Source organism: Bufo bufo, chromosome 3 (assembly GCF_905171765.1).
Source record: "Bufo bufo chromosome 3, aBufBuf1.1, whole genome shotgun sequence".
In the NCBI taxonomy this organism is placed as follows: domain Eukaryota; kingdom Metazoa; phylum Chordata; class Amphibia; order Anura; family Bufonidae; genus Bufo; species Bufo bufo.
The window spans coordinates 120,690,161-120,750,795 of NC_053391.1; the positions used below are offsets into that span (position 1 = coordinate 120,690,161).

General features: G+C 40.5%; 1 protein-coding gene across 1 annotated transcript; it reads left to right on the forward strand.

The window, feature by feature from the left end:
* Positions 1 to 6,070: 6,070 nt before the first annotated feature.
* NOS2 (nitric oxide synthase 2) lies at positions 6,071 to 56,926 on the forward strand. Its single transcript, XM_040423516.1, has 27 exons — positions 6,071 to 6,139; positions 11,846 to 12,029; positions 16,374 to 16,446; positions 17,921 to 18,043; positions 19,610 to 19,758; positions 20,110 to 20,272; positions 21,660 to 21,751; positions 23,885 to 24,026; positions 25,486 to 25,625; positions 26,731 to 26,905; positions 27,862 to 27,963; positions 29,178 to 29,372; positions 29,978 to 30,060; positions 30,381 to 30,525; positions 31,365 to 31,469; positions 32,545 to 32,594; positions 33,398 to 33,572; positions 34,396 to 34,528; positions 37,952 to 38,030; positions 38,980 to 39,161; positions 40,966 to 41,129; positions 48,917 to 49,127; positions 50,357 to 50,444; positions 51,791 to 51,909; positions 53,533 to 53,681; positions 53,962 to 54,156; positions 55,371 to 56,926. Exons 2-27 carry the CDS (start codon positions 11,920 to 11,922, stop codon positions 55,506 to 55,508), a joined length of 3,480 nt encoding a protein of 1,159 aa, XP_040279450.1. The 5' UTR covers positions 6,071 to 6,139; positions 11,846 to 11,919; the 3' UTR covers positions 55,509 to 56,926.
* Positions 56,927 to 60,635: the final 3,709 nt, after the last annotated feature.

The following is a 60,635-nucleotide window of genomic DNA, read 5'->3' on the forward strand; positions in this document are numbered from 1 at the left end:
ATGTGGTACTTGGGGAACATGTGAAGAAGGAACTATTGAAACATCATGACATAACATTGTGTAATCCATTATTTGTCTCGCCCCTCTTAGTCAAAGACTAAAAATAGCACTTTGTGCAAGTAATTAACGTACATTGGGTGAGGTCTAATAATAAGAGTAACATGGAATGGAAAGAAAAACAATGTTTCAGGTTATGTCAGGCTATTCAGCATCTACTAGTAACAATGCAAATTCTTTATAAAGGTTCCCAGATTCATCCATTTCCTTCTTAGAGATGTGCTAACACATATTATTATAGATGCAGGAACCCCCCATCACTCATCTGTTTATGTGTGTGTATTGTAGGCAGGGTAGATGCTTGTCACTGGAAAATAGACAAGCTTCTTAAATATTAGTCTTCTCTGTACTAGCATATAAGGCTATGTTCACATATGCGGCATAAACTCTGGAACAGAGTACATCAGTTAACTGTATCCGGCATAGCCAGAGACAGATGCTCACCTCCAGATCCTCAATTACTATAATTGGATCCGATGGTGATCCGGCTGCTTTACTGCAATAATGCTGGCTTTCAGCTGGACAAAAATTTCTGCATACAAGACTTTTTGTCCAACCGAAATCTGACATTTATGGCAGAAAGTGGCTGGATCCCCGTCAAATCCCATTATAGTCAATGGGTACCCGGCAGTGTTCTGCTGTGTCCAGCTATGCCGGAGACAGTAAACTCTGGTACCCTGTTCCCCTGCCGGAACAGAGTACTAAAGTTTATGCCATGTATGTGAATGCAGTCTTACACTGTCTTCAGTATGCAAATGATGGGTTACTGCAGCGGAAATACTGATGGCTCATGGCAAAAAGGGGTAATATTCTATATACAAGTTTTAGGCTGCTCATAAACCTTAGATAACTGCTGACCTAAATGGGTATTCCCATCATAAATATCTTTAGGATGTGTGCCCCGCCCTTTTATCTTTTATATAATATTGTCTAGCAATAAAGATTTATTTGATGTGTGGTGTACCATTTGGTAATTTGTTGTTGTAAAAGTTGTAAAAGTGGTGAGAATAGCGCAAAAAAAAAATAATTTGGTGTACAACAATTCTCTAGCAGTATACAGTATATACACCAGTCCATTCTCTAGCAGTACACCTGTATATACCCCAGTCCATTCTCTAGCAGTACACTGTACATATACCAGTACATTCTCTAGCAGTATACAGTATATACACCAGTTCATTCTCTAGCAGTACACCTGTATATACACCAGTCCATTCTCTAGCAGTATACAATATATACACCAGTCCATTCTCTAGCAGTACACCTGTATATACCCCAGTCCATTCTCTAGCAGTACACTGTACATATACCAGTACATTCTCTAGCAGTATACAGTATATACACCAGTTCATTCTCTAGCAGTACACCTGTATATACACCAGTCCATTCTCTAGCAGTATACAATATATACACCAATCCATTCTCTAGCAGTACACCTGTATATACACAAGTCCATTCTCGAGCAGTACACTGTACATATACCAGTCCATTCTCTAGCAGTATACAGTATATACACCAGTCCATTCTCTAGCAGTATACCTATATATATACACCAGTCCATTTTCTAGCAGTACACCTATATATGCACTAGTCCATTCTCTAGCAGTATACAGTATATACACCAGTCCATTCTCTAGCAGTACACCTGTATATACACCAGTCCATTCTCTTGCAGTATACAGTATATACGCCAGTCCATTCTCTAGCAGTACACCTATATATATACACCAGTCCATTCTCTAGCAGTACACTGTACATATACCAGTCTATTCTCTAGCAGTATACAGTATATACACCAGTTCATTCTCTAGCAGTACACCTGTATATACACCAGTCCATTCTCTAGCAGTATACAGTATATTCACCAGTCCATTCTCTAGCAGTTGTGACACAGTGAAGGGTATGGTCTGGGAGGACAGGTATTTTCCTCCCAGCGTATGCTGCTGGGCTGATTTGCAGCCAGGTGGGGTCAAACACCAAACTGGATTTTAAGTGCCGCTCCGGGTTTGACAACACCTAGCTGTCCTTAAAAGACAGCTGAGCTCAGCAGCAAGGTGTCTCAGTTTTGGGATCTGAGGTATGGTGCCGTGCTAGAGGGCTGAGAGCCACATGCGTGTATCCACGGTGCATGCGCAAGCTTATGGCTCAGCGAACGCATTCCGTGGATACACATGTGTGCGCCTGGAATCGGCCTCACAGGACGCACTGCACATGTGCCAGCCGGCAATGAGGAGTGAATAAATTTGCAGTGGGGCGGTGCTGGGCTCGAGGAGAAGCAGTGCTTCTGGGCACCAACGGCCAGAGAGACAGCCCCTTGGGCTCCTTACTCAGGTAATAACCATATTAATAAAAGTGATTTTCTAGACAAAGGACAACACTTAGGGTAGTAATACTACAGGGTGGGCCATTTATATGGATACACCTTAATAAAATGGGAATGGTTGGTGATATTAACTTCCTGTTTGTGGCACATTAGTATATGTGAGGGGGGAAACTTTTCAAGATGGGTGGTGACCATGGCGGCCATTTTGAAGTCGACCATTTTGAATCCAACTTTTGTTTTTTCAATAGGAAGAGGGTCATGTGACAAATCAAACTTATTGGGAATTTCAATACGAAAAACAATAGTGTGCTTGGTTTTAACGTAACTTTATTCTTTCATGAGTTATTTACAAGTTTCTCTTTGTTTACAGCCATTGACATGTCGCCGAGGTTAACACGCGAGGAGCGGATAGAAATTGTGTTGATGTCTGGTGAACGCAGTAACCGGGTCATTGCAGCAGATTTCAATGCAAGACACCCTACGAGACCACCCATCTCCCATGCTACAGTTAGCAAACTGCTTGCTAAGTTTCGTGAAACTGGTTCAGTCTTCGATTTGCCAAAATGTGGACGCATGAAATCTGTCTCTAATGAAGAAACATCAGTGGCTGTCCTAGCTTCATTCAGCAAGAGCCCACAGCGTAGCACTCTCCGCATGTCACTGGAGAGTGGCATTAGTCGAACATCCCTTCGGCAGATATATTAGATACTCACAAATGGCACCCTTACAAACTCCAGCTACTGCAGCATCTCAACGAGGATGACCCAGATCGGCGCACTGAATTTGCAGAATGGGCAAAACAAAAATTGGAACAGGACCCTCAGTTTACGCAGAAGATTTTGTTCAGTGAGGAGGCAAACGTTTATGTGAATGGTGAAGTTAACAAACAAAACCACCGCTATTGGTCTGACACTAACCCACATTGGATAAATCCCTCCAAGACTGTTGGAACAAAAAAATTGATGGTATGGTGTGGTATATGGGGTACAAAGATAGTGGGGCCATTATTCATCAATGGAAACCTCAAGGCCACTGGATATGCAAAATTGCTACATGATGATGTGTTTCCCTCTTTATGCACTGAAGCTGGCACGTTCCCTGAGTTTTTCCAGCAAGATGGTGCACCACCACATTATGGGTGTCAGGTCCAAGCATTCCTAGATGAACAGTTTCCTGGAAAGTGGATTGGTCGTCGTGGGCCAGTTGAATGGCCCCCAAGGTCTCCCGATCTGACCCCCTTAGACTTTTATCTTTGGGGCCATCTGAAGGCAATGCTGTGAAGATACGAGATGTGCAGCACCTGAAACTACGGATACTGGAAGCCTGTGCTAGCATTTCTCCTGCGGTGTTGCTATCAGTGTGTGAAGAGTGGGAGAAGAGGGTTGCATTGACAATCCAACACAATGGGCAGCACATTGAACACATTTTATAAGTGGTCAGAAACTTGTAAATAACTCATGAAAGAATAAAGTTACGTTAAAACCAAGCACACCATTGTTTTTCTTGTGAAATTCCCAATAAGTTTGATGTGTCACATGACCCTCTTCCTATTGAAAAAAACAAAAGTTGGATTCAAAATGGCCGACTTCAAAATGGCCGCCATGGTCACCACCCATCTTGAAAAGTTTCCCCCCTCACATATACTAATGTGCCACAAACAGGAAGTTAATATCACCAACCATTCCCATTTTATTAAGGTGTATCCATATACACTCACCTAAAGAATTATTAGGAACACCATACTAATACGGTGTTGGACCCCCTTTTGCCTTCAAAACTACCTTAATTCTACGTGGCATTGATTCAACAAGGTGCTGATAGCATGCTTTAGAAATGTTGGCCCATATTGATAGGATAGCATCTTGCAGTTGATGGAGATTTGAGGGATGCACATCCAGGGCACGAAGCTCCCGTTCCACCACATCCCAAAGATGCTCTATTGGGTTGAGATCTGGTGACTGTGGGGGCCATTTTAGTACAGTGAACTCATTGTCATGTTCAAGAAACCAATTTGAAATGATTCGAGCTTTGTGACATGGTGCATTATCCTGCTGGAAGTAGCCATCAGAGGATGGATACATGTTTTCATTCTGTTTACGCCAAATTCGGACTCTACCATTTGAATGTCTCAACAGAAATCGAGACTCATCAGACCAGGCAACATTTTTCTAGTCTTCAACAGTCCAATTTTGGTGAGCTCGTTCAAATTGTAGCCTCTTTTTCCTATTTGTAGTGGAGATGAGTGGTACCCGGTGGGGTCTTCTGCTGTTGTAGCCCATCCGCCTCAAGGTTGTGCGTGTTGTGGCTTCACAAATGCTTTGCTGCATACCTCGGTTGTACCGAGTGGTTATTTCAGTCAATGTTTCTCTTCTATCAGCTTGAATCAGTCAGCCCATTCTCCTCTGACCTCTAGCATCCACAAGGCATTTTTGCCCACAGGACGGCCGCATACTGGATGTTTTTCCCTTTTCACACCATTCTTTGTAAACCCTAGAAATGGTTGTGCGTGAAAATCCCAGTAAATGAGCAGATTGTGAAATACTCAGACAAGCCCGTCTGGCACCAACAACCATGCCACGCTCAAAATTGCTTAAATCACCTTTCTTTCCCATTCTGACATTCAGTTTGGAGTTCAGGAGATTGTCTTGACCAGGACCTCACCCCTAAATGCATTGATGCAACTGCCATGTGATTGGTTGACTACATAATTGCATTATTGAGAAATAGAACAGGTGTTCCTAATAATTCTTTAGGTGAGTGTAAATGGCCCACCCTGTAGTATATTTTAATACAAAACAAGCAGACTGATGTGTTGATGTTAAAAGTTCTGTCACTAAAATCCAGGTGACAGTATCACTTTAAATAAATTGTTTTCCGATATGTCACTATGTTCCCAACATGTAAGCTGGTGACATCTAGTGGTGGAGGAAAGTATTTACTAGTTGCACAGTTTGAAAATCTGTGGGGGAACATCTGTCAACACACAAAATAAAACTTCTAACACCAGTCCAAGGCATCATTCACACTTCTGTGTCCGTCATGATATTTGTGAAGATGTCTGTGAAGGATCCTTGTATTCCACGGACACTGCTAGGCTAGAAATTAGTTTCCAGAGCATCTCCTGCAGTGATCTATGAAAACCATGGAAAAAAACACAGATAGCATCCGCGTTGTCTATGTGGTTATCAGGGACCCATAGACTATGATGTGCATGAGGGATCCATAATCGCGGACCAAATAGGGCATGCTTCCCTGGTGTCACCACCAAGCCATGGTCTGTGGAAAACCACTGATATGTAAATAGACACATTAAAGTCAGTGGATACATGAGTACTCTGTGGAAAACATAGACAGCACACGTCAGTGATCCAATGACGTGTAAAAGAGACCTAACAGATACCTTGACACACATACCATTATTAAATGAGGCAGCAATTTGTCTAGAATTCGGAAATCACAGTCACGCCTTGACAGTTGCTGCACGAGCTATTTTAATGCCTACGGTAGCTCATGAATCATTTTTGTTACCTAAGCCTGAAAAAACGTTCAGTTTCTTTTTGGTCTCCAGGAAGATAGAACAAGTAAGATTGACAAGACATTATAGGATTTTCCCAGCAGTCATACAAACTAAAGAGTTCTGCCCCTTCCACGTTTGGGGTAATCCCTGTTTTACATTATAAAGACTAGTAGAAGGTATATAAGAGTTCTGTGATCCACTTCTCTACACTATTTGAAAAGATAAACCAAAGCAACAACCAGGTAAGGTAAAGTCTACCCAATAGCATTCACTTGTCTTCATTTTTTTGTTTTAATTTTTCTTACATTTCTCATATATTATTACTTCCACTTTGAATCTTTCAATTTCTGTTCCATCTAGGACCTCTAGTGTTTTCTTCAGCTGAAGTATCAGTGACTTGTATGCCAACTTTTTTTTACTTTTAGCTTTAATGAGCTTTGTATGTCAAACATCAGTCAATTCAACCAGTGCAAACTGCTGGTGAAAGAGAAAAAACACTGTGTTCATACTTACAAATAATAATTGATAAAAGATTATACTGAAGCGGTACATTTTTTAAAGTAAAAAGGCAATGAATGCTGGAATTATATATGTGAATATATATATATATATATATATATATATATATATATTTAAAAAAAATTTTTTTTATTTATTTTAAATTTATTTATTTCGTTTTTTAACCACTTCCAAACCAACAGTTTTACCCCCACCCCATTCCTTACCAGACACATTTTTAAGTTTTAGCCTTAATTTTGCAAATTGTTTTTCTATTGCTCTACCAAGCTGCATGTATTTGGTCTTATTTTATCAGAACATACATGTCTCCCATATTGTTTAATAAAGTAAATGATATATATGACCTTTGGAAAATATTAAAGTAAAAGGGGGAAAAATTAAAAGAGATAAATGGCACGATTTTGTAATGTTTGTGTCAGTGTGGCTTTGGCAGAGAAGACTACTAGTTTATCCCTTAAAGTCAGAGACAGAGAGGTCCCTTGAGTTACAACTTTTCTTAATTTTTTTACTTTATTCTTTCTTACGTTTCTCATATTTCACTTTGACCCTGCCAATTTTCTGTTCCATCTATGGCCTCTATTGTTTTCATAAGCTGATATATCAGTGACTTTAACCTCAACTATTTTTGACTTTTGGGCTTTTCTGACAAATTGTATGCCAAATATCAGCCAGTTCAACCAGTTTAAATCCATAGTGAAACAGAAGGATCACTAATTAGTTTCTACTCACAAATCATTTGGAAAATGTTAAACTGAAGCTCTACATTTTTTTAAGTGAAAAGGTCATGAATGCTGGAATTAGATATGTGAATATATCTATATCTAATCTATCTTCTATCTATCTATCTATCTATCTATCTATCTATCTATTTATCTATCTATCTCGTATATATATCTATGTTCTATATATCTAGCTATACATAATGACAAGTAATCTATAGGCAAAGTATCAAATGTTAAGAAGCCTTTACTGATGTGAGCATGAAAGAAAGAAATGCAAAAAATGAAATGTTAAATAAATTATATTTGTCATAAAATTTTGGAAAAACAGAACAAGAGAAAGAGACAAGTATCTTCAGCACATGTTGCAACAAAAAAGGCTAGAAAGGCTGAATTGCACTTGTCTTTCTCATACAAGACCATCTCTGTATATGGGCAATATTATGGTGTTTGGCCTTTGGAAGGGAGAATTTTATGTTTGCCAGTTTCCCTTTAGGCTTTATATAGAATGCCTGGGAAATATTAAGCATTTCATAATTTTCCCGAATACGTTAGGCATTCTGTAAACTGCCTGATTTCATTTATTGCCTGTAAGTAATATATATATATTAGATAGATAAGACTACTGGTTTATCTGTTAAAGCTGCACCTACAGAATTATATATATACAGTCAGGTCCATAAATATTGGGACATTGACACAATTCTAATATTTTTGGCTCTATACACCACCACAATGGATCTGAAATGAAACAAACAAGATGTGCTTTAACTGCAGACTGTCAGCTTTAATTTGAGGGTATTTACATCCAAATCAGGTGAACGGTGCAGGAATTACAACAGTTTGCATATGTGCCTCCCACTTGTTAAGGGACCAAAAGTAATGGGACATAGTAATAATCATAAATCAAACTTTCACTTTTTAATACCCGGTTGCAAATCCTTTGCAGTCAATTACAGCCTGAAGTCTGGAACACATAGACATCACCAGATGCTGGGTTTCATCCCTGGTGATGTTCTGCCAGGCCTCTACTGCAACTGTCTTCAGTTCCTGCTTGTTCTTGGGGCATTTTCCCTTCAGTTTTGTCTTCAGCAAATGAAATGCATGCTCAATCGGATTCAGGTCAAGTGATTGACTTGGCCATTGCATAACATTCCACTTCTTTCCCTTAAAAAACTCTTTGGTTGCTTTTGCAGTATGCTTTGGGTCATTGTCCATTTGCACTGTGAAGCGCCATCCAATGAGTTCTGAAGCATTTGGCTGAATATGAGCAGATAATATTGCCCAAAACACTTCAGAATTCATCCTGCTGCTTTTGTCAGCAGTCACATCATCAATAAATACAAGAGAACCAGCTCCATTGGCAGCCATACATGCCCATGCCATGACACTACCACCACCATGGTTCACTGATGAGGTGGTATGCTTAGGATCATGAGCAGTTCCTTTCCTTCTCCATACTCTTCTCTTCCCATTACTCTGGTACAAGTTGATCTTGGTCTCATCTGTCCATAGGATGTTGTTTCAGAACTGTGAAGACTTTTTTAGATGTCCTTTGGTAAACTCTAATCTGGTCTTCCTGTTTTTGAGGCTCACCAATGGTTTACATCTTGTGGTGAACCCTCTGTGTTCACTCTGGTGAAGTCTTCTCTTGATTGTTGACTTTGACACACATACACCTACCTCCTGGACAGTGTTCTGGATCTGGCCAACTGTTGTGAAGAGTGTTTTCTTCACCAGGAAAATAATTCTTCGGTCCTCCACCACAGTTGTTTTCCGTGGTCTTCCGGGTCTTTTGGTGTTGCTGAGCTCACCGGTGTGTTCCTTCTTTTTAAGAATGTTCCAAACAGTTGTTTTGGCCACGCCTAATGTTTTTTGCTATCTCTCTGATGGGGTTATTTTCTTTTTTAGCCTAATGATAGCTTGCTATGGCTTGCTTCACTGATAGTGACAGCTCTTTGGATTTCATCTTGAGAGTTGACAGCAACAGATTCCAAATGCAAATGGCACACTTGAAATGAACTCTGGACCTTTTATCTGCTCATTGTAATTTTGATAATGAGGGAATAACATACACCTGGCCATGGAACAGCTGAGAAGCCAATTGTCCCATTACTTTTGGTCCCTTAACAAGTGGGAGGCACATATGCAAACTGTTGTAATTCCTACACCGTTCACCTGATTTGGATGTAAATACACTCAAATAAAGCTGACAGTCTGCAGTTAAAGCACATCTTGTTTGTTTCATTTCAAATCCATTGTGGTGGTGTATAGAGCCAAAAGTTTTAAAATTGTGTCGATGTCCCAATATTTATGGACCTGACTGTATATATATATATATATATATATATATATATATACACAGAGGTCTCTCTAGTTACAATATTAATTGGTTCTGGGTCGACCATTGTAAGTTAAGAAAAAGTGTATCTTGAGTCTATAACTATATGAAAAACTAGTAATTGGTTCCAAAGGTTCCAAAAGGCTGAGGATTAAAAAAAAAAAAAATAAGCGGGTAACTGAGACAGATAAAGCAAGTTCCTACACATAACAGGAATAGATGCTGGAAGCAGTAAATCACTTGCTATGTAGAGGACAGGAGCTTCTTCAGGGTCCTGTATATTAAACCAAGTGTACCAGAAAAATAACATGGAGTCATCCTCCTATCGGAGACGTCTGTCCTGGCACAGGTACAGAGCCTTACAGGACATGTAGTACCTCACTGTACTGTAAACTGCAGATCCAGACAGTCTGGGCATTGTATGTGGAGTTGATTTCTTTTCAAGTTATCAGACTAAACAAACCTTCAAACTAAGGGGAAAAAAATTCTAATGTGGTAATTCAATTCAATAGAACAAATGATCTGCATGGAATCATCTCAAAGAATTAAAGGATCCTTCAGAAAACCCCAGCAGCATGGCTTCAATAGCACATACAGATGAAACTATTTCAGAAGCATCCTGTATAGTGCCGTATCGCCCCAGTGTCATGCCACAGTGTAGTGACATGATACTGGCCACGGTCATGTAACATGACATCACCCTATAATTATCATGTCACTACACAATGTAGTTTACACAGGACCGGCACCAGGAGGACACAGGGTGGGGAATGCAGTGGTGGTAGGGGGGCATCTTCTATATAAAAGGTGCATTTGAAGTTTTTTTTAAACTTGCTGTTGTGGCCATGATCAGATCACTCCTAGCTGTGTATTTGTCACACAGGACTGTAGGTAAACATACTGAATTATTTTGACTCATACCGTAACAGATTAACACCCTTGTTTCCAGCATTACAGTATGTAAGTGGAATATCCAATACAAAATCCATGTGCACCATCCATTGCTATACCTAAGCTGATCACTGACTCACTTTATTGCACTCACAGTATATGTTGTGACTCATGACAATGCATCTGAAACATCCAGCTCTGCTACAACTGAATCATGTTTTATTACTCTCTCATATTTTTACGGTTGTTCTTTTTATACCTTGAGCGAGAAGCAGAGCATAGCAGAGCTGTGATAACATTCCTTCTTCCGCTTGATTGGAATGAGAATGAAGAAGGAACAAGACAGTGTCTAAAGAGTCAGGGCACAGGGATGTGAATATTTCCATATTTCTCCTCTGTGGACTGGAATAAGCCAATCCATCACTGACAGAGCTTAGAGGGTTATACCCATCTCATACACCTATTTTAGAAGACAGTCCGAGTACAGTTTTTTTTATTGTACGAAGCCCTGCACCTAGGACAGATATGTATCCACTGAAATGGAAATTAAGAAGGTTCTTATGGCATGACAGCAAGCAGAGATCTTAAAGACTGCAGAAACGGATTGCATAGCTTGCATAAATTGCATACATTTTCAGATCCGAGGAATTCTTTTATACTCAAAACACCAGTAGCATAAAAAAAAAACACTTTGGTCCTGCGTTTCATATTTTCCATAGAAATAAGTTACTATGCTGTAAGTTCAGATATTTGTGAGTAAATTTGATGAGTTCCAAGGAAAAGAATATAGAAACGTATTATGTCCTGTAGATGTACGGTGACATACACAGATGTAGTAGAGCTGGTTTTAGAACTACAGGTAAAGGAACTCGTTTGTAAATAAACTATTTAGCCCTGCTACCTATGGACATTTATTTAATTCGTCATGTGTGAACATACCCCAAAAGAATATTGCAAGAATAATATTGGGAATAATCCAAACATTGTCAGGGACTGTGTGACTTTTTAGTAGAACTACAAGTTCCAGCTTACTAATCATATACTAAATGTAATCGATGCATGCGGACCTATCTTCATTCCATGGTTTATATAGGACGCAAGCCCATAGGTTTCCTGGGACCTACAGTTCTCCCATCTCTCCCCCAGCCCTAATCAAAGTTGTCATTTTTTGTCCCATTGCCAGCATTCCCCCATACGATTTTATGGTTTCAGAATTAACCCTTAGATGACCCATTTTCAGAGTCGACACTTTAAGACAAAAAAAAGCTACACGTAGGAAACCCCTGAAGTGATAATGATCTTTTTAGTATAACATACTTTTTACAGCAGCCCAGTTAATCTTGAAGGTCATGTATTTAAAGTGCAGAGGATGTCGCTCTCTATGACTGTAAGAAAAAAAAAAAAAAAAGTTTCCTGGACTAATAGCTGCAACTTTTTATTTTTTTTAATCTCAAACCTGATCCCATTTGTTTATGCAGAAGACCAGCCCCCTGGAGAGACTTCTTTTTTTTGCACCTCGTGTAACATCTGACTGATCAGTGATACTTGAACAATGTTGTGCCCATGGAAGCAGTTCACAAACCGTGGGCTCATTAGGAAAAAAAACACCTATGATGTAACCGATCTGAACAACAATCAACTCAAAAATGAGAAGCATCTCAGGTAAGAAGAATATAGCTGTCATGTCCATTCATTGTATCATGCCCTAAGAATTCTACTGATCAGACTGTCAATCACCGTCTTCACTCTCCAATGATATCTTACAATGATTACTCACATTTCCTCACTTGCATTCATTCTCTGACTTGTCATTCAATAATAACCTTTCTACAGTTTATGTTTTTCTGTATAATAACCTATGCAGGTTGAAGATATTATTTCCTATTGTTATAGAATATGTATTCTGGTATAACCTGGGCATAATATATGTTATTGTCTATATTTTATACATTCTAGGCAATAGATATGCGATTAAATCCCAGATTCATGCAGTTATGTGGACTATAGATGTGAGAAAAGGGCGATCAATGGAGTTAGGCTAGGTCTACACGACGACATTTGTCGCTCGACATTTTGTTGCTCCAATGTCGCGCAACAATTTTTATAATGGCAGTCTATGGTGTCGCACTGCAACATCTATTATGCTGCGACTGCGACGCGACAGTCGCAGAAAATCCATTTGAGATGGATTTTTCTGCGACTGTCGCGTCGCAGTCGCAGCATGTGGCATATTGCAGTGCGACACTATAGACTGCCATTATAAAAATTGTTTCGCGACATTGGAGCAACAAAATGTCGAGCGACAAATGTCGTCGTGTAGACCTAGCCTAACTCCATTGATCGCCCTTTTCTCACATCTATAGTCCACATAACTGCATGAATCTGATCTGGGTTTTAATCGCATATCTATTGCCTAGAATGTATAAAATATAGACAATAACATATAATATGCCCAGGTTATACCAGAATTGCGGCACACAGGCGGCTTCCGTGTTTTGTGGACCCGCCATTTGCGGGCCGCAAAACACACAACGGTCGTGTGCATGAGGCCTAAGGAAAACCAAGATGGTTGGATTTCTTCCCATGGTAAAGACAGGTGACATGTACTAAAACTTGCAGGTGACTAATTTTACAAGAAATTTATAATAAATATTGCTCTAATTGCTCTACTTATCTCCTTTCTTATGGGGTGTGTCCTTTCTCAGGGGGTATATCCTTTCTCATGGGCATCTCCTTTCTCAGGGTGTATATCCTTTTTCATGGGGCTTCTCCTTTCTCAAGGTGTATATCCTTTTTCATGGGGCATCTGCTTTCTCATGGGCATCTCCTTTCTCAGGGGGTATATCCTTTCTCGTGGGACTTAGCCTTTCTCACGGGTGTATCCTTTCTCATGGGGTGTGTCCTTTCTCAGGGGGTATATCCTTTCTCATGGGGCATCTCCTTTCTCAGGGTGTATATCCTTTTTCATGGGGCTTCTCCTTTCTCAAGGGGTATATCCTTTTTCATGGGGCATCTGCTTTCTCATGGGCATCTCCTTTCTCAGGGGGTATATCCTTTCTCATGGGACTTAGCCTTTCTCACGGGTGTATCCTTTCTCATGGGGTGTGTCCTTTCTCAGGGGGCATGTACTGCTGGTGGCAGTTGGAGGATGGAACTAAGCATGTGCATGCACGTGAGTGAGGTGGACAGAGAAATTAGAAAGAGTAAACAGCAGGTGGTGCTATACAGATGGGTTTCATTGAATAATTCAGATGCAGGTGCAGCTTTGAAAACTGTAGAATATTTTTCATGGAATAGCCAGGCATGGGATTCAACCAGTTCCCTCCAGTTCTCCAGATTTGGTTCTTAAAATTACAGCTGGATCGGAGAACCATGTTACCGGCTGAGTCCCGATTCGGTGCTCTGCCGGCGGCAGGGCAGCTGGAGATGTTCGCTTCAATGGCTCTGCACTCCGCTAATAGTTTAGCTCCTTAGTTGGGTGGTATGTGTGTGTATGTGTACCATGTATATGGTGTATTTATGTGTATGTGTGCTGCACATATATGGTGTATGTATATGTAAACATGTGTCGTGACGCCGCATGTCCGCCGTTGAGTAGGGAACCTGTTGTTAAAAATGTGAATCCCACCCCTGGGAATAACCCTTTTAAGGGATACCATTACATTTTTAGTTTAGTATATAATAGTCTGAGAATGTCAATGATAATTGACTTACAGTTTATGAGGGCTGTACTTGTGAAACTGCACTAAGGGAGGTGCAGGAAATCTGATAGGAATCCTCCTCTCACAATTTCTCAAATGGAAACGAAAATGTTACATGATAACAGCTCAGCACTGATGAACTCCTTATACTTCTATTAGATGTGTTTTATATAACACAGTACTGGATATACTGTAAAAAGCAATGTGTCTGTATGTACAGATTTTGCTATTGGCTGTGACGTGGACATGTTTAGGTAAAGATACTATGGGGGAGATTTATCAAACTGGTGTAAAGTAGAACTGGCTTAGTTGCCCATGGCAACCAATCAGATTCCACCTTTCATTTTTCACAGCTCCTTTGGAAAATAAAAGGTGGAATTTGATTGGTTGCTATGGGCAACTAAGCCAGTTCTACTTTGCACAAGTTTGATTAATCTCCCCCATAGTATCTTCCTACAGACGTGGCCCCTGCTGGGGATAGCAGCAAGTGCTGGATATTTATTTAACCCTTATCACACCGTTCAATCTATATCCTCTGTTAAATCTATGTCCCTACCTAGCCAAATACATAGATGGAGAAAGATGTATGGGAGACCACCCCTATATATCCAGGAATGACAGGGTCTATAATTATAGAAGTCATATACATAGAGAAAGAATCATGGAGGACCAGTCCCATGTATTTAGGGAGTACAGAGTAAACTTGTCCCATTAACCTGACACTTAAAGGGACACTTCCATTAGAAAGATATATTGTTTAAGTCAATATTCATAAAAGACCATTTTTTAAAGAACTTTTGGCTTTTTCAATATTAGCCTTCTGTAGCAGTGACTAGGTATTATTAGGCTTCCGAAATAGACAGATAATCCGTTGTCTGTTTACTGCTGGTGTGAGGGGAAGATGTTATCTGAAGTGTAATCCGCATGATAATAGCAGGAATAGAATTGGGATGACAGTACGATAGCGCTGTTGTTTTATATTTGGCCTAGATGAAGATGTCCACAGAAGAGCCATACACTGATGCTCTAATTGACTCACTACAGGGGAATGGGGCTCTCTCCAGCCGCAGTCCAAAGAGTCCAAACAAAGAAGAATTTAAAGAGCCAGGACAGAAAGTAGAATGCATGGAGTGTCTTCAAAAAATATATCCAGAAAACCATCTGCATGTTTAAAAAAAAAAAAAAATCTCACAATAGGATACTCATATATAGGCATGTGATTGAAACATTTGATGGAAGTGTCTTCTTAATATGTTAAATACACTGATGCAGGGGTGTAGCTAAAGGCTCATGGGTCCAGCTTTGTGGCCAGGGGCAGGGAAGCACATGCTGCCTGAGGCAAAAATTGAAACGGCACACCCCACCCCACATGCCAAATTCTTGAACCAAGCCCTTCCCTCCCAGCCAGAGGTGTAACTTAACCAGCACAAACTTTCTATAATACCAGTGTCTTATGCGGCACAAGTGTGATTGGGCCCCCTCAGGCTCCTGGGCCCGGTAGCGACTGCTACCTATGCACCCCTATAGCTATGCCCCTGAACTGATGCATGGAGGAGCCAACACTGACCATTTCTGATTCTTTCATTACCCTGTTCATCTTAGCCAAATGGACATCTTTTATTCAATAGATCTATAGAGATGAGTCATTTCTAGTCGTAGAGGGGTAGATAAAAGGTCAGGCAAGAAAGATCCCAGACAACACTTGACTGGATTTACCAGGTCTTAGACTGCCAAAGTTGCCAGGATGAAGCTACAAAATCTAAAGTCTATGTTCATCAGCTTCATACCAAGGATGGTCTGTTTTCAGTTTAAGGGGCTGGTCCATCATGAAAATCATTAACCTACTGGGGCATGAAGAAGTCATAGCAGGTGATGAGCCACCGTAAAGAGGGGATCTTGCTCTGGAGGCGCTCCGAATTCCCTTTGTGCCATTTAATTCTACAGTTTTTGCTACCATACTGTATATTAAAGGGTTGTCGTATAAAGACAACCCTTGTCCACATGCGCCCTAATTTTGACTGATATTCAGTCTAGAGACCCTCTATCCAGTTATAATACATATCTTACTGGATAAACTCCTTACTTGTGGTTATTTTGTTTGGCCTGTTACTTACCATTAAGAGGTGAAAGGCTGTACCTGTGACTTACAGACAACAAAGGGGAAGCTAATATCATATTTAAATCTCATCACAGATAATATAAAACATTTGAATAAAAAATTTGAATAATAAAAAAAAAAAATGGTGCCTGACCACCATATTACTGCTACTATTAACCACCCATGATATTATTTTTTTTTTTAAAGTAAGTTGAAAGAAGAGGACACCAAATCCAATGGCACAAAAAGCGATATGGCCGAAATAAAAGTAGGATTACAAGTAAGTACTAAATGATCACCTAGTTTAGTATGAGCTGGTTGCTATAGTTGGTGGCCCTGGCATATAAGATACATTAATGACATAAAGTAATAAAATATTTGTGTTTGTATCTTGATTATTTAAAGGGTTAGCCCAGTAATAATATATCTCACCTAGCCTGTGGATATGTATGGGCAAAAATAACTTGTACAGCGGCTCACCCCTCCAAAGCTGCGGATAATTAACTATGTGTTGTGTTGAATGCCAACTAACTATATACATTTATCATTATTGGGGGAGGGTCAAATCTGGGACTTCCACCGATCACAAGAACAGTGGAACCTGAGTATCCTCAGTGAACAGAGCGATAGTGTGCATGGGTGACCACTGCTCTATTTACTTGTATTAGAAAGACAGCGAAAACGACATAGGCACTGAATGGAGCGGTAGTTGTGCATGCACATTGCTGCTCCATTTCAATAAGTGATTCAGAGACCCCTGTTATTGTGATCCGTAAGGGGATCCCAGTAGTCTGGCCACCAGCAATACATTTTTCATTATCTATCCTGGATAGGTGATAAATTTTGTTTCTGGCCAGCCCCTTATTTCACAAAAACTGTTACTATGCAATGAATAGGGCACTGTAAATGTATTATTGCAATATACATGCAATAAAAAATATTGTATGTGCCATTGCATTTTGATCTCTGGTAGCACCCCTTGCTATCTCTAAATAAGCAGATAACTGAGCAGAAAAAAAAGTTGTGGCATAACCCCTTTAAAAATCCTGGGAAAAAGAATGTTAGGAGTTAAACTGAATACTGAATATTTTTGAGATATTGCAGCCATTTCCTATGACAAACATTTGAAGGATGAATGGTTGGGAAGGTAGAGACATTTTGAGACTACCCTTTTCATCCAGAACTGGATCAGGAGGCCACTTGATCCAAAGGTGGTAGACACCTCTGGACAGAAATTTCTAGAGTGACCCTCCTTAGTAACTCATGAGTTAGTTAAGCTGTTCATATGCATTAGATAATTTTCATCAGATTCTGCTAAGGACAGCAGAATACACAGACAGTCTAATATACTTTGTTCATATACAGTTAAGTGGAAACTGGAGGTTCCTTGGCAGTGGAGGCCCCTGGGCAATTGTTTGTCCACCCTACAATTATTGCCTCATTTCATCTATTGTTCTTTTTGAATATTGACATTTAAAAATTCCCTGATGGAAGTGACCCTATAAAAGGAACTCACTGCCTTACATAGTGGAACAACACATTTTCCAACATTGCCCATGATAAGATAAGATTACATCCTGATCCACCCTTATTCCACTCATCATTTTAACCACCCTTAAATTCAAGCGATGCTGATCTTACTCTTCAAAGGCCATGTCTCTTCCCTAATTTGGAAATTGGGATAGTGCCACAACAGGGAAAACAATAAATTTTTAACTTATGAGCTTTCTATTAACCGTATTTGCGTCTTTCAGAAGGGTGCTCTGGAAAACCATGGTCATTCGTGCAAAAAATTGGCTTGTCCAAAATATCTCAAGCTAAGAAACTATGAGGATGGAAAGATTTTGCAAGACACATTACATCTCAATGCAAAACAGGTAGGATGTCCTATACCAAATTTCTCATTTCTTTCGACTACATTTGACATAATTGATTCAGATTGATACAGATTGATACAGATTTGTGCACTTCATCGTGAATAGCTGATTACATGAAGAGTTGTATCATGTCCCTGCGGATAACAGCAATCCTTCAGTCTTGGCTATGTTATCAATTCTGCCTTTCTTGTATGAGTTCATGTTGTAGAAACTTCTTGTACAATTCCGGGTGCCTCTGATCAACAGTATCACTTGGTATATTACCATGGACAAATGTAGCAGGCATTCATTCTACTATAAGCACCCAACCTATATTAGTCATTCTACTATTACCTCTTTTGGCTTTGGTGATGTTGCATTGTTGAATGCTTTGGACAATCCCTTCCAGTTAGAAGGATCCCCTAACAATAGGTTGATCACAGGGTGATCTGTTTCTGGGTTGCAAGTAATCATCTGTGATCATTGAGAGAACTAAGATGTATTCAGTCCCCCGTCAGGGCCCACCAGAGGGGAAATGAAGCATTACACAGATTTTAGTCATTCTGCTGTCTACACAACTCATAGGTTCTCCAGAGCAAAAAATTCTCATTGTAGCCATTCTTTTCTGTATTGGGGACTCCCCTTTATTTAATCCCTAATAAGTTAATTGAAATTGGTTTTCTAAGTAATCTCTCTCGGGAGTGGGTACCATCCAAATCCACCCAGAACATCCACCTATAAGAAGAGTCCAAGGAACATGCCCCAAGCATAGTTTATGTGTGATAGATGCAGGTCCCAAAGAAAACCCTGACCCCTTTCCTGCCTGAGATGCCTGCCATGACCACAATGAAAATGCATGGAGAGGTGACACACATTTATCTCTATAGGAGTTACAGAAAATTTGTATAAAGGAGTATTCTGGTTAGGGTATATACTCACGGTCAGGTTTACTCATGTAATTTTGGAAGCCAAAATCGGGAGTTAATCATAAAAGCAGATAAAGTATAAAGGACAGATAGGACTTCTCTTTTTTGAATTCACTTCTGGTTTTGGCTTCCAAAACTTCATTAGGAAACCAGACCATGTGGCAATACCCTTACATGACTTATCCCCTATTAAAAGTATAGGGGATAACTGTTTGATTGGTGGGAGTAAGACTGCCAGGATCCCAAATTATTGCAAAAACAGGTTCCCCATACCTTTTGAAGTGAATGGAGCAGCAAGTCAGACATGTGCTTCTGCTCCATTCATCTTTATAAAAAAAACTGAAATAGACAAGCACTGTACTCGGCTATCTCCTTCCGCCCAGTATACAATGAATGGAACGGCAATGTACATGCTTTACTAGTGGCTCCATTCATTTTGGGGTTACAGGTTCCCCATTCTTATAACTGGTTTGGGTCCCAGTGGTCGTACCCCTGCAAATCTAATAGTTATGCCCTATCCTGTGGCTATAGAATAACTATCTAACCAGAAAACCCCTTTAAGCCACAGCCTCTCATTCAAGCTTCAGATGTTTTCCCTTTAAGAAATTCCTCAAGTGTTATGATTGATGATGACATAATGAATCACATTTCTCATTTACAGAGCCTCAGTTGCCAGTCATCTGTTTGTCATGGATCAATAATGAATCCTAAGTGCTATGTGCGAGGTCCAAGGGATAAGGCAGTACCTCAGGATGTGATATTACCTCAAGCAGTGGAGTTTATTAATCAATATTACAAGTCTTTCAAAGAGTAAGTTATCGTTATGAGTAGTTTGGTCCATTCTCTGTCCATATAGTCAGTACAGAGTTGTAACTTGAAGGTCCAGGGCTCCACTACAGTTCCTTCCACCTTCCATGTTCCATTTATAAGACTTATGTGTCAGAGGGCAGGGTACCACTGCTACATCTGCACCCACTATATCTACATCCCTGAATAAATATAATTATATTTACTGTAAATTACATGTGTATTTAGTTTACTCTTTCATCAACCAATAATACTACCAGGCTAAAGGAATCAGCAAGAAAAGCCCCTTAATACTTTCTCTATTATAATAACATGAAAATATTTAAATATAATTTTTCTCTCAATTAATTTCAGGCCCCAAATAGAAAACTACCTTAATAGACTGGAAACAGTCACCAAAGATATTGAAAATACGGGAACCTACCAGTTAACATACGATGAGTTGGTATTTGCATCGAAACAGGCGTGGAGAAATGCCCCCAGGTGTATAGGACGGATCCAGTGGAATAATTTGCAGGTAAATAAATCTTAGTACTCAAGAATATGTCTTTTGGGTTCCCTTTATTATCAAATGATAATCATCTGTGAAGAACTGCCTTTGATGAGAACCTAGAAAATATCAGCAAAACAGAGACGTACATAAAGCCCATCGACCCTGCTACAAAAGTTTGGCTTGGTGCCTCCTAATACGCAGACCACCAAAATCTCACCCTGTATACATGTGTATGTATCATGTGACTAAGGGCTCATGCACACAGACATATTACGGCTTGCTTCAATTTGTATGAACCTATAATATGGGTCCCATAACTGTATTGCCGCACTGCAGTATGCCTCGTATAAGGCTTCATACACATGACTGTATCCATTTGGCGGTCTGCAAACCACGGATCTGCAAAATACAGATACCGGATATAAGCATTCTGCAATTTTCTCAAACCTATCATTACAAATGGCTATTCTTGTCTGCAAAATGTACAAGAATAGGGCATGTTCTATAATTCGCGAATGGCCACATGGATGCGGACAGCACACAGATGACGTCCTGAGCCTAAATTAATTCAGATCCTGGATCAGACCCCAAAATTAAAGCAGACCGTAGATCAGATCCCAAACCACACCAGACCTTACATCAGATCCCAAATCCAGACCTCAGGCCAGATCCCTAAATTTAATGCAAACCCCAGACAAGACTCCTAAAGAATCCAGACCCCCAAACCAGACCCCAAAATCAACTTAGATTCTAGACCCAAAAAGAAATCCAGACTCACAGATCACTAAATCTATTCAGACCCCACACCAGAACCCTCCATTTACATACAGCTGCTCATTCCCGGGTCAGGTTCTGTTCAGATTCACGTACCAATACACTGGGCCTTGAAACTAATCTGGTAATCGTTATATTTATGCAGCATCTGAAGGAAGAGAATATACAGCGCCAAGCATAAAGGTGAAATAAAAACTTTATTTATTGGATATACATTAAAAACAAGTGGTACATTCCCACATAAAATTTTATGAACATCCAAATAAAGTTTTTAGTTCACGTTTATACTCGGCGCTGGATATTTCCTTCCTTCAGTTGCTGCAATACACCTGGAATCTGGTCCAGTGTCTCTGTGCACCAAGCATCACTATGGACTTGTGAACTGAATTTATCTAGGCGGTGAGCTTTTGTTTCCTTTTTGTGTGTGATATTTTTACCTAAACAAAAATTTTAAGTTTAGTATCAACTGCATTAGGGATTTTGATTCTGCTTCCCTCCATTACATAAAAATACCAGGTATATAATCAGGAGCCATTCTTAATTTGTCTCCCTAATACATGATGTCATGGTTGGGCATAAGATATTTAATAATTATCTGCTAAATTCCATGAATCCCATCTTATACTTTCCATTTAAGGTGTTTGATGCCCGGGACTGCAAGACAACTCAAGAAATGTTCCAGCTCATCTGTCGTCATATAAAATACTCCACAAATGGTGGTAATATAAGGTAATTGTATGTCTCCTTTTAAAATAGAGTTATCAAATTTTCATGCAACTTCATTCTCCATCTGTTCTGGTAGGTGTTTGTAAGATACGTAGCATAGTAAATATGTACCCGTCTTTGAAATTTCTTCTCTGCTGTAAAAATAGGCAATTGGTCTATAATACAGGGATATTAAATTTATATTATATATTAATATCTAATAGCCCTATTAATATCAATAGATTACTTAAAGGGGTTGTCCCATGAAAAATATCCAACAGTTTTCAAACCAGCACCTGGATCTGAATACTTTTGTAATTGCATGTAATTAGAAAATTTGGTATAGCCACAGAGTTATTCAATAAAATGTATCTGTATAGCGCCATCTACTGTTTGTTCTTTTTCTTATTTCTTTGACCTGCTCACTGAGATGGCCGCACATGCTCAGTTTCATCCTTCATCTGCCTCCTGAGCTGTGATAGGGAGAGCTGAGACACGCCCCCTGAGCTGCAGCAGAAAAGACACTCCCCATGAGCTGCTAGCTTTATATAAATCTAGCGGAGCAATGAATGGGGAGATCTCTGGATCCATGTGCTGGTTCTAGCTTTGTTAGAAAGGTGTTGTCATGGACTATACGGTGTCAGATTTTTATTTTTTACATTAATCATGGGATAACCCCTTTAAGCAAAACTGTGAAATTGGCATATATAAGGTGAATGGATTCGCATACTGCCAACTGTTCAGTTTCAAGGGATCACATTTTTTTTATTAATTCAGTTCATCTAAAAGAAACAAAAATGAAGCAATTTTGTATATTGTTGGGTTTAAAGATCAGATTGTACAAGGTTTGTTTGTTGTATGTAACTATAGCGACAGATAGGTCTGAATAGGAGCTGTGGACCCAAAAGGTAGATTTTTATTTAAAATACAGTATACATTACTATGCAAACTATGCATTGATCTATTGCTTTGTATACAGTACTTTTTGATCAAAATGCATAAGCCTACTCACGACGTCAAGGTGGCCTTTTTTGAGTGCGTCCCTACTCTCCATGTGGTGACTACCACCGCATCCGCAGGCAGCGATACCTAGCAGTCCAACGGTGCCCTGCTGTCAGGCTAAGGACTCCTGGGCCCCACAGACACAGCCCCACAGAAACAACAGCAACCACACAGAATTGCACCATATGCAGAGAGATTTTCTAACCAAAATGATTCCCGAAAGTTACCTCAATTTTGTGTATATGCAGCAGAGCATTATAAACATTTAAAGACCAACTGGACTGTGAACACTCTGGTAGAGTTCTGGATATAATGTTAAGTAACTTAATGTTTCCTTAAATTAAGCTGTAGCAGAACCGAGTACATCTTAAATGACACAAAGATTTCTTTTAATCAGTCATTTTTTAAACAATTGCAGGTAATCTACAGTATTTTCTAAAAAGGGGTTTTCTTAGGATATAGGATAGACCATCAATATCTGATCTGTAGTGGACGGGGCTGGTTACTACAGTGCTGCTCCCATTCACTTCAAATGGAGAAGCGCTATAGTGAACACCTCCGTCCACTGCTCATAATGGACAGAGATGTAGTTCTGGTGCTGACTTCTCCTGCTGGAGCTACTTTAGAACAGCTGATCGTCAGGGGTGTGGGGTCTCAAATATCAAAGGCCTATCCTGAGGATAGGCCATCAGAGTGAAAGATTGGGAAAACACCTTTAACAAGTGCATAAGACTTGACAAAGTCTTCAGTTATTTAGTTTGGTACCCCATTCACATTCAGAGCTGCCTTTTAAGTTCAGCTGGCTAAGTCAGTAGCAAACTGATTGATCCTAAAGGCAATGCACTATAATGCACTGTGTGAAAGTTAGTGTTTTCTCCATCAGACTACTGTATGGTGTCTGGTTTAAATGCTATATCTACCACAGTCAAACACAGCACATCCTCCTCTGCTCAGACATTGACCCAGCCAGAGTCTGGTGGAATATGAGAGGTCATGCCACCTGAAAGCCAAAAGGAAACCATGATGCTTCTCCATCTTTGATGAAACTCTTACATCTGTCAACCTGCCAATGTTCCATGAGAATGTTTCAAGATAATCATTAACCCAGTTTTCACTGAAATTCATATGAATTGTTCCATATTGTCTTTCTCTCAGATCAGCGATTACCATATTTCCTCAGCGTACTGATGGGACACATGATTTCAGAGTCTGGAACAGCCAGCTGATTCGGTACGCAGGGTATGAAATGCCCGATGGGGTAATCATTGGAGATCCTGCCAGCATAGAGTTTACAGAGGTATGTGACTGGAGGATATCTGCACACAAAAAATATTTTAGCAGTTATATTCATCCACTGCATTACAAAAATGGAACTATAAAAATAGAAGTGATTGTCTACAGCCTTCTTCGTTCTTATTTGTGCAGCCATAGCAAGAGTTTTCATTAGCTTCCTGTTTTAATGCAATATTAGTGAATTGTGTAATAAGGATGGCAGCTCTACAAGGATGGCAACTGGGAGATGAGGGATAGTATTTTGAATATGGGACATCCTGATGATCTAGGGGGAAGGGTGGACCTCAAGTTTCTCGAGCTACTGTGTCCCCCTTCTGGGGGAGCCAAATATTGAACTCAGGGATGTTTTGGCAGCAATCTAGGCAATCACCAGAGCTTAGATGGGCAACCATAAGCTTGGGGCAAGAGGGGGCCACTGATCTTTGATGTTTGCAGGGCCTTTAGGTCCTGACAGTTGGGGAACTGGTCACAGTGGGTTTATGGTAGACTGCATCCTAGAGAAGTTTTTTTCTGATTGTCACAGCTTTTTTGCTTGTAAGTAAAAGAAAACATCATTTCTGTCCTTGGATAATTGTAAATGGGCTACTGAACACATTACAGTTAGATTTGGTTTTAGGTTAAAGGATTGTTCAAGATTAGAACATAGGGACGTCTTTTTTGGAGAAACAGCTCCTCACATATCTATAAACTGAGTGTCTGATACTACAGTTAAGGTTCTTTTACTTGAATGAGGCCAAAATGCAATACCAGAAACAGCCCATGACCAAGAGTGGTGCTGTTTCTAGGGATAAAAAAGCAAACCTCTTTATCTGATCTTTCTTCCCCTTTGTGCATTAAATTGTAGAACTGGATTTAAAGAGGACCTTTCACCATAATAAAGTATCTAAACTGACTATACAGACGTGTAGAGCGGCGCCCAGGGATCCCCCTGCACTTACTGTTATCCCCAGGCGCCGCTCCGTTCTCCGGTTATAGCCTCCGGTATATTCATAGTTAGGCTCCACCCAGGGGAACCTGCCAGGCTATGAGCTGAGCGCTGTGATTGGCCAGCGCTACAGCATAGGAGAAGGAGACCGCGGCAGGTTCCACTGGGTGGAGCCTAACTATGAATATACCAGAGGCTATAACCGGAGAACGGAGCGGCGCCTGGGGATAACAGTAAGTGCAGGGGGATCCCTGGGCGCCGCTCTACACGTCTGTATAGTCAGTTTAGATACTTTATTCTGGTGAAAGGTCCTCTTTAATATTAATGTGATATTTATTATGAATTCAGTTGATTAAAAGCATTAGAAGCAGGGTTTTTTTATGACTGAGAGGTACAGGGTTAGATTTATAAACCGTTGTTTTAAGTAGTACTGATCCAGTGTATAAATATGTAGCGGGTGGATGGGGAAGGTTTAAGGAAATACTGAAGATGACATTATGTCATACATTTCATAATTCAATCTTAACTATTTTTCTAGCTATGTATGCAGCTTGGATGGAAGCCAAAATATGAGCGATTTGAGATTCTCCCTCTGATACTGCAGGCAAATGGAGAGGATCCAGAATTATTTGAAATACCTAGAGATCTAATACCTGAAGTTATAATGGAGCACCCAAAGTAAGAGATGGTTATAATTCAAATCAGTTGAAAAACAGAATATTGTATAATTTTGAGCTCAGATATATCATGTATATATCTATGAAAGCAGAGAGATCGATATATAATTGAATAAAGGCGTAGCACTCCATAGGCATCCTTGAAAAGTGGGTGTTTTTTGTTTACCCATGTGAACGCTTTAGCTCACTCAGTGGAGCATTTTTTCAAGCTGGATAGATAGACAGATAGATGATAGATGGATAGATGATAGATGGATAGATGATAGATGGATAGATGGATAGATGGATAGATGGATAGATAGATAGATAGATAGATAGATAGATAGATAGATAGATAGATAGATAGACAGATAATGTCTGTGATCATAATGCCCCTGTAAAATGCTGTGGAATATGTTAGCACTATATGAGGAAATAATAATAATAATGATGAATAGATATAAAAAAAATCACCGCACTCCCCCAAAAAGTTCAGTAGTAGTGTTCTTTAATAACCAGTGTATTGGTAGTTAAGAATGCTACTACTGAACTTTTTTTGGGAGTGCCGTGGAATTTTTTTTCCTATTTAATTGGAGACATGATCATGTCTGCAGCTGCTGCTACACATCTTTACTTAAACTTAACGGTGCAGCTCTGATTTTCTGTTTTTGGATAGATTGATAGATACTGGACAGTTAGATGATTGCTAGATAGATGTTCTATAGACTAATCCAAAAAGGATAAGAGAAGCTCATCTGTATATGGCCCATTATACGCTCCCCCTACTCTCTATTCATTTAGGGTTCTTTATTAATGCTGCTATTATGGATTGTTGTAGACAGCCTAATTTGAAATTAATTTTTGAGTCACATTCTGTATAGAATTCTGCAAAAATATAGTATATTGAAAGATGGACTGAATTTAAAGTGCACACAGCATGCTGTACATAAGATGCCTATAAAGAGTTAGACTATCAGCACCCATTGCTCAGCCCCCAGACCGGTAGTTGGGGTGTGTGGTACGCTGCCTGCTCCAAACTGTTAAATTGTTTGTTGCAGTGTGTAATAGGAATGGTAATATTTGATAGCAGCGATGTTCATCTGAGTAAGTGTTTGTCTTATTTTCAGATTTGAGTGGTTTAAGGATCTCAACCTGAGGTGGTACACGCTACCTGCAGTTTCTAACATGATGCTCGAAGTTGGAGGCATTGAATTTACAGCCTGCCCCTTTAATGGCTGGTACATGGGGACAGAAATTGGTGTTCGAGACTTCTGTGATGTTCAGCGGTACAATGTGCTGGAGGTAACTCATACGTGCATTCATACAATGGTTGGTTTGTTCTGAGGTCTGAGGTTAAGGGTTAAGCATTTCATTTTTAGAATAAGAAACCTTTGCAGCAGAGATGACTGAGTACGGCCATGGGAAAGTAGTCTAACAGGAACTGACACATAGTCCACCCATTTCTTGTGTGCTGTGAAGTTATGTTTTTTTTGTCATTACTTCTGATCAGCCTGTGTCATCAGAAAATGACCTATAGTTTAAATCACGTTTTTATGTTTAACATATTTTTTAAGAATTTTTAATGATATTATTTTTAATTTTCAATGGCAATATCTATATTTAAACAAAAAAACTTCCTGTGCTGCCTGGACGTGGTCACATGCCCTGCTGCAGCCAATGATTGGCTTTAGTTGTGATCTAGCCATGTCACTCACTGCTGAAGCCAGTCATTGGCTGCAGCAGAACATGTGACCATCCCAGAAGAAATCTTCTGTGTAGGGAGGCAGGCTGCAGGCACTTGGTTAAAGCTCAGTATTCTCTCATCGTCATCATCTGACAATCCCACTCTTGGCAAGCCTGAGTAAAATAACTTTAAAGGGGTTATCAGAGTTATCAGAATCTTTAACTCAACTCCCAGCCCCCTCCAATCCAGTGCCGCCACTTAGTCCCCTACCTGCCGGGCTGCAGCATTGAAGTCCTGTAAACCGTTGCAGTCACTGGCTTCAGCGGTTTATAGCACAAGGCTGCTGAGTTCATTACATCACTATTGCAGTCCTGCAGAAGGGATCAATCAGTGGTGCTGAATTCGAGGAGACTGGGAAGGGGGAGTAAAGGATATATATATTTTTTATTATTTTAACAACATCCATGCATTTAGACCATTAAGAAGCTAACTGTTGAATTATTATTCAGATCTTCTTTATGTTTGTATCTACATTTGAGTAAAATATCTAACATATACCAATGTGACTTTCCAGGAAATTGGAAGGAGGATGGGTTTAGAAACTCACAAGCTTGCGTCTCTGTGGAAAGACTACGCAGTTGTTGAACTTAATTTAGCCGTTCTATACAGCTTTCAGGTAAGTTCTGCCATTATGGGCAAGTTCAAATCAATATACTTTATGTATTAAGCTTAAATATTCTATTTTCCATTACAAAAAAATAAAAAATTGCTAGTCGCTGTACAGTTTACAATTAGGATTCATGCCACAAGGCTGTGTACAAAACTATGACCATTGGCCTATGACCGGTGAGGACTCATCTCCTAAATTGCAATGGAGAATTTAAACATAACTTATGATTGTGCAGTAAATAAAAGCTCTTTTCATGATTATTGGCCAATTCTCTCCCCCTTCCCCCTTGTTTGCTAAGAGTCCTGCACAGGTTCTAGTCATCAAAGGGAATGGAGCTAACTCTTCTCTCCAAGGGCCCCATAGCATCCTTATAGTCTAGCTCTCACAGCCTCATTGGCATTCTGCACCTCCTTGAAAAAACAGCAACATGTGGGTCTCTAATTATCATGTGCATAAGACTCTTTTTTGGATAAGACATTAAAGGGGTACTCCTATATAGTAGTGAGACCCTCCTGAGTTTGTTCCACCTGGAATTAGAGGTGAAAACAACCAAGTGAGCTGTGCTACGCTGTTTCCGTGACTCCCATTCACTTGCATGGGTGCTATGGAAGCAGCATTGCAAAGCCCACTTGGCTGCGTCCATAATTGTGACCACTGTGACCACCACTGGCTGCCACATCTAGATTAGATAGAGGTGGCTGTATTCTAGAGATAGGTGTGGGTGTCAGAGGTTGGTCCTGCATTTGTCAGACATCTATGGCGTATCATATGGATCAGATGGAGATACCCCTTTTTAGTTACGGAGTAGCCATCGGTAAGTGGTATTGTGCAGTTAGTCTTCTTCCTTTTAAAGGAAAATTATTCCCATAAATGTCACAGGGAGAAATGTCTAAAGGCTCCCTTCTTAGCTGGTTGTTCCTAGGCTATGGACCACTCGGGTCATCAATTTTGACCTCATTCTAAATTGGCTTCCCGTAGCTCCCATCGTGATACAGATCGTAGAATGCATAGGTCATAAACGTCAGAGAGAAGCAGTTTGTTCCAGAAAGACTCCAAATGGATGTAAAATATACAATATGCTAATATTGTATCTTTTGTATATTTGGGTAAGATGGTCAATCTTGGAAAAATCGAGCAAATCTTAATGACAGGGACAGATTGCTGAAATGATCTATCAAACGAATGCAAAGTTCTTATATAAAACAATTTCTATATTTTAGAAAAACAATGTGACCATAATGGATCATCATTCTGCTGCCGAGTCTTTCATGAAGCATATGGAGAATGAATACCGGTTAAGGGGAGGATGTCCAGCAGATTGGGTCTGGCTTGTTCCACCAATGTCAGGAAGCGTTACTAAAGTGTTTCATCAGGAAATGCTCAATTACATTCTGAATCCATTTTACTACTATCAGGTAGGAGAAAAGTCTACTCTTTTACTACTAAGAGGAACCATCACCTCTCGAGACAGATCTGTTTTAGTAACCACTTGTATTTTCCCATGTAATAACAACTCTTATTTCTTCTAGAAATTTATAAATGGATTGTCAGGAATCTTCAATAAAGGTCCATCTGGATCTTACCATTTGGAGGGGGGAAGGGGGAAAATAGGTCCCGGCATAGTCTGACACTGGCAGCACTGATTGGATAGTGTTAGACTGTGCAGGGACACACCCACAACTGGTAACACCCAGCTGGACCTTTATTGCAAATTTCTGGCAATTCATTCAATAAGTTCTAGAAGGAATAATAGAGAAATAGCACATGAAAGTTACATGAGTTACATGAAAATTTACTCCAGAACTGTTATTACATGGGGAATGCTAATACTTAGTAAAACAGACATGTCAGGAGAGGTGACGGGTCCTCTTTAGGAAAAGATATTACAGTTGTATTTAGAGTAAACAACCACTGATTCTGTTCATCAGAATCGAAGGTTGAAGCTTGTCACTTTCTACAAAATATTTACCTGTACATTTTTATTAGCTTATTGATAAGGAAACGTAAAACATTTTTTCAGATTGACGCTTGGAAAACTCACAAGTGGCATGACGAGAGCCGTAAACCAACGAAGAAGGAATTCAAACTGAGTGTTATTTCCAAGTAAGAGTCAAGATTTTTAACCCAGATATCTGAATAGGAACCCAGCCTTTCCACTGGTAGTGACATGAAACGCCTCTGTTCCCATTTATCCTTTATGACAAGGGAGATTTCAATATTGTAATGATGGAGCAAGCAGGCTGCTGAAATGAGATAACTGTAAGAGCCCACTTGGTTGGTGGACATTGCAGAAGAAAACATTGCTGGACGCTTAGGAAACATCTGTCAATCCTGTTATAGAAATGGGCGATAGGTTGCTCTGACATGTTTTGCTAGTTGCATACATTATATGTTTAATGTACATTTTGTATTTGTTATTTTAGGGCAGTTCTTTTTGCTTCAGCACTTATGCGGAAATCTATGGCTTCCAGGACGAAGGCAACTATACTCTTTGCGACTGAAACTGGGAAGTCTGAGACATTTGCAAAAAAGTTGCACATGTTATTCAGCTATGCCTTTAACACTAAGGTAAGAAACCTATAGTATCCTTACATGTGCTGTTATATGGAATAATGGCATCTGTCAGCAGCTTTGTACCTATGACACTGGCTGGCCTGTTACATGTGCATTTGGCAGCTGAAGACATCTTATTATATGTGCCCGCATTGCTGACAAAAGTGATGTTTTAATAAATGCAAATGAGCCTCTAGGAGAAACGGGAGCGTTGCCATTACACCTAGAGGCTCTGCTTTATCTGCAGTTGCCGCACCCTCTCCAATTTAACAGGGCCAGGCAATGTAAATGTGATCACGCCTTTCTTGTCCTGTCAATCAAAGTGCAGAAGGCATTTTTATCAGTAATGCGGACACATATGAACCTGCTTCTTGTGACTTTCCAAGAAAATGTGTTTCAACTTTTTACTTTTCCTTCCATGATCTCTTTTCATCATCCAAAATACATTGATCATTAACTGCAGATTAATGATTACCCCCTGAGCTGCTACACCTGGTATTCAAGAAGTAATGTCCATAGTGCCCAGTCTGGGCAGAAATCCATGGTGGTCAGATCCATGGTGATCAGTCAAATGCGAGAAGGTTAGCTTCAACTGAAAAGAGTCTCAGCTGGTCTATTCACATGGTGATCATTGAGGAGAACCTGATAGCAAAAACGGCATGGGGTTGTACTGCAGTTACCTCGATTTCCATTTTAAGAATTAAATCACCCATAAAATCATAGATAGTTTTTGCAGCATGATAGTGTGAAGAGAGCCTTAACAGCTATTCTATAGAAATAAAATCTATATGTTAATGATCACTGTAGGAACATATCTTATAGAAGTAGTTTTAATAAAATGGTTAACATTGCAGGTGGTCTGTATGGAAGATTACAATATTGGAAACTTGGATAAAGAATCTCTTCTCCTGGTGGTTACAAGTACATTTGGGAATGGTGACTGCCCTAGCAATGGAGAGGTGGGTGTAATATATCTGGTTTAGACTGTATAGTGGAAAAATGGCCAACTCTAAGGCAATGAGGAAACCATAGGCGACAGATATTTAAGCCAATGCACCTACAAAAATGAGATTACTCTAGAAAAGATAGATAGATAAATAGATAGATAGATAATAGATAGATAGATAGATAGATAGATAGATGATAGATGAAATGAGATAGATAGATAGATAGATATTAGATAGATAGATAGATAAATAGATAAGATAGATAGATATGAGATAGATATATAGATTGATATCTATGAGATACAGTAGATAGATAGATAGATAGATAGACAGACAGACACAGAGATAGAATGACAAAGACAATCTAGCTTTACATTACTGCACTAGTAATGATGTTGCTTTGCCTGCTGTGTGCAGACAGTGTGCAGTCTGACACTCAGCATAAACCATTCCTGTCTTCCAAATAAGAGGACTGTTATTTGTAGTCTAACTTGTTTATTTGTCAACAGGTCGTATATATGTGATTGATTGATTATATACGATTGATTAATTGATTGGTAAAACAGGATTGTTTGGTAAAACTACACAAATTAAAATAACATGTATAAGTAGTAAGCATGTATAGCATATACTATAATATTTGCATTGACATTCAAAGCACATGGTAAAATGGCTGCCTATACATAGGATTACATGTCTAGCTAACAGTAGTAACAACTCCCTGAGTAACAAGTACAACTAACTGAACAGCTCTGCATAACATGATGTCCCTGAAACAAAGGTAGATTTCTTACCAGATATGCTTTTACAAGGATGGTGGAGTTTGAGAAGGAGACATGAATAGGACAGCTCTGTACTGTGTCCTGGAGACTGGAGACTTCTCTTTCCCAGAATGCTTTGCACCACCCACAATGCAGTAGTCTTTGTAACAGGAAAAACAAAGTGTAATACAACTTAACACCGCTAGATGGTGCTATAACCACACTTCAGAAATACCAAGACTGAGGCAGACATGATCTGAAATGATTCTCTAACCCAGCTGGGCAGAACACCTGCGCTCTCTAAATATTTTTATTTTATTTTATAGAAATTCAAGAAATCAATTTTCAACGTGAAGAAATTGCAAGACAAATTGAGGTATGAAAGCCTACAGAAACACTGCACTGGGTAAACTGCTGTAACTCCTAAACAATACAGTAATGTAGAACATATGAAGGGATAATTAGTATTATTTAGTACAGTGAAGGAACAGACAGATGTTACGACAAGCACAGACAGCCGAAACCTGCTTACCCATGGTGGTCAGTGGGTGAGTGATTTTGAAGGTAGTGCCTATGTTTGAGCTGCAGAATCATACTGCGGGTGGGATGGGTTACAGTTGCGTGCGCTTGTTGAAATGTGTGCAGACAGATATATTCTATTATAGTGTATTAGTTGAGAAATGCTTTAGCTTCCATCCTCCAGGACAATGTAAAAAGATTATCATCTCGAGGAATAGCTCAAGCAGCAGTTGGTAGCCCGGCGTCTGGTGTTCTATTTTTTGCAGTGCGGACTGATCACTGACCCATTCAAGTTGAATAGTTCTGGATCCATCTGCAGAATCTGCACAGATATTGCCCGTGCATTGGGGACCGCAAGTTGTGGTCCCCAATGCATGGAATTGCCGAACAACAGCCGTGTGCATGAGTCCTAAGAGGGGAGTTCTCAGGCTCAATAGGAGCCTTCATCGGCCCAAGTGGGCTGATACAAAGAGACATTAATGATAAATCCATGGTTTGCAGAACACATTTCAGAAACCTACTTTTATCACAGCTCAGTTTATGATGCTATGTGATATATATTATGGTACAATTTTGGTGATGCATATAGTATATAACATTATCTACTTATCTATGTTATCTATAACATGTGTGTCTCACAGACCTCTGCTTTTACACCAGGTATGCTGTTTTTGGACTTGGCTCCAGCATGTATCCACAGTTTTGTGCATTTGCCCATACCCTAGACCAGAAACTGGCACAGCTTGGTGCCTTCCAGATCAGCCCTACAGGTGAAGGAGATGAACTTAGTGGGCAAGAGGAAGCTTTTCTGTCATGGGCCATCCACACTTTTAAGGTATGCATAGCTGTTTAACCCCTTTAAGGACCAAGCGATTTTCAGTTTCTGCGTATTTGTTTTTAACTCCTAGACTTCCAGAGCAATAACTTTTTTATTTTTCCATTCACGTAGCTGTATTAGGGCTTGCTTTTGGTAGGACAAGTTGCACTTTCCAATGCCACCATTTGATATTGCAAACAGTATAGTGAGAAGCTGGAAAAAAAATTCTAAATGCGGTGGAACTCTAAAATAATTTGCAATTCTGCCATAGTTTTATGCGTTTCATTTTTATGGTGTTTCCTTTGTGCTAAAAAAGATGCATTAGCTTCATTCTCTGGGTCAATATAATTACAGCAATACCATATTTATATAGTTCGTCTTGTGTTTTAATTAAAACTTAATTAAAAAAACTTTTCTTTGCATCGCCATGTTCTGACCCCATAACTCCTTGGTATTTACTTCTATGGAGCTGTGTGAGGGCTTTTTGCATTTTTATTTAGATTTTTTGGGGGAGGTGAAGAGACAAAAAACAACGAATCAGCCATATTATATATTTATTTTCATTACAATGTTCACTGTATGGGATAAATACATTTATATTTTAATAATACTGGCATTTTAGGACATGGCGATGTCAACAATATTTATTGTTTTTATTGTTATTTTTTTATATGAAGAAAGTGGGTTACTTAAATTTATATTTTTATTTTTTTATATTTGTAAAAACTTTTTTACACTTATTTTTAGCCTCACTCACTTTTTCAAGGACTTTTTTGTGTCATACAAACGATATAGATAAACGATACACACAATTAATCATGGGTGCTTCTATCATTCTCAGGCTGCCTGTGAAGTGTTTGAGATTCGTGGCAGACAGAAAATTACTTTGCCAAAATGTTATACCTCAACAGAAGGCTGGATTCCAGAAAATTATCGTCTTGTAAATGAAAGTCATCCTTTAGATCACATCAAAGGTATGTGTCTAATGAAAATTTTGTTTGAACATAAAGGGGGTTTCTGGGCTGCAGATTTTGATGTCCTTTACTCAAGATAGGTCATCAATAGTGAGGAGCAAAATTATAAAAAATTTGATTTGGCTGCTTCGCTGAATTTCACAAAGAAATGCGATTCGTTATCAATTACTTTGTCAAGAAGCGCATTCCGTTGCATGTAGTGAGCACAATGCTGCCCTGTCATTGAACCCCATCAGGGTAAAAATAAAACACCAAAACATCCTCACCTTATTCATTGGCTCATGGACAGGCCGTCGTAGACATCTTGATTGAAGAGACCGAGCAAAATATCACGTGGTGATGTGTCATCATGCCATTACACTGACTGGGTATGGTCATCAGCCTGGCCAGTGCAGTGGCGTGGTTGATGTCACCCATCACCGAGCAGGAGTTTTCAGTGGTTTCAAGATCAAGATGGCCACAACAACCTCTCCGCAAGGAAATTTGGCTTTTTTCAAATTTTTCCTCAAATTCGGATCGAAGTTATTTCATTTGACTTCGATTCGCTCATCTCTAGTCATCAATATCAGATGAGTGGGGGTTCAACATCTGGCACCCCACCTATTAGTGTAGTGGCCATGCTGGGTTACTGCAGCTCAGCTCCTATTCAAGTAAAGCTTGACTCTGTAGCCCCTTCAAAAACAGAATATTTTCACAAATATTTCACACCTATCAAAAAGATAGGTGATAAATATTAACTTGGTTGGGGGTCAATCACTTTGACTTCCACCAAGCACTAGATATTGGGGACCTCACCCCTCATTCCTTCAAATATTGTTGGTTACTTTTGGGTGTTAATATATGAAGTGGTGATCAGGTATTATTCTATGATTACAAACTGTATGGACAATTTAAAAACAGTTACATTCTACAGGGTGGGCCATTTATATGGATACACCTTAATAAAATGGGAATGGTTGGTGATATTAACTTCCTGTTTGTGGCACATTAGTATATGTGAGGGGGGAAACTTTTCAAGATGGGTGGTGACCATGGCGGCCATTTTGAAGTCGGCCATTTTGAATCCAACTTTTGTTTTTTTAATAGGAAGAGGGTCATTTGACACATCAAACTTATTGGGAATTTCACAAGAAAAACAATGGTGTGCTTGGTTTAACGTAACTTTATTCTTTCATGAGTTATTTACAAGTTTCTGACCACTTACAAAATGTGTTTAATGTGCTGCCCATTGTGTTGGATTGTCAATGCAACCCTTTTCTCCCACTCTTCACACACTGATAGCAACACCGCAGGAGAAATGCTAGCACAGGCTTCCAGTATCCGTAGTTTCAGGTGCTGCACATCTCGTATCATCTGAAGGCAATCGTCTATGCTGTGAAGATACGAGATCTGCAGCACCTGAAACTACGGATACTGGAAGCCTGTGCTAGCATTTCTCCTGTGGTGTTGCTATCAGTGTTTGAAGAGTGGGAGAAGAGGGTTGCATTGACAATCCAACACAATGGGCAGCACATTGAACACATTTTATAAGTGGTCAGAAACTTGTAAATAACTCATGAAAGAATAAAGTTACGTTAAAACCAAGCACACCATTGTTTTTCTTGTGAAATTCCCAATAAGTTTGATGTGTCACATGACCCTCTTCCTATTGAAAAAACAAAAGTTGGATTCAAAATGGCCAACTTCAAAATGGCCGCCATGGTCACCACCACCATCTTGAAAAGTTTCCCCCCTCACATATACTAATGTGCCACAAACAGGAAGTTAATATCACCAACCATTCCCATTTTATTAAGGTGTATCCATATAAATGGTATCCATGATACATGTTATTTATGGGAAACCCGATTTACGGAGTTGCATAAATGGCCATTGCTTATGATAATCTTATTATTGCAGCTGCTCCTTTTAGCCGTGGATATGATGCAATTCACCAACCTTACCCAACAAACCCATGAGGAGATGTAGTCTGAATACTAGGACAGACAGGCTATCAATGGTTAAAGTGCGCAATTCTGACAATAACAATGTATTTCGTAATTGCTATTTATGCAAACATATTTTCAAAAAGTAGCTCCTCAGATTTAACGCTGGGAAGAGCAAGGCTGTCAAGGCTAAGGAAGCCAGCTTTTATGTTCCCAGTTATCCTTCTCCTTCTGCATAGTACTTACATAGAGCTCATTGTTACCCAACATCTGTCTAAAAGCTGAAAAACGGAAAAGGTGTGGTCGCTATGTACTAAGGAAACAGCCTGCAAAGTGAAGTGCACATTAACAGCTGTGTAAAAGGACCACTTATTCTTAAACTGTAAAACAGACCGACTGTATTGTTTAATGGGAAACTGGACAGATAACTAAATGCTGGGGATAATTACTGTAATGCCTTTCATATCTGTCCAGAACATCAAATTGCCTTCTACAAGGAAGAGTGTATTAGTGATGACTGGAGGATAATGGGCTACAGTTATCAAATCAGATGAGTCCTAGCTGGGCTTTTCTTCATTTTGGGCAAATAATCAGTTAGCTGCCCTAACCTGTATTTAAATACCCTGGCGAGGGCAGAGTAACTTCTGGGGGCACATCCCCAAACTAACATAGTGAAGGACATTTACTAAGGGCATCACGCCATTATTGTGGCGTGAAAAAAGTTGCACATTTTTTAGAATTCCATATATGCACCATAATTTGTCACTTTTTAAGCTTCTCAACACTTTTCCAAAAGTGCCAAGAAAGGGAGCGGGGCTTCATGCACCGCACCACATTTACTATACCTTACTCAAGAAACTGGCGTCAGTTATAGCTGAAGTACATGTCAGCCCCATGGCAGGGATGGACTTCAGTTTCTGGCGTAAGCCTGTCTTGATAAATGTCCCTCAGTGTTTAGGTTTTTCAATAGGAGAATATGAAGTTCTCTACATACAATGCAAAGATGTTTGTTGCCAATTTTTATTTCTTTTAAACACAGCATCGCCTGTGTGTGGTGATTTTCAGGATTTTAATTTCCCATAGAATCAAGTGTAATCAACAGTTTACAGAATGGAGTGTGTGAATGACATGCAATCAGCAACTGCATACTTTAACCTATTTATTGTGCCATTTCTAGACATACAGGTGGAGATTTATCAAACTGGTGCAAAGTAGAACTGGCTTAGTTGCCCATAGCAACCAATCAGATTCCACCTTTTATTTTCCAAAGCAGCTGTGAAAAATGAAAGGTGGAATCTGATTGGTTGCTATGGGAAACTAAGCCAGCTCTACTTTACACCAGTTTCATAAATCTCCCCCATAGTACAAGCTTTATCAGCACCTAAATATGACATATTGTTAAAAGAAAGAAACTAAGGGGTATAGTCTGAAAGTAAGGCATGGTCAGCTATTATCCACATAAATGACCAAAAGTGTTGTGTTTTTCCTTTGTGTTCAGCCCTCTCAAAACTGCATTCAAGAAGTATCATAAAAATGACCCTAAAATCAAAAGAAAATCTGCAAAGCCCTAAATCTAGGTAAGTACCCCGAAAACAATGGCATTTATTAATATTGCTTGGAATAAGAGGGATCCAAAGGCTAAAATTATATGGGAATGGATTCAGTCAAGTGTTCCGTAGAATAGTCTTATGATTTAGCCTTTGATTTACTCGTCTTTTGACATTTGACTAATATGTTTTACCTGTAAGCAATTGTCATAAGTTTTGACATTTTGCTTACATCTGAGCCAAAGTGATCGAAAGAACTGATGACCAAATGAGCATCATGAATCGGTTTTCAATCACCCAATCACCAAACAGTCTGACTATGGCAGATCCTGTAAGGAATTTGAATGAGGAAGACTGAAGACCTTCAAAATCTTAGGGTTTGTCCATTCATCTCAAATTCTGTCAAAAATGCTGGAGCACAGCATGCAGCGCTATTTTGTTTGGTAAAATGATGGACAATATAGTGGAAACACAAGAGCCCCCATTATAATATATAATATATAATGGGGGCTGTTCAAACACTTTCGGTGTCTGTCATATCAGAGTTTTTGCACTTCCATTTTTTGTTCTGCTCTTATGATATAGCACAGCATGCAGCACTATTTTCTCCAATTAAATGATAGACACCATGACAGGAACATGACAGACCCCCAATTATAGTCAATGGGGTCCACTGGGCGCTGTTGGTATCCATCACATCAGATATCCAGTTATTCCATTTTTTTGGAGTCCTTCAGCTCCTATGATGGAACAGAACAATGGAAATAGCGATGCAGATGTCAATGTTGACTTATTGCTATATTTATGACAATAATGATAAAAAGTAGCTAACACCAAATTATCTTCTCCTATGAAAAAATTAGGAAGCTCAGTAATATAGTCAAGTCCCACTGTAAATGAATTTGTTGATTCTGCTCAGAGTGAGGAAATCCTGTATACGTAATTAGTCCTATTATGAGTTCCTCCTTGTTGTTTTCAGCCGTGTCACCCTCCTAGTGAAACTTTCCAGTGAGAATTACCAGGAAGTTCAGTATCTGCCAGGAGAACATGTTGGTGTATTTCCTGGCAATCAGCCAGAGCTAGTTAATAGCATAATTGGACTTCTGAAGGATGCTCCCGCAATCAATCAGGACATCCGGCTGGAGACACGCAGTGAACAGGGTAAGGATCTGTTTTGTTTTGGTGAACGCCTCAACTTCCTTCTTGGTGTACTCAGATGCTTGTTGCGTCATTATAATACTGGACAATTACTATGTCTCTTTGATATACCGACTTCCCGACTCCAATCATCAAAGACATGCAGTTCTAACCTCATGCAACCTTTGAAAGTGTCCTACAATATACTGTAACTGCAGATCAATAACTAATAACGCTTGGTTATATAATACCATGGGATATATCAGCAAGTCGTTGTATAGCAGTAAGGCATTGGCCATATCGGATATGTTTGGCATAAGTAGGACTGGTAGCATTCATCACTGGGCTGTGAAAAAAAAAAAACAGAGTGGTCTGAAATGCGTTGCCCAGATCTGTCCATAGCGGCAGATAAAACAATAAAGGAAATGGCTATACAAATGATTTGGATCTCATTACCAAATAAATTGAGCTATTAAGATAAAAATGTATAAATTAGTCAGTACAGAATTTTGAATCATTTACTAAAGTATACTAAAATCATAATTATATTTATATTATATTTTATTATATTTAGTTTATTTACCAATTGTGTTCTAATTATTGAGTACTGCCGTTTCAAACAAGCAACAAAGTGCAGTGCAACAATACAAATGTACACAATGACGTCAGGTGCAGCATATTATACCATGTAAAATATAACAGGTAATTAAACTCTATACTGTTTGGCCTGATCTCCATAGAGTGTAATTACATTACACTGCCATTTCTTATTTGACTTTGCAATAGGTTAAGACACTAATCATTTTACATTAAAAGGTCATATTGCTTCATAGGGTATTTTTATTTAAAATGGTCAAAAGTATAGACCCTTTTTTTCACTACTGTACTTTCCTTAGGCCAAATGATCTATAATTAGCGTAAGTGTGGGCTACAATTATATTGCATTGCTTAAGACTTGGGTGTGTAACAAAAGATATATTCATCCCGTAAGCAACAGCGGTTTAGATATGGGGTGCAACTGCAAGTTGGATCCTATTCTTAAATGGATGTTAATATTGATAGGACAGGATAGGCCATCAATATCAGAGTGGAGGGGGTCCAACACCCTGCACCCCTACCGATCGGCTGTTTCAGAGTAACTCCAGCACATATTTCTGGCATCGGAACTATACAGCTCTGTACATTGTGAAGTGGACAGAGCTTGTTACTGCAGCACTACCCCCATTCAAGTACTGGGCACAGTACTGCATTTACTAGCTCTGTCCACTACCCAATGGAGCTGTGTAGTTGCAGGGCAAACTTCCTGTGCTGGAGCTACTCCCAAACAGCAGATGATAGGCCATTAAGATCCTGGAGAACCCAACCTCAAAAGCTTTCTATCTGTAAAATATAGTGATTGTAGCTGGGAAATGGGACCTGTTGGTTGTAAACTTAGACACAGCTACATGATTAATAACAATGACTGACACATATTGAAGACTGGCTTCTCTCAGCTGGGGCTGTAGATTCTTGTAGGTTCACTAAAGGTCAACCTGAACCTTGGTAAGGAACACTCATACATCGTCTTGCTTACCAAATATGGTCCTTGGAACAATTGAAAATGAATTACCGTACTCTATTGTGCAATTTAACCACCTGCTTAGGATATGAAGGAAGGATGTGTGAAGCTGTCCAAGTTCGTGTCAGTAACAGGATTTTATGGGATTTTACGTGTGACCTTTTTAATTAAAAAATCCCCTAAATTTAGCAAAGTGGGGAAAATTTAGAAACTGACAAGAATACTTTGGATCCCATTCTAATAAATTTCCTCTCCTTCCTGTGTTTTCAGGTAACTTCTGGACAACCAGTGAGAAAATCCCTCCTTGCTCACTGTCCCAGGCATTGACTTACTTCCTAGACATAACTACCCCACCCTCCCAGCTGCTTCTGAAAAAGCTTTCTCTTCTGGCTACTCACATGGAAGACAAACAGAGACTGGAAGACTTGAGCAAAGTACGTACATAGTTCACTCACTCAACAACTAAGATTGTGCATTAGTTTTAATGGACTGTGTCTATTTTGGTCACGGTTTTGACCAAACTTAGAAATCATTTTTGAATTTGACAAAAGAAAGAAATGCATTCTCAACATACCTTTTAAAGGGGTAGTCCAGGATTTTTCTTTGCCCCACAGCTTGGAATACTTGTGGAGAAATCCTTACTTGCCTGCACCCCTCGGCTCTACACTGGATTTCCTCACTGGTCTTCAATTTATGCACGGGTCTGGTCATGTAAACTGCTGCAGCCATTGATTGACCTCAGCATTGATGTGTCCCTAAGCAGCATGTGACCCAGTAGTGATATGACGCTCGGAATTAAGTCAATGTTGAGAAAAGTCATTGGGTGCGCTGGTGCATGTGACCCCATCTAAGTAGACAGACAGGAACCACAAGGCCAGTGAAGAGATCCAGAGAGCTAGAATGGAGAGGCTTAGAGCAGATGAGTATGGATTTCTCCACAGGTATTCTAGGGTGAGGATGAGAATTTAAAGAAAAAATCTGGGACAGTCTCTTTAAGTCTTTACATATGGTCATTATCTAATACAAATTAGTGTTGAATCTATTTTTATTGAATAGAAAAAGAACACAACAATCATACATAGCAACCAAGACATTGTATGAAAAGTATATCTCCAATTCCATTTCCAAGACCATGTAAAACATAAAATAAAGTGCACAGATGGATTCAGAGACCACCATATTTCTCTGGGACGCAACCATGAAGACCAGAGAAAACAAATGCCATCAAATAAATGCTAAAGGAGAGGTTCAGCAATATTAGATACATACAGTACGATATGAAGAACCTTGACTACTGAAAGGGAAGGCAAAAGGAACTTAGGACACAATCCTGAGATACTCAGTGATGGCGTTTTGAACAAAGGGCTACTAATATGTAACTCTTAAGTGAAACAGATTAAATCGTTAACCTAGGAGAGACAGGGGGACAGACAAGAACAAAACACGACGAAACAAAAGACAGGGGAGGGAGGGGGGGTGGAAAGTAGGGGGGGCGGGGGGGAAGGGGAAAGGACAAGACATCATATCACGTATCCCAGGTACAGTCACCTGAGACCAACCAGGTTTGAAAACGAGAGGAGCTCCTAAATTGATTCCAAGGTTCCCAGGTTAGTGCAAATGTTTGGACTTGGTTACAGGCCTCAGCTTCCATTTCTTCCATCCTGAATAAGGCATCCAGGGCACGTATCCACGTAATTCTCTGCAAACTGTCTGAGGATCTCCACTGGCGTGGTATGATCTGTCTCATAGAAAGGACAAATGTTTTAAGTACTCCCTTTTTGACATGTTTGATCCTACCCGGGAATATAGAGAGCAGGGCAATCAAAGGGGAGGGAGATATAGTAGACCGGTAAAGTGCATTATACAGAGAAAAAACATCTTGCCACAAAGGGGCGACCCCAGGGCAGTCCCACCAGATATGTAGCATGGAACCAACCTCTGAATGGCACCGCCAACAGGTGTTGGGGACCGATGGATAAAAATGATGCAACTTAACCGGCGTCCTATACCAACGAGTAAGGATCTTATAGTTCAACTCCTGTAAACGACAGGACCTGGATGATTTATGCGTAAATAAGAGGGAACGATTCCATTGCTCAGAGGACAGGGAGAACGTCAGTTCACTCTCCCAACCAGAGGCAAACCCAACACCTCTCATCTGTTCAACGAGTGATAGGTCCCCATCTCCACCGGCACCCAGCAAGCCATATATCAAAGAAATACCATGATCTGGGCCTGTGTTGGCAACACAGAGCTTTTCAAAATTTGTCAGAGGGGCAGACAGCTGCGATCCGGGAGCCAGAGAGCCCAAGAAGCTACGAAGTTGAAAGTAGTGGAACCAGCGGCTCGGGGAGTTTTGGAATATGTGTGATAGATCCACGAGAGGTAGGAGCCCTGAGCTGTTAAAGATGTCCCTAATTAGGATCCGGGGCGGGGGAATTGTGCGGAAGAAGGGGAGATTCTTGATCTGTGAGGGGAGGCCAGGATGAGCCACAATATGCGTCAAAGGACCCGGTGCGGAGATTAACTTGATTTTGGAGGCAAATCTACTCCATAGTTTGATCAGGATCTGAAGTAGGGGAGAACAAAGAGTATGTAGAAGGCTATTTAGTGTTGCTATAGGGAGCCAAAATATCCCAGGTACCATATGGGGCTCGAGGGTGTGTTCTATGTCTACCCAAAGTTTCAGAGATCGTTTGTGTATAAGGTCTAGAACACAATTAGAAATGGAAGCTCTAAAATATGCCTGGAAGTCAGGAAGGCCAGCTCCCCCCACACTCTTCGCTCTGGATAAAACTCTGTAACTCACCCTGGCCTTAGTGCCATTCCAGATAAACCTAGAAGCTAATGACCGCAATTGGGCAAAAAAACTATTTGGTATAATACACGGGGCAGTCTGGAACAGGTAGAGGAATTTGGGTAAGATATCCATCTTTAGGGCATTTATTCTACCAAACCAAGAAATCTGCAGGGGGGACCACTTCTGGAGAGAAGCCTCTACCTTCCTAAATAAGGGTTTGTAGTTCATTTGAAAGAGGAGATTGGGGTTTGCTGGGAGGTTAATGCCTAAGTGGCGAATCGAGTCCGAGGCTACTTTAAACGAGAAGCTTTCTTTAACATGAGAAATTTCCCTGCGTGGTAACGAAATATTCAAGATTTCAGATTTCTGGATATTAACTTTGAAGTTACTAAGCCTCCCAAATCTCTCAAATTCCCGCAGGACCGAAGGAAGGCCTATTCTGGGGTCCGAGAGATAGAGAAGCAAATCATCGGCAAAAAGGGAAAGTTTATGCTCCTTAGTTCCAACTCTCACCCCCTTTATATCTTGATTATTGCGCAGCGCATTAGCTAAGGATTCCATGGTCAGAATATATAGGAAGGGGGATAAGGGGCAACCCTGGCGTGTACCATTCTTGATAGCAAAAGGTGTGGATAAAAGGCCATTAGCCCTTACCTGAGCTGAGGGAGAAGAGTAGAGAGCCATAATACGTTTAATCATTTTAGAACCGAGTCCTAAATGCTCCAGGGTTAAGGTTAAGAAGCCCCAATTGACCCTGTCAAAGGCCTTCTCTGCATCCACTGAAAGTAAACACAGAGGAGACCTAGTATTCCTAGCTCTAGCTATGATGCCCAAGGTCTTCAAGGTACTATCTCGAGCTTCCCTGCCCGGGACAAAGCCCACCTGTTCCTGATGGATATACTTCGGGATGAGGGGGTGTAATCGTAAGGCTAGTAATTTAGCGTACACCTTTAGGTCCACGTTTAAAAGAGAAATAGGCCTATAATTGGAGCAATAAGAGGGATCTTTATCAGGTTTAGGTATAACCGTTATATGGGCCTGTAAAGTTTGGGGAGGGAAGGGGGTTCCCACTGCTATGGAATTAAAAGATTCGAGTAATAAGGGGGATAGCTCATCTATAAGAAGCTTATAAAAGCGTGGGGTAAGGCCATCTGGGCCTGGGCTTTTCCCATTTTTGAGATCTCTTATAACTCCCGCAATTTCTGGGGATGAAAAGTCATCTTCCAGCGCCAAAGAATCTACGCTAGGAATCTTTTCAGGGCCGAATTGGTCTAGATAATCTTTAGTATCCTGTGTAAAGGAAGCAGACGCTGAGTCCCTCCCTGTGTTCAAGTCATAAAGAGAGCTATAATAGGTGCGGAATTCTGATGAGATTTCGGATGGAGCATAAACAATTCCCTTGTCGGATGTGTTAAGTGAGGATATCTGGGTCTGGGGTAACCTAGGATGTAGAGCTCTGGCAAGCCACTTCCCACTTTTATCGCCATATTCAAAAAATCCAAATTTTACCTTATCACGCAAACATAGTGATCTTTGGTCTAGAATTTGAATTACTTGTTGGCGGAGCAGCGAGATATCAGCTTTCAACTGATCAGAGGGGGTCAATTTATTTGAGGTCTCTTTCCCGTCGAGTTGTGAAAGTAGGGAGGAGAGTTTAGCGGACTTCTCCTTTTTGAGTCTAGCGCCATGAGATATGAAAATCCCCCTGAGCACACACTTAAGGGCTTCCCATTTAATCGGCGGGGGAGAGGGGTCTGTTTGGTGGTTAACTGTAAACTCAGAGATGGCCTTCCTAATGTCTGACATGCACACCAGGTCGTTAAGAAGATTGTCATTCAATCTCCACGTGAAGGGACGGGAAGGCGTCTGCTGAAATCTCAGTAGGCCATACACTGGAGTGTGGTCAGACCAAAGGAAGCCATCCATTGAGCTAAGTGGATCCTCCTCAAGCAAAGATTGTGAAATAAATAAATGGTCTAGTCTGGCATAGCTATTGTGGGCTAAAGAATGAAAACTGAAATCTCTGACTCCCGGATGCAGCACCCTCCAGAGATCTACAAGGCGGAGAGAGGACAGGATTTCCCTAAAGGAACGCTGGGATGTCGGAGAGATAGCTGACCTACCAGACGAAGAATCCAGATCCGGGTCCATCACCATATTCAGATCACCGCCCAGGATGATAGAGGATCCATCTGCAAAGCGAGCCAGTTTCCTGAGAATCTTGGAGCCATATGGAATCTGCCCCTGGTTGGGAAAATAGACATTAGCAACCGTGTATACACGTGGACCATCAGACAGCTTGAGGAATACATAGCGCCCCCTACTATCAATATCTGTAGCCAAAATCGTAGGCCGAAAAGATTTATGGAATGCAATAGATACACCTCCTGCTTTTTTGACGGGGTTGGGACTATGGAACCAAGTCGTGTAATACCCACGGTCACACCTGGGAACCGAGGCAAGCTTAAAGTGGGTCTCCTGGAACATAATAAGCATGACCCGCTTCCGGTGAAAGCGATATAGAATCTGGCTACGTTTTTCTGGTTTATTTAGGCCCCTGGCATTATACGTACAAAAAGAGAGAGGGGACATCTTACCGACCTCTGAGAGGAAACTGGATTAAGTGGGGGAGGGAACACGAGGATCCAAACAAAAGGAAAGAGACAAGGACTAACAAGCAACACGCAGATAAAACAACAAAGAAAAAGAAAAGAAAAAAAACAAAACAAAAGAAAAACCTCCTATAAGAGAGAGCCAAAAACTATGGCTCCGAGGTAGACTAGTAAGTGACTATAGTCACGTTCGACACCAGGTGTCGATACCCCTAACGAGGGGAGGAGAGGTCAAGGGCAAGGCAGCAGCCCCACTGACCCCCGGCATATAAAAAGGAATATCAAAGATATATAACATATAGCATAAAACATTAGAACATGAATACTATACACTGAACCAGCGCATTGGGATAATATGTGAAGTCCCACGAAAGCCAATTAGGCTCAAACAGGTGGTCTGGAATGGCGTCTGGGATGCCTCTGCGGTTTCGGGATCGCCTCTTGCCATTCTTCACGATCACTAACGGGCGGCACCATGAGGGGTCTGGGCCAGTCAGGCAGCTCCACCGCGGGGAGATCTAGTGTAGCCAGAAATCTGGGGAGGTCTTCAAGAGATTTGAACGTAGCAGACTTCCCGTTTCTCTTGGCCGAGAGCTGGAAGGGATACCCCCATCTATACAGGATCTCATTGTCCCTGAGTGTGGATAGAAGCGGTTTCAAGGCCTTCCTAAGTTGTAAGGTGCGGCGTGCTAGGTCCGGGAGGATCTGGATGGTATTCGGGCCCGATTCAGGGCCAGCCGCAGCTCGAGCAGCTTTGAGGATGGACTCCTTCTCCTTGTAAAAGTGAATACGGCAAATAATGTCCCTGGGACGTTTCAGGTCCGTTGATTTTGGGCCCAGCGCCCGATGGATCCGATCTATCTCAATGATCCTGTCCGGATTAATTTCCAAAAGTGAGGCAAAATGGCGTTGCGCCCAGGATGGCAGATCTTCTACAGATTCAGGGACCCCCCTTATTCGGAGGTTGTTTCTCCTATTGCGGTTTTCAATATCGTCCATGTGGGTTAGAATGTCCTGCATTTGAGCAGCGTGCTCATTAATGACTGCACGGTGACAATCCAGAGTATTAAAGATCTGCTCCTGTTTGTTCTCCACCTCCTCTACCCTCTGCCCCACATGCCTGATATCCTGATGCAAGGCCGCAATATCTTGCTTGTGGGAAGCTTCCATCCTGCTGAGCAAAGCATCTACCTCAGCAGTAGTGGGAAGGGATTTTAAATGGAGCTTCCAGTCCCAGTCATCCTCATGGGAGAGGGCAGTGGGCGATCTACTGGAGGCAGCCGACAAGGCAGGGGAGCTGTGGTGGGAGAGCTGTGGGCCTGAATAGGCCTCTGAACCCCTGGAGGCTGGCGATGAAGGGACGGACCCCAAGGTAGGACTCACCGCTGCTGCCACTGCTGCATATGAAACCGGAGGTCCTCCGGTGCTATGTTCCCCCTGGTTCCTGGAGGTGAGGGCCGCAGTTTTCCCTCTAGTCAGAGGAGTAGAGGCGCTCGTTTCCCGCGCCTGCTCCGCCATCTTGGAGGTTGTGGCGCCGGATCTCAGGCTTTCAGGCTGGCTGGACGGGCACAGGAACTTTGTGATGTCCCCCGATTCTCGTGATGCGGGTGCCGGGGTGTTAGCTGTGCCCCTCTTGCGACCCATGAAAAATCTGTGGGCTTCTGGATGCTATATGGGGCTGTAAATGCCGGCGGTGCTCAGGAGCTCAGGCAGTGTGCTGCTCACTCCGCCATTGGCAACCAACTCACGACTCATCTAATACAAATTAATATACTTTTTCACACTCGAAGTACTAAATAAACAGATGAGAAACAAGAAACCATGCATGCATTTCTGAGACATGCATCAAAATTGGACTCTGTTTTGATGTGATTTGGTCATGCAAGTGTCACATCTCATAGGAGGCAGGGTGTGATAGGAGATCACTGCGCACTGCAATACAGACATATTGCAGTGTGTAGTACAAACGATCAAACAATCTCAGGTTAAAGTCTCCTAAGGGAACTACAATGAATAACTAAATAAAAATCAGTTCAATAAAGTTTTTATAAAAATATAAAAAACATGAAATAATACATTTCAAATGATCCCCCCCTTTCCCTATTTACACATATAAACACAATATACCTATTTATCACAATAAAAATAAATAAAAAAACAAAATTGGTATTGTCCCGTGTTTGAATTCCTAACCTATATTATCAGCTGCTCGTGCCCAGGGGTTATGAGCACCCTGCAATCCAGCAGCGGTGGTTATGCTTGCACACTATAGGTGAAGGTGTCAGCCTCTCTGGTGGCTGAGACTACGGGAATGCACATAGGTTGGTGTTTTTTCCTATAGTGTACAAGCATGGCTACCGCTGCGTGGATACAAGTAGTGTATAATGTGATGGAAAAAATGAATCAAGCCAGCAAAGGAGGCAATATGGACAATCACAATACATTAGTAAGTGCCTTGTATTAACTTTCTCTACATGATAAATGCCATTTGCTGAAGTGAGACAACCCCTTTAATCATTTAAGGGAAAACTCTGCTCTTAAATAATATTTTACCATATTCCATCATTTCATTTTATATGAAAAATTGATAATGTTTTCAAAACTATCTACATTTCAACTGTGAAATGTTTGTGAAATTCAGGAAGATAGTTTAGTTAGTTGGTTAGTTGATAAATTAGATATGGTTTGTGTGGTTTTTGGTGTAGGTACTGATTTATTCACACTGCACTGTGATACAACGTTTTTTGGGTATTGCTAATTTACAGTCTTGGTTTAATAAACTGTCTCTTACATCCTATAACATTTCTAGGATACAGAAACGTACAATGCATGGAAATCCTACAATTATCCATCATTCCTTGATGTACTGGAGGAGTTTAAATCTCTTGAAGTATCTACTACATTTTTGCTGACTCAGTTACCAGCACTTAAGGCACGGTACTACTCTATAAGCTCCTCCAATGACATGACACCTGGAGAGATTCACCTCACCGTCGCTGTTGTAAACTACAGAACGAAAGGTCAGTAGAAGAAGTTTGAAGATGTATGACCTCAAAAAGAAGTTAGAGTTTTCCAATATATTTTATGATTTTCAGATGTCTGTTTCCTGTTAGTGAGTGGAAATCTCAATTGTTTACTTCTAGAGGCAGAAAATCTGTCCTGGTCATGTGGTGGGTACATGGGTGCACGGCTCGTGACAAGTGACAGCTCTGATAAATATTTAGTAACTGTGACAAATCGGGCACCTGTGTGATCATCACAAGACCAGGACAGATCTTCCTGACAATGAGGATTACCATTCAAAGATTGCAAAATACAAAAGGCATATTAGAAAATGTCTTACTTTTTAAGAGGGTAGGCACATTCAATTTGCAATGAATAATCTTCATTTGCTGAAAATGGAGCACCCCTTTAAGATTATATAATATTGATGAGCTCCTTTTCTGTCTCCTTAATAACCCTTCCGGATCTCTATTGTACATGTATGGTGGAAGTCTGGTCTTTAAACATGGTGATAATTGGGAAGCTAAGTGCTGCTGTTTTACACAGCTGACACAGATCACAGACATATAACCCTCAGATGCCATGGTCATCTATTGCCATGACATTTAAGCAGCTTTTACCCAGGGGTGGTGTGCTCTCGGGGCATCAACAGCTCCCCTGCTCTGGGGAGTTGTTTGTTCACTGTGGTACCCTCTAGCCTGCTAGAGGCTCTAATGCAGGCATCCTCAAACTGCGGCCCTCCAGCTGTTGCAAAACTACAACTCCCAGCATGCCCGAACAGCCTACAGGTATCAGCCTACAGCAGGGCATTGTGGGAGTTGCACTTTTACAACAGCTGGAGGGCTGCAGTTTGAGGATGCCTGCTCTAATACTTGCCACAGAGATGTTCCTATGGAGCTCTGCTTGTGGCAGGGCTCCATAGAAATGCACTAAATCTCCTGTAAGCTGCAATAGTCATTTGTAGCAGTTTATGGGAGAAATGATTAGACAATCGCATGTTCAAGCCCCCAAGGGGACTAAAAGTGTTTTTTAAAAATTTACCCATATTAAAAAATTAAAATAAAGTACAACTTGTCCTGAAAAAACAAGCCCTCATATTGTTATGTAAACATCTTTATGAAGGGATGAATTACACATAAAAAATTTATTGTATTGTATCGCAGCATTCTTTCAGTACTTTTGTAAAAATGGTATATCTTTGGTTTGTTATTGTTCTCCTCTTTAAGATATAATTTGTTTCTTTTAGGAGGCCATGGTCCACTTCACCATGGGGTTTGCACTACATGGTTTAACACTTTGAGCCAGAATGATATAGTTCCTTGTTTTATACGGAGGTATGAAAAGAATACATCACTGTATGATCTCCAACCAATCTCTGATGTAATACGGTTTTATAGTTTATAAGTGCATGCTTCTGGTATTATAGAGGTCGGTAAAAACAACCGCACTAACATATAATCTACAGCCGACCAATAAACTTTTCTTGTTCCACAAAGCTCACTTACCAAATAAGATATTGGAGAGATTTATCAAAACTGGCCCATAGCAACCAATCAGATTCCACTTTTCATAGTTCATTTGGAAAATGAAAGGATCAATCTGATTGGTTGCTATGGACAACTAAACCAGTTTTCCTCTGCACCCGTTTGGATATATCTCCCTCATTAAGTTAGATTGACCACACCAGCCAGCTTGATGTATTTATCACCTATTCCTAGGATTGATGATGAATATTGGACTGCAGGGGGTCTAATCACTGGGAATCCCAGCGACCCCTAGAAAAAGGGGACCCCTCTGTGAATGGGGTGGCAGTGCGCTGTGGACTGAGTGGTGAACCGTCATGTGCACTACCGCTCCATTCAGAGAGTGGACTCGAGGATACCTCATTTTGAGGATCATGGAGCATCCCAGCATTCTGACACCAATTCCCCCGCAATCTAGCATTTATGACCTATCCTGTAAATGGCTCTTTGATGGAAAAAAAAATGTCATGACCCTGAAGGCCTACAATACAGCAGTACTTAAAGGGGTCTTGCAAGAATGAGGGATTTTTTGGCACCCCTACCCCACCCCCATTCTGTCAGACCTGCAAAGAAAAGATGACTTACCTGTTTTCCGGTGCTGGCTCCTTCTTCTCCCAGTCTGTGCTGCTCCGCTGGGCTCCATTGATGTCAACATCCAGTTTGACATCGTCACAGCCAGTCACTCACTGCAGCTGAGACTATATCCCCTTGTGACCATTTGTTTACAAGGAGAGAGCCCAGTGGAGCAACGCAGGCCAGGAGAAGGAGTGGGGAGCCGGCACTGGGAAGCAGCTAAGGAAGCTTCCCTTTACAGGTCCGGCCAAGTAGGGGGATTTGCCAAGAATGCCCCCATTCTTACACAACCCCTTTAATGTGTCAAAGAAAATGCTTATGATAAAAATATGATGATGAGCAATATTATATCTCAATATGATACCAGAAAATTTTCACTGGAGAAAGAGAAGTTATTATAATAAATGGATAAACTAGCCGTTATTGTAGTAGAGTGAGTGTTGGTTTAGAAATGATATCTATAACACTACAGAATAATGTCCTGTATTTAAAATGTAGAATAAAAGTCTTTATTATCCAGTTCATAGACTGTATGTAAAAATAATGAGCATAATCTATAATCACCCCTTATGTAATGTTTTCAGCACAAACGCATTCCATCTCCCGACAAACCCATTATCGCCATGCCTTCTGATCGGCCCAGGAAGTGGAATTTCTCCATTCAGAGCTTTCTGGCAGCAGAGATTGTATGACATTGAGAAAGGTATGAGAAACGTGAATGACATAAATGCACTGACCCTGGTGATAGACTTACGGATGTAGCAGGGTTAACACTCATGCTTAATGAGACATATTATCTAAACTAAATGCAACTAAATGCGTTAAGCAATTGCTTTTCAATGGCTTTTGTTTCAAGATAACGTGATGAGTTAAGAAATTTGTAGTTTCTTAAAATTTTAAGGCCTGTCTGATTGGACAACCCCTATGTTCAAATGACTGAATTAAAAAAAAATTATAATAATAAAAATAACATTTGGACAACTATTTATGTATCTGCTATTGGGGACCAACATGACTGTGTAAAATGTTAAAAGTAGTTTGCGGTTGTTCAGATATGTGGTTGGGAACTGCTACACTTGCCAAAATGTCACACAAAACCCAGGAACAGTGGCTCGATGACTCTGTAAATCCATGAATAGTCCATGAACATTATTAGAAGGAGATAGGATTCTGGAGGGATTTAAATGAAGTCTGTCAGCAGTTCTGTCTATGCAAAACTGCTGACAGCACTAGGTGGGGGCTAGGAAGAACAGCAACAACATATCTTTTATGGAGCTTTTATTATTAGGAGTAGTGTGAAGATGATTTTTTTATTTATTCTGCCAGGCATTTTACTGCAAGTACTGTACAGTGGAGTAGGTCTTTGCCTGTGAAGTTCTCTCTGCATTTATCTGTTTTACAGCTCCTCCCCTTTGCTCCGACTGACAGCTGATGAATCCAATCAAGAGACCACTACAGCTGTCACTTAGAGCAGAGGGGAGAGTCTGGGAAGTAGATCAATGCAACGAGCACTTCACAATGAAGCTCTACCTCCAGGGCACTTGCATGAGCTGGGCCCAGCAGAATAAAAGTTCATATGCACACTACTCCTGATGATAAAAGATCCACAAAAGTTGTTATTCCTGCTCTCCCCAGCCCCTACCTAGCACTGTCAAAGCGATTTTTATATGAGTCTGTTGATTTATTGCAACTGGAAGTTTATTAATGAATCTGTTACTGGTAGTGTTGAGCGAACTTCTGTTTTAAGTTCGGCGTCTAAAGTTCGGCTTCCGGTTAGCGGAGGATCCCGATATGGATTCCGAATTCCGTTGTGGTCCGTGGTAGCGGAATCAATAATGGCCGATTATTGATTCCGCTACCACGGACCACAACGGAATTCGGAATCCATATCGGGATCCTCCGCTAACCGGAAGCCGAACTTTAGACGCCGAACTTAAAACAGAAGTTCGCTCATCACTAGTTACTGGGTGTTACCAGTAAGGGGTGTGTTTCTGCATAGTCTCACAACAGCAGCACCGATTGGACAGTGCAAGGCTGTGCAGGGACACCCACACAAATGATAACACCATATTGCAGCTTCATTAATATACTTCTAGTAGCAATAACTGAGGAATGGAACAGCATACAGTTTGTTATTGCATAGTCAATACAATTATCTAGTAATATACTGTAGACACGTCAGGAGAGGTGACAGGTCCTCATTAAGCTAATTCTGTGATAATTTCTCCAACACAGTATCTTTCTTTTATAACATCACATCATAATCTCCATAATACAACATGGACCTTATGTGCTAGTAGTAATGTTGCAAACCTTGTATTTTCAGGTAAGAAAGTCAACTCTATGATATTGCTGACTGGCTGCCAGCAACCTGACATTGATGAAATCTACAAAGAAGAGTTGCAATACATGAAAAGAAAAGGTGTTATGCAAGACGTGTTCACTGCTTACTCGCGAAAGCCCGGGCAAGCAAAGGTGAGATATATCTTGGAAACTTACAGAGGTTGTTCTGATCTCATATTGATGACCTACATATATCGTGAGGATAGGTCATCAATATTGTATCATTGCACAACCCATTAAAAAATACCATGCAGTAGCCACAAAGGCTGAATTACACTTTAAATGAATGCTGGCTAAATCCATCCATCTAATGTGCATGGTGATGTCCCAACTCTCTCAAAGGCAAATATTTCATTTCATATCTATCATTCAGTAATTTTTTTTTAATATGAATTACCCCAATTATCCATAGACATATGTCCAGAACATTCTGGAAAAAAATCTTGAAGATGAAGTGTTCAGGATTCTACTTGGAAAAGATGGCCATATCTATGTGTGTGGACATATTGAGATGGCCAGAGATGTCGCTTCAACAATTAAACAGATTATTGCAAGAAAGAAGGGTTTGAATGACGAGGAAGTGGAACAATATCTGACCCAGTTAAAGGTATATTACACATTAATCAGTGATTTGAAGTATTGCAGTATTGAAACAAACGTAACAGTTTAAAGGGGTTCTTCGGGCTTTGAATATTGATGTCCTATTCGCAGGAAAGCTTCTGATGTTCTTATGGCGGAATCTGGTGTTATCTTAACACCAGGTGTAATGGGACATGTGTCTTCCTAAAAGTTACACCTTTAACTCATCAGTCCACAGATTATTCCAAAAGTCTTGAGGGTCATCTAGATGGTTTTTGGCAATTGTGAAACAAGCCTTTGTGTTCATTTTGGTCAGCAGTAGTTTGTGCCTTACAACTCTCCCATGGATGCCATTTTTGCCCAGTGTCTTTCTTATTGTGGAATTGTGAACACTGACCTTAACTGAGGCAAGGGAGGCCTCCAGTTATTTTTATGTTCATCTGGGTTCTGTTGTGACCTCCTGGATGAGTCATCGAATCTCTTTTGGTGAAATTTTGGTAGGCCACTCCTGGGAGGCTTTTCCGCTGTTCCACGTTTTTTCCATTTGTGGATTTTCTCACTGATTTTCTGGAAGCACAAAGCCTTAGCAATGGTTTTTGTAACCCTTTTCAGATTGTCAAACTTTGTTTGACATCTGTATAAGTTTTTTGAGACCTTCTAGGCTGCTTCACATTACTAGACAGTACATAAAATTCTATTGAATTAAAGCGTCACGTGCACGTCGCACAACTTTTGATATGTCATAGAGAGTTGAGTGCCAAGACCCTCACCGTTTTCTAGAGGTGAAAGAACACTTATGCATATTGTGTTCTGTCTTCTCTCTGGCAAGGACAGAATCAAGATGGGCTCAAAGACTTCTATGGAGCCCATCTCATGCAGCGAGGAGAGAGCTTGTGATAAGCAAGGATGGTTGGGGTCTTAGCACTCAGAGCCCAACCAATCACAACTTTTGATGTCTCTATATCATATCAAAAGTTGTGTGAAAAGTTTGTGACACTTTGTTGTATTTAGTAGCTATGTAGGACCAAACAGCATTTATCATTTAAAAACAGCATTTTGTGTATGCCTCTGTTAATATTAAAATTAGCTTGTGAATCTGAAACATTCAAGTGTGACAAATTTGCAAAGATAAAAGATATCGGGAAGGCGGCAAACTTTTCGCAGTATGGTATTATGTATAGTATACAATATTTCCCCACAGTGAATGAAGTATCTAAACATAACACTTCTCCCTTTTTCCAGAGTGAAATGCGTTATCATGAAGATATATTTGGGGCAACATATAAGACACGGCAGCCCCAGAATGGAATAATATCTCCTGATATATCATATCGTACCCATGAATCAGTTGTTCCGCAATACAGAAAATTTAAATTGTAACTTTTCCTCCACATATCTTGTTTTAAATCATGAACAAGTATAGAGGAACCAATTCAAATTTAGAAAGCAAAAAAATTCCTTCCGGGTTGATTAAAACAATTTACTTTCTGCATGGACAGTACATGGTGTGGAAAGCAAGAACCAAAAATTATATAACATTTATTATTTATTTTATTGTTTTATCAGTATTAGCATGTATCTCTATAAATACTGTTTGCTCCCTAAAAATTGAAGTTAAAGAATTCCAGAATATCCAGACATGTGCCTCCACAGCGCCAGATGATTGGTTTCCAATGGATCTTAATCAAACATGACTATTCTCTTTTGTAAATGTCCTGCAGCAATATGTTGGACATCAACTGTGATAACACCATGGCTAAAGAAGATTTGGAAAGTCTGATTTTGCATTCAGAACCCAGTGGACTGGTTGAACGGCTGCTTGATAATGACTCTTGTCATTATGAAATTGAAAATTGTTGTCAATCATTGTACATATATCGATTTTCAATTTGGCAACACTAAATTTAATACTTATATTCATGTTTAGGACATTACAATGTTTTGTATTTATGGTATAAACATTATAGAGCAGGGATGCTCAATCTGTGGCCCTCCAGCTGTACAAAACTTCAACTCCCAGCATGCACTAATAGCTGTAGGTGATCCAGGCATTCTGGGAGTTGTAGTTTTGCAACAGTTGGGGAATCGCAGGTTGGTCATCCCTGTTGTAGAGGTTTTTATGCACTGTAACAGATGGGAAACTCTTGCCACTCTAGGATTTTTTTATTTATTTTTTTGCTCTTATGGTTTTTAAGAGCCAAAATGTGTACTTAAAGGGGTATTCCAGGATTTTACTATTGTTGAACTAGGCCATCAAAATCTGATCAATGAGGAACCTTGCACCCCCACCAATCAGCTTTTTCAGAGTAGCTCTGGCATCAGCGGTGCAGTAAGCAGGTACAGTATGCCTACTGCACAAAGGACAGAGTGGTGTAGCTCCAGCACACTTCTAGCAAACAACTGATCGGCAGGGGTACAAGATGCCAGATCCCCTGTCGATTAGATATTGTGGCCAATCCTCAGGCTAGGTCATCAATAGTAATATCTGCAACATCCCTTATTACTTAATACATTTTTACCCTTGCTCATGATGAGCAGCATCAAAATAAAATTGCAATGCATTGCAGTGGGTGAAATCTGCCTCAAATCTGAGGCATGTTTTTAAACCTGTGTGGTTTTTTTTCCACTGATGTCAATGAGTTTTCTAAATGCAAGCCAATAGTATGAAATGAAGCAAGCAAGGCTCTTAAAGGGGTTGTCCAGGTTCAGAGCTGAACCCAGACATACCCTTATTTTCACCCCGGCAGCCCCCCTGAGGCTAGCATCGGAGCATCTCATGCTCCGATGCGCTCCCTTGCCCTGTGCTAAATCGCGCAGGGCAAGGTCTCTTTTGTTTTTAATAGCACACTGCCGGGCAGAAACTTCCGCCCTGTAGTGTGTTCAGTGACGTCACCGGCTATGATGGGCGGGCTTTAACGCTGCCCTAGCCATTTTACTGGCTAGGGCAGTGCTAAATCCCACCTATCAGTGCCGGTGACGTCACCGGGCTTCCTGGCAGCCCCATGGAAAGCCCCGGTATGTCACCGGATCTCCCAAAAATGCCTTTGCCCTGCGCGATTTAGCGCAGGGCAAAGGAGAGCATCGGAGCATGAACTTCTCCGATGCTCAAGTCAGCTCGGAACCTGGACATCTGCTTTAATAGATGTTATATCTTATGCCAGTAGATGCAGTCTTTACACCAGTAAACAGCTCTCCTTGTATGTCTGCTTCGGTAAATGCTTGCATTGCCAATGAAATAACAATACTGGAACGTCTTTTCTTAGAACTTCACATTGTGCTGTTCCTCTGTTATTTCCTCCTGGAAATGTATGAATATATTGGCAACTGGGTGGTACCTTTACCCTTGGCGATAGGGCATGTCTCTACCCAGTTTGACTGTCAGCAGTAATTGGATAGTGTTAGAATGGGCAGGGACACACTCCCTAACTGGTACTACCCACCGAGACCTTCACTGCAAATTGCTAGTAATTCATAACTTCTAGCAGGAATAATATAGGAATGGCACATTATAGAGTTATAAGAAGATATACTCCATAATTGTTATTACAAGAATGATGCAAGTAGTTCCTAAAACAGACATGTCAGGAGAGGTTACAGGACCCCTTTAACTACTTAGTAATTTTCATACATAAGTGTGAGGATCCAACCACTGGGACACCATCAATTCCAAAAACTAGGATAATTTGTTTCCTTGTAGAAATGGAGCGGGGGTTTAGTATGTATTTCATCCCTATGGGACTGCTAAAAAGTTAAAAACAGCCCTTGGCACTGTCTGCCAATGAATGGAGCAGCAGCGAACATGCTCGTGATCAGTGGAGGTCCCAGGAGTTGAACCTCCACCAATAATATGCCCTAACCTGTAAATAGGGGCTAAGTTTAAAACTTGGCACTACCCTTTTTAACTAAAGTCTTTCTATGAGATTTATGAGAAGAATGAATACGTCAGTAAGCAAATTATGAATATGGTATGCATCTAATACATTGGCAACTGGGTGGTACCTTTCCCTTTGACAATAGGGCATGTCTCTACGCAGTTTGACTGTCAGCACTGATTGGATAGTGTCAGAATGTGCAGGGGCACGCCCCTAATTTGTAATACCCACCCTTTTTGTATTCATAAGGTCTAATAGCTGAAGCCAATGATAAAAAAAATTAAATAAAATATATAGTAAATATGAAGGTACTGTAGCAATATATCTATATGGCAAACTGAACCTTGTTTTGGCTGCTTGCCTATTACCTCCATATATTCTACATCTGTCTACCAAACTGGCACCTGTTTGGTTATTATTGAAGTATATGTTGGATATAGCTGCCTGGCTGGACCAGGGGTCCAACTGTCAACCTATTCTATAGTTTGAAACCAGATCTAACTTTTGATATTTAAACTTATTCTATTATTATTGTATCTGAATTTTATCAGAACCTATATTGTTATTTAAATCATTATTTTTAATAATAATTACCGGTATATTCATATGAGTCTGTGTAGAGTATGTTTTTTGAAACTTTAGTTTACCCTGTATGATAAATGTAAAATTAAATAAAGTTAATGTATTAATTAATTCTTGAAATGCGTGAAATTTTTATGTGTGAATAGCTTTAAAATGTTTTTACTTATCCCGGCCATTCTGAGATAGTTTTTTCATCACATATTGTACTTCATGACACTGGTAAAATTAAGTAAAAAAATATCTTTTTTATTTATAAAAAAAATACCAAATTTGCCAAAAATGTGGAAAAATTTGCAAATTTCCAAGTTTCAATTTCTCTACTTCTATAATACATAGTAATACCTCCAAAAATAGTTATTAATTTACATTACCCATATGTCTACTTCATGTTTGATTCATTTAGGGAATGCCATTTTATTTTTTGGGGACGTTACAAGGCTTAGAAGTTTAGAAACAAATCTTGAAATGTTTTAGAAATTTTCCAAAACCCACTTTTTAAGGACCAGTTCAGGTCTGAAGTCACTTTGTGAGGCTTACATAATAGAAACTGTTACGGCATACAAGGGCAATGCTCCAAACTCCGAACGGAACCTCACGAATAGCTGCTAGCAGACGAATAGGAAACGCACCCAAGCGGCTTACACTCCTAGCAATCAGTCTCTAACAGCATACAGTGAATCCCCCCAAGAACGAGACGAGGCTCCGTGTTGAGGGTCAAGCAGTGGTCACCCAGAGCTGTGTGTTTATTGATCTTATATAACATTGTTACACACTAGTACCACCCACAGTTTTTTTTTAAAACAACCAATAAACACATACAATACAGTAAAACACTCCCACACAAAATCCTCCCTGCCTGTGATACAATTACCTTACACAATGGGTTGATTTAATTATCACAGGCAGGAGAATACACAATGTCTTCTGTCCTGGAGACAACCGAGGAGTAATTCAATTATCTCTCAGGACAAAAGGAAATCGCCAATACACACGTGGGGACAATAGGACAGACATCACTATTTAAATATACAATGTCCCAACCATTACAGTAACATAGGCATTTAACATATCCCCACATGGCTTGGATCTGAGCGCTCAAAATATCCAAACAGCGCTCAGATGCCACAAACACAGTCAAATCGCCATGGGGTTTTAGTTTAGCATGGGCTGATGAGAGGGCCCATAATCCTGGGGCAAGAGGCTCTCCAAAACCAAAACCCAGTGGCAAGGTTAGTTTTGCCACACATCTCCCCTTTTCCAAAGAGACTAACAGGGTATCTGACCTTCTGCCCACCCACAAAATAGAAACAGCAGTACAGCCCACCCACAATAAATGGTTACTACACTTGAGCAAGGGATAAACTTGTCCATGTCCAGGTGCCTCACCACGGCTGTGTGGGGGACTGGTAGACTACCTTGGTGGGTTGCTGAGTGGGCAGAGACCAGCGGTACTCTGCCATGGTGCCAGCGCTACCAAGGAAGTAGCCTGGTTGGAGCCTGGTTGTTGGAGGGGGAGACCGACTGTCTCCCCTTTAGATAGACCACCATGCTGCTGTGGGTGGAGACCGACTGTCTCCCCTTTGGCTAAACAGCCCTGTTGCTGGTGGACAGGACCGACTGTCCCTACCCCCTGTGCTGTGAGTGCAGAGACCATGGTCCCATCTGCACTGTTGTGGGGCTTACTGTCTCCCCCTGGTGCGTAAAGCTGCCGCTGGGGAATGGAGACTAGGCTTCCAATTCCCAACAAATCCTTCTGTTGCTGTTGGATGGAGACTGGGCTCCCAATTCCCAACAACTCAATCTGCTGCTGGGGGACAGGACCGACTGTCTCTGCCCCCTGTAACTCAGCATGCCGCTGGGGAATAGAAACTGGGCTCTCAATTCCCAATAAATCACACGGCCGCTGGGGAATGGAGACTGGGCTCCCAATTCCCTGTAACTCAGCCAGCCGCTGGGGAATGGAGACTGGGCTCCCAATTCCCTGCAATTCACACTTCCAATAGGGAGAGGGGGTAACATGCTCCTCTCCCATACATACTTCCAGCCTCTGGGA

Bases quoted from the DNA above. Each gene is read 5' to 3' on its own strand.
- NOS2 (XM_040423516.1), top strand. From the start codon at position 11,920: ATGTTGTGCCCATGGAAGCAGTTCACAAACCGTGGGCTCATTAGGAAA. The intron at 25,626-26,730 runs GTAAGAGATGGT...TCTTATTTTCAG, and splicing joins GTTATAATGGAGCACCCAAA to ATTTGAGTGGTTTAAGGATC. The intron at 27,964-29,177 runs GTAAGTTCTGCC...TCTATATTTTAG, and splicing joins CCGTTCTATACAGCTTTCAG to AAAAACAATGTGACCATAAT.